Source organism: Saccostrea cucullata, unplaced genomic scaffold (assembly GCF_032062105.1).
Source record: "Saccostrea cucullata isolate Sc308-1 unplaced genomic scaffold, CSIRO_AGI_Scuc_v1 ctg7774, whole genome shotgun sequence".
NCBI lineage: Eukaryota > Metazoa > Mollusca > Bivalvia > Ostreida > Ostreidae > Saccostrea > Saccostrea cuccullata.
Genome location: NW_026940484.1, coordinates 47,164 through 119,252, shown reverse-complemented (window position 1 = coordinate 119,252; position 72,089 = coordinate 47,164). Strand labels below are relative to the sequence as shown.

At 33.2% G+C, this 72,089-nt stretch overlaps 2 protein-coding genes and 1 long non-coding RNA gene across 3 annotated transcripts in view; 1 reads left to right on the top strand and 2 right to left on the bottom strand.

Moving 5' to 3' along the window:
• Positions 1-17,658: 17,658 nt before the first annotated feature.
• LOC134255488 (uncharacterized) lies at positions 17,659-40,864 on the bottom strand. Its single transcript, XR_009989562.1, has 3 exons — positions 40,752-40,864; positions 40,208-40,279; positions 17,659-18,596 (listed from the first exon to the last, which is right to left on the bottom strand). It is a non-coding gene; the product is annotated as an uncharacterized LOC134255488 (long non-coding RNA).
• A 4,049-nt stretch (positions 40,865-44,913) lies between these two features.
• On the top strand, positions 44,914-49,014 carry LOC134255486 (uncharacterized). The gene is made up of 2 exons (XM_062738021.1): positions 44,914-45,109; positions 45,194-49,014. Exon 2 carries the CDS (start codon positions 45,937-45,939, stop codon positions 49,012-49,014), a length of 3,078 nt encoding a protein of 1,025 aa, XP_062594005.1. The 5' UTR covers positions 44,914-45,109; positions 45,194-45,936.
• A 13,329-nt stretch (positions 49,015-62,343) lies between these two features.
• Positions 62,344-72,089, bottom strand: part of LOC134255487 (insulin-like growth factor-binding protein complex acid labile subunit) — a 20,224-nt gene continuing 10,478 nt past the window's right edge. Inside the window, exons 3-10 of the mRNA XM_062738023.1 lie at positions 69,528-69,599; positions 69,190-69,261; positions 68,720-68,791; positions 68,380-68,451; positions 67,924-67,998; positions 67,522-67,593; positions 64,580-64,651; positions 62,344-62,534 (exon numbers count right to left, since the gene is read on the bottom strand). Coding sequence (XP_062594007.1) covers positions 62,486-62,534; positions 64,580-64,651; positions 67,522-67,593; positions 67,924-67,998; positions 68,380-68,451; positions 68,720-68,791; positions 69,190-69,261; positions 69,528-69,599 — 556 coding nt within the window. The 3' untranslated portion in view covers positions 62,344-62,485. The remainder of the gene's footprint in view (positions 62,535-64,579; positions 64,652-67,521; positions 67,594-67,923; positions 67,999-68,379; positions 68,452-68,719; positions 68,792-69,189; positions 69,262-69,527; positions 69,600-72,089) is intronic.

Genomic DNA, 72,089 nt, shown 5'->3' with positions numbered 1-72,089 from the left:
AGGGGAAAACAATGCAGTGAGTTTTAGCGCTTATTAAGTCTTTCGAACTTTCTTGGAAATATCTATTGATTCTTTTCTGTTTCTTCTTTCTTATTATTTTTCCCCAATGTCATTTTTGGTTTCAGGATTTAGGAAAAAAGATTTCAGTGATTAATATTGTAGTTCGTAAAAGATTTTTGCAGTTGACCATGCGTATAATAACTTTGACCCCTCAATGAGTTAAGACCCCTTTGGCAATAAAACCTTCTTATCGCTACTCATCCGAAAACATTAAATGTAGAGATTCCAAACCCTTATTATTGTCTACGACTCATTTTGTAGATTCTTCAATCATACATAAAGAAAGGAATCGTAACATCTATCATGAATGATTGTCCATGAATGTTTGTGATGATAATGATTATCAAAAACTTGTCTAAAATGACAAGTCGTAGAGACATGGGTCAAGCAGGAAAATTTTCATTGAGTTAAAATCTAAAAATTTAGGTCTAGGTCAAAGGCCAAGGCAATTCAAATTAGGTATAATTTAGCATTCCTTAAAGATATTTTGTTCTTCAACAAATTATATTCGTCTTTGCATTTTCAATATGTATTCTTATAACCATATCCGAGATTCCTTATTTGTCCACTTACATTGAACCCTCTAAAAGTTAGTGCACCTTTCAGCAAAAGCCCTTGTTATCGCTAATTCTTCAAAACCGTTCACAGATACAAAAAGGATACAAAATCTTCGAAAATGTAAGCTACTAATTTAGTACAATTCTCATTCTATTACTGTGATAAAATTCTTTAACTATTTTAAATAGTTATTGCCCCTAGGAGTTTATGAGGTTTACGAAGAATTTAAAACTTCTTAAAGACAACTCGTAAAACATGGACTGAATGCATGATATCTCTTGACCTTTGACCTTGAAGAAAAGGTCAAGGTCAAAGGTCAAGGTCATCGGGATAGGATGATAATTGCTTATGTATGCTTCTTCTTTATGTGACCCTGACCTTTGACCGAACAATTATTTACATGTTATTTTCTCTTTATTCTACTAATGTAACACACTGTTACAAATGTAACGGTACATCAAGCTAAGAAAATGTTGAGTTACATCTTACACTTTTAAAGCACTGAGGGAAGTACAATTTCCTTGCAATTTGTACAAATACGCGGAATTAAAGTAAAAATTAAAGGGTTCTTATTTCTTCGTCTAACTTGACCATACTCATATAAAGCAAAATCATTTTCTTTTATGCGTTATCCAGAAAAAAGTTAATGCAGTAGTCATGATAAGTCCACAACTATTAAGACATCATTTTTTTTATTCCAGCTTGAAAATTGTTAAACAAAGTATCGCAAAGAATTTAACACAGAATGTATTTTGTAACAACATTTAAAAACATATTATTTGGTGTTTCTTTTGCACATTTTCTTTAGTTTAGGTTTCACATATAACATTATTAAAGAGGGGATTAGTTGCAGATAGTATTACTTTATATGCCTTGTTTTCCATTATAAGGGCAACCTATATCATTATAAAGTCCAAAATTCTCAATTTGTTCCTTTCAAAACAAAGTATGCAGTGTAAAAAATAAGCAATTTTTCTCCCTTTCCCAGAAATCCTAGCTTTAAGAAAGTGACTTAATCATGTTTCTCGTTTTCTTAGCTTTCCGACGACACAAAACTCGTCTCCATCCGATAATAAAGAAGAAAGTTATGAGCTTCGAAAAATTACAGAATTTCCTTTACTTTTGCATGTTTCCGTGACTTTCACTTTCCACTTTCACTCTCTACTTTCATTTAAGTTGATCTAGATTGGGCATGACCTAGATTGGGCATCTTCGTTTTTAGCCCTATCCCTAACAATAACCCTAACCCCCATAAACCCTAACCCCCGTTAACACTAACACTTATCCTTGACTTTAACCCCCTGCAAACACTTACTTTTCGTTTTTTGCTCAAAACTTTTGACTGACTGCTCCGATCTCAACGTTTTTGATGTCGTTGGAAAGGTTTTGACAAGTTTTTTACGCCCAAGTTGCGATATCGTCGTTCGAGCTCTTGACAAGGTCTATCGAATGCTGTAAAGTGCATAAAAATCAGCCAGGCTTTTTAAAGCAAATATTGCATATGTGTGACAATGCATCTTACGCAGACATTTTTCAACTCTCGCAACTTTTCTCCTTTTTGATCTTTAAATACCATCTTCGGATGGTGGACAGAACTTGCCAAGAGCTTCTTACTGAAACCAAGACTTTGAAAATTGCTCCAAAACTAAGAGAGATACGGACCTTTCAATTTAGCGTCTTTTTGCCACCCCTTTGGAGCAGTTTTTCGGTATTTTAGCAAGAGAGGTTCAGGTCAGGTTATCGAGGCCTACGAAACCTTTCATAAAACGAAGAGTTCCCTTTTGTCCCAATTTTTCGACTACTGAGGAACTCGCCTTCCGGTCCTACCGGAATTAGGGCACCTTTTCTTGAAATGCCCATAGGTAGCACGCCCTTGGGACTAGCAGGCTGAGCTTTGGTATGTGGATTCCTTGAGGTCTTCTTCATCTTTAATGTACGAGTTAAGGGCCTCTATCTCGCACCATTTAAGTGCCATTGCCCGGAGAAAGAACTTAGCGCGGAGCGCAATTTTACCTCGTCTTCGAGCATAACCGTTTTTTTGTGGCACTTGAGCAGCTTCTAGTGAGATCTCTTCGGCAACGTTCAGGTTGTCGAGATCTGACCACTTTAACTTGTCCAAATCCCTGTTTCAAAGTTTTTAAGACTTTTGTACATTTTTCGCATGTTTAGTCTTTCATATCTTTAGAAGGAGAAGGCAGTTTAGCTCTTTGCATTTTGTCACTTTCTAAACACAATCTTTGGTGTAAATAAGAGACAAATTTTCTACCTTTCAGTGACATCATAATTCTATGGCTCTGACTTAATCGTGTTGTTCGTTTCCTTAGCTTTCCAACGACACCAAACTCGTCTTCATCCAATAATGAATAAGAAGGGTATGAGCTTTGGAAAATTCCACATTTTCTTTTACTTTTGTCCTATCTGTGACTTTCACTTTTCACTTTCATTTTCTTTGACCTAATTCCGGCATGACCTAATCTTCGCTTTTAGCCCTATCCCTAACCCTAACACCTGATCTTATGACTCCATAATGGTAGAAAACTTTTCCATTTGACTATATATACATATTTTGTAAACTTTGTTTAGTTTGTGTGTCTGTTCACGGAAATTTTAACCTTGCCCATAAGTTTTAAGTGGATCGGGCTATACACATGGCTTCCATATTCCTTAGGTAAATTTCTTTTGGCAAAACCTTATAATGGATACCACGAATTTTGACCTCCTGATCTTCGACCCACTTTTACAAGAAAAATATCTTAAACTTGGCCTAAGTTTTGAACAGTTGGTGCTAGGACTTTCAAGCTTAACATCTGTTATCATTGTGAACTTTCAAGAGGTATAAAGATTTTTGACCTTGACCTAGATTTGAACCCTATTTAACTTTAACCTTGGCAATTACTTTTTAACAAGTGAGGAAGTACTGGGGATCTTTTTTATTTCACATGTGTATTCCTTGTGACAAGACTGTCCCTTTGATACCAACAATTTTGACCATTTGACCTTGACCTTGGAGTTTGACTTACATTTGAGAAACTTCAAACTTTGCCAAAAACTGCCATAACAGTTGCCGTCACATCAAACAAACAAATTACAAAAAAACACAGTATACATGTACATATTTTATATTCAACAGATGTACTTCTGATCATATCTATACTTCTCCCTTCAATCATACATGGTAAAATCAATATTTCAAAAATAATTATTATAAGAGTTGAAAAGGTTGTGCTTATTGAAATATACTAAGCTCTGCGGATGAATTAGATATACCAGTTAAACTTTATTTTGCTACCCAAAGCACATTGATAAACTATTTACAAGCATACTGTTTTCTGAAATGAACTGTTTTCTGTCATCAATCTGTTTGTCTGCAAACTTTTCACATTTTTGACTTCTTAAGAACCTCTGGGCCAGTTTCAAGAAATTTACATGTAAATTTCATAAATCTTCTTCTCAAGAACAAGGACATTTATTGTCCCCTATTTTCGCTAAAGGTAGTGGTAATTAAATCTCATTTGTTTGTCAGTCTGCCCATCTGTCACCATAAATTTAACCTTGGTCATCATGGTCATATATTTTGAATAGGAAGAGACAGGATTTTTACATTAAACATGTGTATTAGTATTTAACTGGGACAATACCCTTCTAAATACACTATGATTTTTATTACCCATGACCTTGAAGTTTGACATACTGTTATAAACAAATTGATTGTTTTAAGGGGGCCGACTATAGTTTCCATTGCGCAATATTTCGCGCATCATAGTAATAGGAAGCATATTTACTGTTTTAATGCAATTTTTTTTTAGCTTCATTATTGAAATTAAACAAAATTAAGAAATTATAGGTATAAAAATGTAATTAAATTTCATATAACTGATTTTTAAACCGATTTTGCAATTGATAGGTAGGTTGACGTCGATGCAGTGTGTTTTTGACGTTATGATAATCTGTAACTCTTAAAGCCATATATGGCGTATGTACAATGAAAATTATTGGACTAAAATTATAATAACTTATTATTTGTATCATTACTTTATATAAAGATAGAACTTTTCCGTAAATTACAAAATCTAAATCAATTGCGCTATAAAGATATCACAATTTAATTTGGATTCTCGGAATTTTCTCCGACTCGGAAGAAAATACAAAAGATTTAAATAACACATTACAGAGAAGATAAAATCGTATTATTAGATGAAACGAGGTGTTCTCCGTGTTCAGAAATGTATGAAAAGCTTTAATTTAAATGTATCAACTATATTTCTTTACTCAATTTTGTATTTTTCAAAAATATATTTTTTGATCAGTTACGCCATATATGGCTTTAAAGAAAGAGGTAATAAAAATATTATTAAAGAAAAAGTAATTAAGATAGGCTCTTGAAATTTAAAAAATAGAAATTTGAGAATATCTCTAATAATTTATTATGCTTTCATGTGAATCCATTGAGTTTTTCAATCTATAAAAACGGTGAAATTTTCTTTTTTTTGCATTTTGAAATGCTTCCTCTGGTAACAAGACGGTAGAATTTTGTGTTTCTTACATCTATTGTATAATATAGTATTACTCATCAAATATTTCATTTTGAACAAAATTGCTGTTGTAGTAAATGTGCTTTAAAAACAACAAAATACCTGGTCGGTAGATTGTCCCTAAACTTTGCATGTACAGTGAAGTTAATGTAAGGTATAGATAGTATAAAAATGAGGAGTTTCGCTACTGTAGTTTTCATACAATAAAACTATAGTCGCCCCCCTTAAATTGATCATTTTGAAAGATAAATGAAAGGGCATTCATATTATACATGCATGTATATTACCTGTGATAAGACCATGACTTTTTGACTCTGTGACCATCACCCTGAAGTTTACCTTACTTTTCAATAATGTTGTATTTCCTTTTTATTGAGAAGAGATACGACTTTCACATTTCAAGTGTACATTACCCATAACAGGATGTTTCCTAATATGCTATGATTTTTTACCCCTTGATCTTGATGTTTTACCAAAATATCAAAAGAGTGAACTCACCCAAAAAAGGATTAGGCCACTGTGTAAAATGAAATAGGAGTTTAGAGAAGACTCTTTTCTGCATTTAGCATTTTGTTTTTTTGCATAAATAGCGTCATTTTCGACCCTCATTTGACCTTCCAGGGCAAAATCAAAATTCCGACACATCTTCATGACCCCACCAACCATCTCCCAAAAGCTGATTAGGCTGCTGAGTAAAATGTAAGAGGAGTTCAGGGAAGATTGGGCTTTTTGCAAAAAAAGTAATTTTCGACCCCCATTTGACCCCCCTGGGTCAAAATCAAAACTCCAAAACCTTACTGCACATCTACATGACACCACCAACCATCTCCTAAAAGCTGATTAGGCTGCTGAGTAAAATGTAAGAAGAGTTCAGGGAAAAGGGGCTTTTTGCATAAAAAACGTCATTTTTGACCCCCATTTGACCCCCTGGGGCAAAATCCAAATTCCGAAGCTTTACTGCACATCTACATGGTACGACCAACCATTTCTAAAAAGCTAATTAGGCTGCTGAGTTCAGGGAAGAAGGTTTTAGCATAAAAAACGTCATTTTTCGACCTCCATTTGACCCCCACGGCAAAATCACAATTCCAAAACCTATCTGCACATCTACATGACACCACCAACCATCTCCCAAAAGATGATTAAGCTAATGTGTATAATGTAAGAGGAGTTCAGGGAAGAAAAGTCTGACATACGGACGGACGGACATGAGTAACAATACATCCGAACTTTCTTTAGAAAGTGCGGGTATCAACATCATTTTTCGGCCCCCATTTCATCCCCAGACCAAAATAAAAATTCCGAAACTGCACATCTACATGGCAATACCAACCATCTCCCAAAAGATGAATAAGCTACTGTGTAAAATGTAGTATAAGTTCATGGAAGAAAAGTGTGACAGACGGACGGACAGACGGACAGAGGGACGGACATGAGTTACAACAATATATCCGAACATTCTTTAGAACGTGCTGGCATAAAAAGAAGTCTTTTGTTGTTTTTAAAGCTCATCTAAACTAAGAAATCAGGTATTTTTGTGATCTTATCAAAATTCTTGTATTACTTAATTCAAATCGGGATCAGCTTAATTTCCATGAATTTCTAAGAATGAGAGAAGGATTGTTAAAACTATGGACCTAGAGCAATTTCGGTCGAAAAACATTGCTGAGGTATTTTTTGTTTCTTTGAAAGTTTTCTAAAAACTGAAAGCCTTTTATGCTTTACGTTATTTATTCATACGCACAAAGAAAATTTGGTATTATAGGAATTCTGGAAATGATTCAAATAAAAATTTGCCTGACGTATGTACAAATTTCATTCTGAATTTCCTCTGTTCTTACATGTTTGTCTATTTAGCAAGCTTTGCAAGCGGTTGCTTGCTGTGTTCCCTATGCAGGATAAGTTTAAAGTAGTGAAAGTGCAAGGATGTGCATGTCAATCAAACACGTCTAGAAGTAAAAGAATGTAAGAACACCCAGAAAAACCTTCCAGAAAACAAAAATTATATTTTCGTATGTAATCCTTTAGCAAGAAGGATAAGGAGATAAGGAACAGTGTTCACTATCAAAGTCCATAAAGATTTATAAAAAGGAGTAAATCAAACCCGGACCTCCGAAACATCAGAGATGGGAACAGGTGACATGGAGAAGTGAACATTCTCTGCTGACCGGTCACACCCGCCGTGCACTCCGTGTTATGATCCGAAAATAACGGAAAATCCGTCATCAAATAAGTGTATAACTAATGGACTAACAATTAGTATAAAAATTTTAGTCACCATTTGTCTCAATGATAATTTGTATTTGCTGATAAGTTCATTGTATCGATTATAGAATTTACGAAAGGATGACTTTAAAAGAGACCGTTGGTTTTCTTGTTTAATGTTAATTGCTTGTCAATAATTTACCACGTTTTAGAAATTGTTCATACGTAGAACATGCTCTTGCATATCGAACCAACTGAGATATATACTCTACATATGCAGGCAATGAAGGTATATTGCTACATAAGTAAGGGAAGTTGACGATAGAAAAGTTAAAATCATCATGTTTATCATTTAGCTTAGGTGTAAAATTACCATCAACTCTTTTTCAAGTAAAATATCAAACATATGTGGCAGACATTGTGTAATCCTTTAAGATATTCATGGTTTTATACAGTGAATTTGAGAAATGTTTACAACAAGCCTGTGTCTAAGTACCTTTAAGTTTTATTTTCAAAACAATGGCCTTACAAGGAAATATAAATTGTTTATAATTCAAATACTGATTGACGTTTTTCATACTGATTGTTAAACATTTAATTCATTGAATTGTAAACGGATTTTCTCGTTATTTTCAGATCATGACTTTGAGCAAACGACGGTTGTGAACGGTAGGCATGTGATGCTTACCCTCTCAAGGCATCATATCAAACCTCTGATGTTTAAGGTGTTTCTGTTTGCTCTGCTTCTGATTTTGAGTTAGAGTTAGAGGACGTTCCATCTTGACAACTGTACATTTTGTCCATATATTTCAAATTGACATTGTCTTTAAATGTTTCCTATTTAGATGCAGTGTGATAAAAGAAACTTGCAATTTTAAAGAGCTATATATATAAAAAAAAAGACTCAAACGAACCCTTAAAATGAATGTCTGGATTATTTCTTTATATATAGCTCTAATTTGCAAGGCTATACATATGAGTTTAATTGGTAATTTTTAATTTTATGAAAATACCATCAATTTAGACATAAAGCATCATGATACATATGGATATGACGAAGAGCATTCAAGATCAAATGTTCTTAAAACAATTCAAAACAGGAGATAAAACTCGGAACACCCCTTCCCCCCAAATAAATCGGAGGTGGGATCAGGTACCATACAGGATTAAGCATTCCCTACCGACCAGTTTCACCCGCTGTTTTTCCTTGTCAATGAGAGGTAAATAACGGGAAAATCCGTCGTCAATTCAGTCCAATAGACATGATTAATGGACTAACAAGTAGTAAAACGTCAGTCAACGCTTGGGTCGATGACAAATTGTATTTGCTGACATTGTCATTCTATCAACCATTGAACGTACGAAATGATGACTTTATACAAGACTTATGGTATTCTTGTTTCATCTTCTTAATTGTTTGTCAATAAATTACCTTTAAACTTCCTTTAAAAATTGTTTATAATTAGTGCATGCTCTTGCGTTTCGAAGCAATGAGATATATAAACTCCATATGCAGGTGATAAAGTTGTAGTCATCTTTTTTTATTTAGAGCTTGGTTGTTACATTACTATTAACGTCTTTTTCAGGTAAAATATCCAAATTTGAAACATGTGTCAGACATATGATCTCAACATTACACCCAGATGGAAAAGAAAGAAAATCTATGGGAATCACCGAATCAAAAATTCGTTTAATAGAAAAAAAATACTGAAAACCACATAAAATGTATAATAGCATCTTTATTACTATTATATATCACTACACAATTATAAAGAAACTTGTATTACCACTTATATGACCATTTTCAATTTCATTTACATTAATGATAATTTAATAACATTGTACATTTGTAATCCTTTTAAATAAATGTTCTTTATATTTGAATGATCAATTTATTGAAATTCTAAATGTCAAATATATATTGTATTATCAAAAAAATTTACAATATCCCTACAAAGCTACTTGTCAATCACGTATTACAATTTGGGGTCCAGAGGCTTAAAGGTTACCTGAGTATCGTGTATATAACTTTCCAACAATTAAAATTAATTCTTGTTTTAAGCCAGAGAAAATAAAATTCACAATTGTGAAAGAAGCAACATTGTTTATCATAATTATACACTCTGCATGCTTACTTTGGTTGACTAGAGGTAATGGAAATGCATTTTGAATGACTAGCACTACTGGCTTTTAAAACCCCTGTCCGTATGAAAATCCACTGTCTTTCTCTGTATCCTACAGCATTTTCACAGTAATCTACGGTATATCTACAGTATGCTACGGTATGCTAGCTCTGTATATACAGTAAATCTCTGTATGCCACTGTATGTATCCCCAGCATGCCACAGTTACATACAGTAGGCCCCGATACGCCTACAGTATGCCACTGTATGGCTACTGTTTCCTACAGACAACTACGGTAAACCCCAGTATATGCCCCAGTACGCCCCTGTATATGTTCATTGAAGCAAAAAGAAGAAGTTTATAAACTCCCAGAGCACTGTACGGTTACCTAAGATGTGGGATTATCAATTTAGTACACAGAATTACTTACCTAAGAAATTTTTGAACATTATTTTAAACAATTATTAGTATTTTTTAAATTTGTTAAGAGACTTATTGTGTTCTTTTATAACTCTGAAATAACTATTAAAAATTAATTAATCATTGCTTCAAAGAATATTTATCTATCAATTTTTAAAATTAATTATTTAATTATTCTTTGGTTTGATTTATAAGTTAATTAATTAATTAATTTATTTTGCGAACACTTATTTAATCCTTAAAATACTTTGAGTGACTTTGTAACTTTTGTGGAAAAAAACAGCCACGGTAATTCTTGTTTTATTTTTAACTTGTTCTTTTAAAAAACATTTAATCTAATTAATTGCATGTACTCAATCAATGCATAAAATCTTTTTTCTTATTTCTAAATTGAATATACAAACAAAATTATTAATTTATACCCGAAAGTTGGGTCTATTTTGCTAATTTTATGCAAACAATTTTACGCTAAAATGTGTTTCAAAGTCTTTTTGAAACATATTTAAACTACTTTTAATTATTTTACTTCCGTGTTGGATATCAAAATAATCGTCTCATTATGCACAATCTTAACCCGTCAATAGTTTTTTAATATTTTTATTTTGATTTGATTGAAAAAATTCGGTTCTTTCACAAAAAGAAAATGTTATTTCAAACAGCCGCAGAGTGGACACGGTCGCTCTCTGCCACAAAATAAACAAGGTATAGTGGTCAGTGAAAAAGACAATAGGTGTCATTACTGTGTACCCCATGTCACTTGTAAACAATCAATGGCTTTGAAGTTATTTCATAACCGTGTTAGGGTTTTAAAAACCGGTATTTTTTTCAATCAAAACAAAGTAAAAATTTGAAATTCCAATTGAGAAATAAAAAAATGTGTATAATATGACGATTATTTTGATATCCATCATGGACGTGAAAAATCTGAAATTTGTTTTAATATGCTTAAAAAATGCTTTGTAACTAATTTAAGATAAAAATTTTTATACAGAAAACCTAAAAAAAATCTCATTGTCGGGGATATAAATAATTGATAATTTTGTTGTTTTGTCAATTTAGAAAATATAATTAAAAATTTTGACATTTTTTTGGTGATAAAGAAATTATTCATTTTATTTATTTACCATTTATTATTTATTATTCTAACAACAGTTTAATTCATAAAATAATTAGAATGGCTTTTTTGTACCTGTTGGAAAAAATTTACACAACAAAAGTAATGCTGCATTTTAGAAAATTTAAGTTTTTAAAATCAATTCAATAATTGATTTTTAAATGGTTAGTGAATAAATAAATAAAACTGATTTAAAGCACGTATTTTATCATTGTAAAAAGAACTATATATTTATCTATTTATTTTTAAAATTGACGATACAAACATATTAATTAATTAATTATAATAATGAAAGTTGGATTTATTTGGCTTATTCAATATAAACAAGTTTCCGCTAAAATGTCTTTCAAAGTCTTTTTGAAGCATATTTATACTACTTTTAATTATTTTACTTCCACGTTGGATATCAAAATAATCGTCTCATTATGCACAATCTTAACCCGTCAATAGCTTTTTGATACTTTTATTTTGTTTTGTTTGACAAAAAAAGGTTTTCTCACAAAGAGAAAATGTTATTTCAAACAGCCGCAGATAGGACACGGTCGCTCTCCTTCACAAAATAAACAAGGTATAGTGGTCAGTGAAAAAGACAATAGGTGTCATTACTGTGTACCCCATGTCACTTGTAAACAATCAATGGCTTTGAAGTTATTTCATAATCGTGTTACGGTTTTGAAAACCGGTTTTTTTTTTCAATCAAAAGAAAGTAGAAATATGAAATTGCAACTGACAAATTAAAATTGTGCATAATCTGACGATTATTTTGATATCCATCATGGATGTAAAATTATTGATATTTGTTTTAATATGCTTAAAAAATACTTTGTACATGTAGCATATTTTAGGAGAAATAATTTTCATATAAAAATAAAACTTAAAAAATCGATTGGGGGTTCGGGTGTATATTTAATCACTTTGTTGTATTGTCAATTACAAAAATAAATTATTTTTTTTTATTTATTTTGTTTATTTGTGTTTTTGTAGATAAATTGATAAACAGATTAAATAAATAAGATAAATAATTAGTTCATTTATTAATTCTGTATTTTTAAAGTCATTTATTCTATTTATTTTTCACTTATCACTTCACCTTATTTATTTTGTTCCGTGTCTACTATGCAGCTCTGCATTTGTCAAGAAATAGATTGATTTGTTTTTAAAATGATTAATTTCATGCTGTTAATTAATTATATTTACTTTTTCAAAGAAACTATATCAATTTTAAAAGCTACAATTTTCCAAAATCCAGCATTACCCCGGTCGAGTTTTTTTCTTCAAAAGTTACAAAGTCACTCCAGGTATTTTATGGATTAAATAAGTGTTCGCAAAATAAATAAATTAATTAATTAACTACTAAATCAAACCAAAGAATAATTTAATAATTAATTTTAAAAATAGATAAATAAGTATTTTTTGAAGTAACGATTTATTATTTCTTAATAGTTATTTCAGAGTTATAAAAGAACACAATAAGTCTCTTAACAAATTAAAAAAAATACTGCTATGTGTTTAAAATAATGTTCAAAAATTTCTTAGGTTAGTAACTCTGTGTACTAAATTGATAATCCCACATCTTCGGTAACCGTACAGTGCTCTGGAAGTGTGTAAACTTCCTCTTTTTGCTTCAATGAACATATACAGGGGCGTACTGGGACATATACTGGGGTTTACCGTAGTTGTCTGTAGGAAACAGTAGCCATACAGTGGCATACTGTAGGCGTATCGGGGCCTACTGTATGTAACTGTGGCATGCTGGGGATACATACTGTGGCATACAGAGATTTACTGTACATACAGAGGTAGCATACCGTAGCATACTGAAGATATACCATAGATTACTGTGAAAATGCTGTAGGATACAGAGAAAGTCAGTGGATTTTCATACGGACAGGGGATTTAAAAGCCAGTAGTGTAGTTATGCACCACTGACCCTTGGGCAACATATTTCCAAAATTTGAAAGTTTTATTATAAATTTTGTTTGATCATAAATGGTTGATTAATACCAAAGAGCAAATTTCAAAGCATTAATTCAATTTCAGACAATTTAGCCCCCACCACTTGACTAAACGGGCCCTGAAGTTAAACATTTTGGAAAAAGCACTTTTCTTCATTATAAATATGTATACAGATTATTGGAATGATACCCAAGAGCAAACGACAAGATTTCGAAAGAATTCATGCATTTTTACTTTATAATCAGAAGAACCCCGCCCTAAAACCAGAGCCTCTGAACCTGATATTCAAAATTTGAAAGAGACATCCTTCCTCATCAAAACGATGTGCATAAATCATGGTTTAATAACTAATAGCAGAGGAGAAGATTTTTAAAGAATATATGGGTTTTTTTTACAATACAGGCAATAGAGCCCCACCCTAACAGTAAAACCGAACCAGGGCCATAGAATTAATAATTTTAGAAAAGGACAGCCTGATACAATATAACTACTGTATATTCCTTATTTTTTCGCGGGCGATCTATTCAACGTCAAATCGCAAATATAATAATTCGCGATTTGACGAGTGATCAAGATGTATTTGATGTATTTTTGCTATATAATCCATAGAGACCCGCCAAAACTCCAAATTCCTTAACCCAGGATCCATAAAATTTACAATCTTAAAAGAGGCATTATTGGTCATCATTATATTACTTTGAACTTAGTTTGTTTCTTTAACAGGTTGGGGGGAAACGTAAATTCCGCTATAATAGTGGTATTTCACTATTATAGTGAAATTACGCTATATTTCCTGCCTTGGAAATCCTCAGTTTCATCCGATAACATGCAAGGCGTTTGAACCGCAAGTCATGGTGGGTATTAAAATGAACAAAATCTGTCATGCTTTCATGTTTTGAATTTTAATAAATTTTCTACCGTTGCGTTTAATAATGCGAGCACTCTTTTTTTAACGGAAGTTGCATTTTTAACATAGCAACCGATGATTGCGGGGGTATTTAAACCTGTTTGAATCTCACTAATTGCTCACAAATGTGCACAAATTAATGCTTGTTGCAAATGTCAACTCGCACTGGAAAGGGTTTATGGAGTTAAAGAAGAAAAAGATTATTTCTGTCTGCATGGTAACGGGTATGGAGGCTCGTTATGGTAAACGGAAACACCCATTATTATCCGACGCTACTGCGGCCGATCTTTTTGTGCATGGTTGTGTTAGATAGTGAACATGGGATTGAGAAAAGTTATTTTTGTAATATTTCAGTATAATAATTCATTGATAACATGTAGAAAATCATAAGAAAAATATTTTTATAAATGCTTAAATTTAGAAACAAATTTAAAATGTTATTGTTGTAATGTTTCAATTTCATTGTCATTTATCATCAAGATATTTGATAATTTTTGACGATATAAAAAGAGTTTACAAAAGTACTCTATGTATAGATATAAAGGGAAATTATGATTTTCCGGTCGCATCATCATGACGTGGTACATAAAGTGCATGGTTAATAAAAGATCAAAAACTGTTCAACTCGTAAAAATTGTTTTGAATATGTTACAGCTGCGACTGATGCGACTGATACAAGGAATATTTCGTTTCCAAAGTTTGCCCAGCGCCTTGCAGCATAACCTATTCTGCAAAACCATAGGGATTATCACATGATCAAGATGCAGGATGCACGTGGTTCGGTCATTTTTATTTCAGACTGTTTTCAAAGCATTATAAATAAATATTTTTTAAAATAAGTACATACATAGATATTTTAGTGCATTTGCTCATCGATGAAATAAAGTCCATAGGAGTCAAAATCAAATTGAAAGGGGGGGGTTAACCAACAGAAAAGGTAAACCCCAATTTTCAATATATAGAAAATGTCTATCTTTGCAAAAAGGGGGGTCTAAGCCCCCCCAGCTCCCCTCCCCCGGTTCTGACACCTATGAAGTCAATGATAAAAGAATTGATTGAAAATGAAAATAATGAATGTATTACATTTGGCATGTACAATATTTGGCGGAAATTCAATTTTCAACAAGTTAAAGTTGGTTTGATTTAGCGCTGTCTAAAGTTGCTAGTTATAAAAGTTAATATATAAGATATTTAGCAATGTACTTGAATTAGCGGACTCTATTTCCTACCAAAATTGCTAAATACAGTAGAATACACAGCTAAATGTAATTATTTACGTTTTTAGTATACGCTTCTCAAGATTCTAGTTCAGCTTTGAATATCTTGTACTACCACTGCATGGATATGCTTTCAAAATTGTGAAAGTACTTTTTCAAATGCTAAATTGCTTGCGGCTGATTTGATGGTTTACATCAATTTTTAATTGTAGAAAATATTAACTGAGTCAAGGATGTTTTAGGCACTTCTAATGCTGAATATTGAGCAGTGGTGGTTGGTTATTTGAAGTTTCCTTGTGGTTTAAACAATAAAACAATGGCATAAATCTAAAAGTCTGAAAAATTAATACTTTTAGTGTGATTTTTTGCTATATACTTTGCTATATATAAATATTTTTCAAATAACAAGAAAAAAAACTGTGGCTATTTCTGTCAGATTTTAAAGTTAAATCATTCTTGCCTAAGTGCATAACCATAAAGTGTTAAATAAGATACATTTGTGAGGAGTTAAAAAGATTGTTAAATCATAATTATTTGAACATGTGTTAAAATAAGGTTACAGGCACTCTAAGACTTGTAAAATATTCCCGATATAAATTGACTATTTTTTTCTGAAATAAACAATTAACCAGCGGAAATTAAAAATTAGATAGATTTTCTAGGATCGTTTAAATAAGTATTTTTTTTATTATTTATAATATTAAATTGATTTTGTTAAAAGGTTAGAAATCGAGTTGATCAATATACTCTTTTTTTATGTTTGCCATAATGTATCTTTCCGTTTACCATAACGGCCCTCCATACCCGTAACCATGCAGACAAAAATAATCTTTTTCTTCCTTAACTCCATAAACCCTTTCCAGTGCGAGTTGACAATTGCAACAAGCATTAATTTGTGCACATTTATGAGCAATAAGTGAGATTCAAACAGACTTAAATATCCCCGCAATCATCGGTTGCTATGTTAAAAATGCAACTTCAGTTAAAAAAAAGAGTGCTCGCATTATTAAACACAACGGTAGAAAATTTATTAAAATTCAAAACATAAAAGCATGACAGTTTTTGTTCATTTTAATACCCACCATGACTTGCGGTTTAAACGCCTTGCATGTTATCGGATGAAACTGAGGGTATCCAAGGCAGGAAATATAGCGTAATTTCACTATAATAGTGAGATACCACTATTATAGCGGAATTTACGATTCCCCCCAACCTGTTTAATACCCAAGAGCAAAATTTTTAAAAAAAGAATTGATACATTTTTAAGAAATAACCAGTAGAACCCCATCCTATCACCGGGTATCCTGTTCCAAGGGCCACGAAATTCACAAATTTGGAAAATGCAGCCTAATTCAACATAATTAATTACTTGAAAAGTACATATAATGCCAAAGAAGTATTGCATTTTCACTATATAATTTATTTAGCCACGCCCTACCACTAGAACTCTTGACCCAGGAGCCTTGAATTTTAAAATTTTGGAAGAGGACACAGTTCCGGTTACAATCATACCAAAACTTGGCTGCTTGATGACAAATAGTGAAGAAAAAGATTTTTAAGAATTGCAATTATTTTAGTTGTTTTGTCCCCACTCCTCAGACCCAGGGGAGCAGAAACCATGAAAATCAGTGTTGTTCCCTTTCACCATTAGATGATTTATGCCAAAAATGGTTGAAATTGGTTGAGCGGTTGCAATAATAAAAGCTTAAACTATTGAAATATTAACATACGACACACGCCACACGACGAGGGACGAAAACGGATATCAATAGGTCGACTAAGTTTACTCAGGTGCCTTAAAAAACTGTATAACATATATCAATATTTCTTATTATATCCTTAAGAACTATATATCAAACCATAAGCATATCAAGTAAACAATTATATATGATAATAAAAAAAATCTTGAAATGGTTTCTGAAATAAAAAAGTACTCTTAAACCTTTTAATACATGTTACTTTAAGTATATTAAGGACAGAGAATGCAAACATGTTTTTTTCTTTGGGGGAAGATTTAATATCATCTCACAGGCTAATAAAAGTGGATGATTCTTTCAATATTTTCTCCTTAGTCTCGGAAAATAAAATAGGGTTGGAAAATATCAGTCGATTAATCAATAAAATTACTAAATATGGACAAATCATACATAGTAAAGGTTTACAGATGAAAACAAATTTTAGAATATGTTAGTTAGTGCTAAAAGTGTAATATAAACTTTACAGAAATATAACAAGCCAGGTTAATTTAACAACAAAACGCAAAATGGTTAAAAATCAGATATTGATTTTAATCATTTTGCTTTTCCTCATAAAATTCAAGTAGCTTGGTAGATTTTTAAAGAAAACTATTACACTAATACAAGCAGATTTAAGTAAAATGAAACATATAAGTGCAAAAGATAAATAAAACTGAATATGTCTCAAACCGCAATTTATCATGCTTAATATATATCATTACTCCAGGTACCTTTTCCATTCTATAGCAGAATATGTTTCAATGATCGATTTCAAGATAAAGACTGGTGTTTTTTGATTAAAAGTAACTAACCCTAACCATAACCTATACCAGTTATATAAGATTAATACATTACATTATTATAAATTCAAATACATAATGAATTGGTTTTATCCATCTATAAACACTTGTTATTACAATAAGTCATTCTTATCTATTCATAAAGATAATTACCCTGAATAGGCGTGAAAATTTTCTTCTTCTTAGATTTGATATTTATAAGATGTTCGACAATTAATTCTTCTCTGTAATCCTTCTCAAGTTATATAAGAATAGTCAAAATGTGATCTTCAAGTTTAATTTATGGACCTTTATAGAATAAATCTGATATAAACGTAAAAAATAATTATGGAATGTTAGTAAATAATGTTATGCTTTTTAATTCTAGGATTGATCAGAGTTTTTAAATACAAGACGGTTATACAGGTTGTTATCTTATCCTATAATGTTCTTCAGATCTAAGGTTTGAAGTTAAAGTTATTTCTAAATCTCTCTTATTTTCCAGTATTTCCCGAGAAATATCTGTATTTTCGGGAAATTCACTGATATGTCCAGTGTAAAATTAGTTTTCCAAATTCTCTGTTCTACGTTTCCGTCATGTAAGCGATTTGTCCCAATCTTTTTTGTAAACAAAATCTCTATTTATTTCGCTTTTTTTAAATTCAATTACTCAATCATGATTTTAACAAGCAAACATAAAGACAAAAGCACCATAGCCAGAAAATTTCCTACGTTCAAAGGTGAAGAACTGGATTCCACAGTTGTACTTATGAACGCCTCTGTAGTCTTTATTGTGTCGCTCTCTGTTTCGGTAGTCATATCGGGACAAGTCAAGTTTGCAGCTGATAGACTGGCCAACAGACTTCCTTTCAAGTTCTCAGGGGTTGAGCAACGTGGATTTCCAGATGAGCGGACACGTCCAGATTTTAGGAAATCGACCAGGCCTATCAACTCGCAATCGCAGTGGAAAGGATTATTGTTTAAGATCCTGGATAGAATAATAAAAACATATATACAATGTATTGCATTTAAATTCATGAATACTATTTACTTTTTTTTAGTTCACAATACTTTATCAATAAAAAGGATATCCACATAGTGTAATTTGCTATTTGTTTCATCTATCAATTTGAAATAAAGTATATTCGAAAGATTTGCCGAGGAAATATGCACCATAATAATCATAAAAAGCAGAAATCATATTAAAAATTCTTAAAAACTTCACAATACCAAAAAAGGGTATGTTAAATTTTAACATGTTCAACTTCAACGTATTTGTCAATCTGAATGACGGAACTCTACTTAATCGTTACTTTGAGATAGTTCTATGGTACATTACATTTATACTCTGCTCTGAATTTGTATCTGAGCATTGGACTTTAGAGCTCGTACATTGTTTGTTATCTCCTTATATTTTATTGAATATATTTACTCGTTTCGTCTTTCAAGAAAATCAAGAGTTACATGTATGATACCGTTCCTTATTCAGGTTAACGTTCAAACCAACATTTTAATTGAAAATCCAGAAGAAAATGCTTTTTGTTCTTGACATTTTTGAATCTAAATGCACCATATACGAGTAATATATTGGTAAATTGAGACTTTAAAAAATTAACAATGTTCGTTATATGGAAAAATAGTTTTATTTCATAAACAAGTAAGGAATAAACACACAATACCCGATAAAAATACAACACACGATCACAATTAAGGATACATCACACTATCACCAGTAAGGATACAACACACAATCACCAGTAAGGATACAGCACACAATTACCAGTAAGGATACAACACACAATACCAGTAAGGATACAACACACAATTACCAGTAAGGATACAACACACAATCACCAGTAAGGATACAACACACAATACAAGTAAGGATATAACACACAATTACCAGTAAGGATACAACACACAATCACGAGTAAGGATAAAACACACAATCACCAGTAAGGATATAACACACAATACCAGTTAGGATACAACAGACAATCACCAGTAAAAATACAGCACACAATAACAGGAAGGACACAACACACAATCACAAGTAAGGATACAACACACAAACACCAGTAAGGATACAACACAATTTACCAGTAAGGATACAACACAAAATCAACAGTAACGATACAACACACAATCACCAGTTAGGATATAACACACAATCACCAGTAAGGATACAACACACAATACCAGTAAGGATATAACACACAATCACCAGTAAGAATACAACACAATATACCAGTAAGAATACAAGACACAATACCAGTAAAGATACAACACACAATACCAGTAAGGATACAACACACAATCACCAGAATGGATACAACACACAATCACCGGTTAGGATATAACACACAATACCAGTAAGGATACAATACACAATCACCAGTTAGGATACAGCACACAATACCAGTAAGGATACAACATACAATCACCAGTAAGGATACAGCACACTATACCAGTAAGGATACAGCACACAATACCAGTAAGGATACAACACACAATCACCAGTAAGAATACAACACACAATCACCAGTAAGGATACAACACACTATACCAGTAAGGATACAACACAATATACCAGTAAGGATACAACACACAATCACCAGTAAGAATACAACACACAATCACCAGTAAGGATACAACACACAATCCACAGTAAGGATACAACACACAATACTAGTGAGGATACAGCACACAATCATCAGTAAGGATACAGCGCATAATCACCAGTAAGAATACAATACACAATCACCTATAAAGATACAGCACACAATAAAAGTAATGATACAACACAATCACCGGTTAGGGAACAAAACGCAATTCCTATAAGGGTACAAAACACAATCACCAGGAAGGAATAAACACACAATCACCAATAAAAATACAACACACAATCACCAGTAAGGATATAACACACAATCACCAGTAAGGATAAACCACACAATCACCAGTAAGGATACAACACACAATCACCAGAATGGATACAACACACAATCACCAGTTAGGATATAACACACAATACCAATAAGGATACAATATACAATCACCAGTTAGGATATAACAAACAATACCAGTTAGGATACAACACACAATCACCAGTTAGGATACAACACACAATCACCAGTAAGGAAAAAACACACAATTACCAATAAGGATACAACACACAATCACCAGTAAGGATACAGCACACAATTACCAGTAGGGATACAACGAACAATACCAGTAAGGATACAACGAACAATACCAGTAAGGATACAACAGACAATACCAGTAAGGATACAACAGACAATACCAGTAAGGATACAACACACTATCACCAGTAAGGATACAACACACTATCACCAGTAAGGATACAACACACAATCACCAGAAAGGATACAACACACAATCACCAGTTAGGATATAACACACAATACCAGTAAGGATACAATACACAATCACCAGTTACGATATAACACACAATACCAGTTAGGATACAACACACAATCACCAGTTAGGATACAACACACAATCACCAGTAAGGGTAAAACACACAATACCAGTAAGGATACAACACACAATCACCAGTAAGTATACAACACACAATCACCAGTAAGAATACAACACTCAATCACCAGTAAGGATACAACACAATATACCAGTAAGGATACAACACACAATACCAGTAAGGATACAGCACACAATACCAGTAAGAATACAACACTCAATCACCAGTAAGGATACAACACAATATACCAGTAAGGATACAACACACAATCACCAGAAAGGATACAACACACAATACCAGTAAGGATACAACACACAATCACCACTAAGGATACAACACACAATCCACAGTAAGGATACAACACACAATACTAGTGAGGATACAGCATACAATCATCAGTAAGGATACAGCGCACAATCACCAGTAAGAATACAATACACAATCACCTATAAGGATACAGCACACAATAAAAGTAAGGATACAACACACAATCACCAGTAAGGATACAACACAATATACCAGTTAGGATACAACACACAATCACCAGTAAGAATACAACACACAATACCAGTAAGGATACAACACACAATACCAGTAAGGATATAACACACAATCACCAGTAAGGATACAACACACAATCACCAGTAAGGATACAACACACAATCACCAGAATGGATACAACACACAATCACCAGTTAGGATATAACACACAATACCAGTTAGGATACAACAAACAATCACCAGTTAGGATACAACACACAATCACCAGTAAGGAAAAAACACACAATTACCAGTAAGGATACAACACACAATCACCAGTAAGGAAAAAACACACAATTACCAGTAAGGATACAACACACAATCAGCAGTAAGGATACAGCACACAATACCAGTAAGGATACAACACACAATCACCAGTAAGGATACAACACAATATACCAGTAAGGATAAAACACACAATACCAGTAAGGATACGACACACAATCACAGTAAGGATACAACACACAATACTAGTGAGGATACAGCACACAATCACCAGTAAGGATACAACACACAATCACCAGTAAGGATACAACACACAATCCACAGTAAGGATACAACACACAATACTAGTGAGGATACAGCACACAATCATCAGTAAGGATACAGCGCATAATCACCAGTAAGAATACAATACACAATCACCTATAAAGATACAGCACACAATAAAAGTAATGATACAACACAATCACCGGTTAGGGAACAAAACGCAATTACTATAAGGGTACAAAACACAATCACCAGGAAGGAATAAACACACAATCACCAATAAAAATACAACACACAATCACCAGTAAGGATATAACACAAAATCACCAATAAGGATACAGCACACAATACCAGTAAAGATACAACACACAAACACCAGCAAGGATACAACACACAATCAGCAGTAAGGATACAACACACAATACCAGTAAGGATACAACACACAATTACCAGTAAGGATATAACACATAATCACCAGTAAGGATACAACACAAAATCACCAGTAAGAATACAACACACAATCACCAGTAAGGAAAAAACAACACAATTACCAGTAAGGATATAACACAAAATCACCAGTAAGGATACAACACACAATCACCAGTAAGGATACAACACACAATACCAGTAAGGATACAACACAATATACCAGTAAGGATACAACACACAATTACCAGTAAGGATACAACACACAATTACCAGTAAGGATATAACACATAATCACCAGTAAGGATACAACACAAAATCACCAGTAAGGATACAACACACAATCACCAGTAAGCAAAGAACACACAATCACCAGTAAGGATATAACACACAATCACCAGTAATGATAAACCACACAATCACCAGTAAGGATACAACATACAATCACCAGAATGGATACAACACACAATCACCAGTTAGGATATAACACACAATACCAATAAGGATACAATATACAATCACCAGTTAGGATATAACACACAATACCAGTTAGGATACAACACACAATCACCAGTTAGGATACAACACACAATCACCAGTAAGGAAAAAACACACAATTACCAATAAGGATACAACAGTAAGGATACAGCACACAATTACCAGTAGGGATACAACGAACAATACCAGTAAGGATACAACGAACAATACCAGTAAGGATACAACAGACAATACCAGTAAGGATACAACAGACAATACCAGTAATGATACAACACACTATCACCAGTAAGGATACAACACACTATCACCAGTAAGGATACAACACACAATCACCAGAAAGGATACAACACACAATCACCAGTTAGGATATAACACACAATACCAGTAAGGATACAATATACAATCACCAGTTACGATATAACACACAATACCAGTTAGGATACAACACACAATCACCAGTTAGGATACAACACACAATCACCAGTAAGGATAAAACACACAATACCAGTAAGGATACAACACACAATCACCAGTAAGAATACACCACACAATCACCAGTAAGAATACAACACTCAATCACCAGTAAGGATACAACACAATATACCAGTAAGGATACAACACACAATACCAGTAAGGATACAGCACACAATACCAGTAAGAATACAACACTCAATCACCAGTAAGGATACAACACAATATACCAGTAAGGATACAACACACAATCACCAGAAAGGATACAACACACAATCACCAGTTAGGATATAACACACAATACCAGTAAGGATACAATACACAATCACCAGTTACGATATAACACACAATACCAGTTAGTATACAACACACAATCACCAGTTAGGTTACAACACACAATCACCAGTAAGGATAAAACACACAATTACCAGTAAGGATACAACACACAATTACCAGTAAGAATACGACACACAATCACCAGTAAGAATACAACACTCAATCACCAGTAAGGATACAACACACAATACCAGTAAGGATACAGCACACAATACCAGTAAGGATACAACGAACAATACCAGTAAGGATACAACGAACAATACCAGTAAGGATACAACAGACAATACCAGTAAGGATACAACACACAATCACCAGTAAGGATACAACACACAATCCACAGTAAGGATACAACACTCAATCACCAGTAAGGATACAACACACAATCACCAGTAAGGATAAAACACACAATACCAGTAAGGATACAACACACAATACCAGTAAGGATGCAACACACAATCACCAGTAAGGATACAACACAGAATACCAGTAAGGATACAGCACACAATACCAGTAAGGATACAACACACAATCACCAGTAAGGATACAACACACAATACCAGTAAGGATACAACACACAATCACCAGTAAGGATACAACACACAATCCACAGTAAGGATACAACACTCAATCACCAGTAAGGATACAACACACAATCAACAGTAAGGATACAACACTCAATCACCAGTAAGGATACAACACAATATACCAGTACAGATACAACACACAATCACCAGTAAGAATACAACGAACAATCACCAGTAAGGATACAACACACAATACCAGTAAGGATACAACACACAATCACCAGTAAGGATTCAACACACAATCACCAGTAAGGATACAACACACAATACCAGTAAGGATACAACACACAATCACCACTAAGGATACAACACACAATCCACAGTAAGGATACAACACACAATACTAGTGAGGATACAGCATACAATCATCAGTAAGGATACAGCGCACAATCACCAGTAAGAATACAATACACAATCACCTATAAGGATACAGCACACAATAAAAGTAAGGATACAACACACAATCACCAGTAAGGATACAACACAATATACCAGTTAGGATACAACACACAATCACCAGTAAGAATACAACACACAATACCAGTAAGGATACAACACACAATACCAGTAAGGATATAACACACAATCACCAGTAAGGATACAACACACAATCACCAGTAAGGATACAACACACAATCACCAGAATGGATACAACACACAATCACCAGTTAGGATATAACACACAATACCAGTTAGGATACAACAAACAATCACCAGTTAGGATACAACACACAATCACCAGTAAGGAAAAAACACACAATTACCAGTAAGGATACAACACACAATCACCAGTAAGGAAAAAACACACAATTACCAGTAAGGATACAACACACAATCAGCAGTAAGGATACAGCACACAATACCAGTAAGGATACAACACACAATCACCAGTAAGGATACAACACAATATACCAGTAAGGATAAAACACACAATACCAGTAAGGATACGACACACAATCACAGTAAGGATACAACACACAATACTAGTGAGGATACAGCACACAATCACCAGTAAGGATACAACACACAATCACCAGTAAGGATACAACACACAATCCACAGTAAGGATACAACACACAATACTAGTGAGGATACAGCACACAATCATCAGTAAGGATACAGCGCACAATCACCAGTAAGAATACAATACACAATCACCTATAAGGATACAGCACACAATAAAAGTAAGGATACAACACACAATCACCAGTAAGGATACAACACAATATACCAGTTAGGATACAACACACAATCACCAGTAAGAATACAACACACAATACCAATAAGGATACAACACACAATCACCAGTAAGGATACAGCACACAATCACCAATAAGGATAGAACACACAATCACCAGTAATGATACAACACAATCACCGGTTAGGGCACAAAACGCAATTCCTATAAGGGTACAAAACACAATCACCAGGAAGGAATAAACACACAATCACCAATAAAAATACAACACACAATCACCAGAAAGGATATAACACAAAATCACCAATAAGGATACAGCACACAATACCAGTAAGGATATAACACACAATCACCAGTAAGGATATAACACACGATACCAGTAAGGATACAACACACAATACCAGTAAGGATACAGCACACAATACCAGTTAGGATACAGCACACAATACCAGTAAGGATACAACACACAATCACCAGTAAGAATACAACACACAATCACAGTAAGGATACAACACACAATACCAGTAAGGATACAACACACAATCACCGGTAAGGATATAACACAAAATCACCAGTAAGAATACAACACAAAATACCAGTAAAGATACAACACACAATCACCAGTACTGATACAACACAATCACCAGTTAGGGCACAAAACGCAATTCCTATAAGGGTACAAAACACAATCACCAGGAAGGAATAAACACACAATCACCAATAAAAATACAACACACAATCACCAGAAAGGATATAACACAAAATCACCAATAAGGATACAGCACACAATACCAGTAAGGATACAACACACAATCACCAGTAAGGATATAACACACAATCACCAGTAAGGATACAACACAAAATCACCAGTAAGGATACAACACACAATCACCAGTAAGAATACAACACTCAATCACCAGTAAGGATACAACACAATATACCAGTACAGATACAACACACAATCACCAGTAAGAATACAACGAACAATCACCAGTAAGGATACAACACACAATACCAATAAGGATACAACACACAATCACCAGTAAGGATATAACACACAATCACCTGTAAGGATACAACACACAATCACCAGTAAGGATATAACACACAATCACCTGTAAGGATACAACACACATTACCAGCAAGGATATAACACACAATCACCAGTAAGAATACAACACACAATCACAGGAAGGATACAACACACTATACCAGTAAGGATACAGCACACAATATCAGTAAGGATATAACACACAATACCAGTAAGGATACAACACACAATACCAGTAAAGATACAACACACAATCACCAGTAAGGATACAACACACAATACCAGTAAGGATATAACACACAATCACAGTAAGGATACAACACACTATACCAGTAAGGATACAGCACACAATACCAGTAAGGATATAACACACAATACCAGTAAGGATACAACACACAATCACCAGTAAGGATACAACACAAAATCACCAGTAACGATACAACACACAATCACCAGTTAGGATATAACACACAATCACCAGTAAGGATACAACACACAATACCAGTAAGGATATAACACACAATCACCAGTAAGGATACAACACAATATACCAGTAAGAATACAAGACACAATACCAGTAAAGATACAACACACAATCACCAGTAAGGATACAACACACAATCACCAGAATGGATACAACACACAATCACCGGTTAGGATATAACACACAATACCAGTAAGGATACAATACACAATCACCAGTTAGGATACAGCACACAATACCAGTAAGGATACAACATACAATCACCAGTAAGGATACAGCACACTATACCAGTAAGGATACAGCACACAATACCAGTAAGGATACAACACACAATCACCAGTAAGAATACAACACACAATCACCAGTAAGGATACAACACACTATACCAGTAAGGATACAACACAATATACCAGTAAGGATACAACACACAATCACCAGTAAGAATACAACACACAATCACCAGTAAGGATACAACACACAATCCACAGTAAGGATACAACACACAATACTAGTGAGGATACAGCACACAATCATCAGTAAGGATACAGCGCATAATCACCAGTAAGAATACAATACACAATCACCTATAAAGATACAGCACACAATAAAAGTAATGATACAACACAATCACCGGTTAGGGAACAAAACGCAATTACTATAAGGGTACAAAACACAATCACCAGGAAGGAATAAACACACAATCACCAATAAAAATACAACACAAAATCACCAGTAAGGATATAACACAAAATCACCAATAAGGATACAGCACACAATACCAGTAAAGATACAACACACAAACACCAGCAAGGATACAACACACAATCAGCAGTAAGGATACAACACACAATACCAGTAAGGATACAACACACAATTACCAGTAAGGATATAACACATAATCACCAGTAAGGATACAACACAAAATCACCAGTAAGAATACAACACACAATCACCAGTAAGGAAAAAACACACAATTACCAGTAAGGATATAACACAAAATCACCAGTAAGGATACAACACACAATCACCAGTAAGGATACAACACACAATACCAGTAAGGATACAACACAATATACCAGTAAGGATACAACACACAATTACCAGTAAGGATACAACACACAATTACCAGTAAGGATATAACACATAATCACCAGTAAGGATACAACACACAATCACCAGTAAGGATACAACACACAATCACCAGTAAGCAAAGAACACACAATCACCAGTAAGGATATAACACACAATCACCAGTAAGGATAAACCACACAATCACCAGTAAGGATACAACATACAATCACCAGAATGGATACAACACACAATCACCAGTTAGGATATAACACACAATACCAATAAGGATACAATATACAATCACCAGTTAGGATATAACACACAATACCAGTTAGGATACAACACACAATCACCAGTTAGGATACAACACACAATCACCAGTAAGGAAAAAACACACAATTACCAATAAGGATACAACACACAATCACCAGTAAGGATACAGCACACAATTACCAGTAGGGATACAACGAACAATACCAGTAAGGATACAACGAACAATACCAGTAAGGATACAACAGACAATACCAGTAAGGATACAACAGACAATACCAGTAAGGATACAACACACTATCACCAGTAAGGATACAACACACTATCACCAGTAAGGATACAACACACAATCACCAGAAAGGATACAACACACAATCACCAGTTAGGATATAACACACAATACCAGTAAGGATACAATATACAATCACCAGTTACGATATAACACACAATACCAGTTAGGATACAACACACAATCACCAGTTAGGATACAACACACAATCACCAGTAAGGATAAAACACACAATACCAGTAAGGATACAACACACAATCACCAGTAAGAATACACCACACAATCACCAGTAAGAATACAACACTCAATCACCAGTAAGGATACAACACAATATACCAGTAAGGATACAACACACAATACCAGTAAGGATACAGCACACAATACCAGTAAGAATACAACACTCAATCACCAGTAAGGATACAACACAATATACCAGTAAGGATACAACACACAATCACCAGAAAGGATACAACACACAATCACCAGTTAGGATATAACACACAATACCAGTAAGGATACAATACACAATCACCAGTTACGATATAACACACAATACCAGTTAGGATACAACACACAATCACCAGTTAGGTTACAACACACAATCACCAGTAAGGATAAAACACACAATTACCAGTAAGGATACAACACACAATTACCAGTAAGAATACGACACACAATCACCAGTAAGAATACAACACTCAATCACCAGTAAGGATACAACACACAATACCAGTAAGGATACAGCACACAATACCAGTAAGGATACAACGAACAATACCAGTAAGGATACAACGAACAATACCAGTAAGGATACAACAGACAATACCAGTAAGGATACAACACACAATCACCAGTAAGGATACAACACACAATCCACAGTAAGGATAAAACACACAATACCAGTAAGGATACAACACACAATACCAGTAAGGATGCAACACACAATCACCAGTAAGGATACAACACAGAATACCAGTAAGGATACAGCACACAATACCAGTAAGGATACAACACACAATCACCAGTAAGGATACAACACACAATACCAGTAAGGATACAACACACAATCACCAGTAAGGATACAACACACAATCCACAGTAAGGATACAACACTCAATCACCAGTAAGGATACAACACACAATCAACAGTAAGGATACAACACTCAATCACCAGTTAGGATACAACACAATATACCAGTACAGATACAACACACAATCACCAGTAAGGATACAACGAACAATCACCAGTAAGGATACAACACACAATCACCAGTAAGGATACAACACACAATCACCAGTAAGAATACAACACAGAATCACCAGTAAGAATACAACACTCAATCACCAGTAAGTATACAACACAATATACCAGTACAGATACAACACACAATCACCAGTAAGAATACAACGAACAATCACCAGTAAGGATACAACACACAATACCAGTAAGGATACAACACACAATACCAACACACACAATCACAACACACAATCACCACTAAGGATACAACACACAATCCACAGTAAGGATACAACACACAATCACTAAGGATACAGGACAATCACAGTAAGAATACAATCATCACCTATAGGATACAACACACAGTAAGAATACACCACACAATATACCAGGATACAACACACAATAAGGTAAGGATACAACACACAATCACCAGTAAGGATACAACACACAATACCAGTCACACAATCACCAGTAAGGATACAACACACAATCACACACAATCACCAGTACAACACACAATCACCAGTTAGATATAACACACAATACCAGTTATACAACACACACACCAGTTAGGTTACAACACACAATCACCAGTAAGGATAAAACACACACACAACACACAATTACCAGTAAGAATACGACACACAATCACCAGTAAGAATACAACACTCAATCACCAGTAAGGATACAACACACAATACCAGTACACACACAATACCAGTAAGGATACAACACAATACCAGTAAGGATACAACACACCAGTAAGGATACAACAGACAATACCAGTAAGGATACAACACACAATCACCAGTAAGGATACAACACACAATCACCAGTAAGGATAAAACACACAATACCAGTAAGGATACAACACACAATACCAGTAAGGATGCAACACACAATCACCAGTAAGGATACAACACAGAATACCAGTAAGGATAAGGAATACCAGTAAGGATACAACACACAATCACACAATCACCAGTAAGGATACAACACACAATCAACAGTAAGGATACAACACACAATCACCAGTTAGGATACAACACAATATACCAGTACAGATACAACACACAATCACCAGTAAGGATACAACACACACATCACCAGTAAGGATATAACACACAACACAATACCAGTAAGGATACAACACACAATACCAGTAAGGATACAACACACAATCACCAGTAAGGATACACACAATCACACAACACACAATACCAGTAAGGATACAACACACAATCACCAGGATACAACACACAATACAGTAAGATATAACACACAATCACCAGTCACCAGTAAGATACAACACACAATCACACACAATAAAAGTAAGGATACAACACACAATACCAGTAAGGATACAACACACAATCACAACACACAATACCAGTAAGGATACAGTAAGGATACAACACACAATCACCAGTAAGGATACAACACACAATCACCAGAATGGATACAACACACAATACCAGTAATATAACACACAATACCAGTTAGGATATCACCAGTTAGGATACAACACACAATCACCAGTAAGGAAAAAACACACAATTACCAGACACACACAATCACCAGTAAGGAAAAAACACACAATTACCTAAACACACAATCAGCAGTAAGGATACAGCACACAATACCAGTAAGGATACAACACACAATCACCAGTAAGGATACAACACACAATCACCAGTAAGGATACACACACACACATACAACACACAATACTAGTACACACAATACCAGTAAGGATACAACACACAATCACCAGTAAGGATACAACACACAATCCACAGTAAGGATACAACACACAATACTAGTGAGGATACAGCACACAATCATCAGTAAGGATACAACACACCAGTACCAGTAAGGATACAACACACAATCACCAGTAAGGATACAACACAATATACCAGTTAGGATACAACACAAATACCAGTAAGGAAGCGCACAATACAACACACAATACCAATAAGATACAACACACAATCACCAGTAAGGATACAACACACACACACACACCAGTAATGATACAACACAATCACAGGGCACAAAACGCAATTCCTATAAGGGTACAAAACACAATCACCAGGAAGGAATAAACACACAATCACCAATAAAAATACAACACACAATCACCAGAAAGGATATAACACAAAATCACCAATAAGGATACAGCACACAATACCAGTAAGGATATAACACACAATCACCAGTAAGGATATAACACACGATACCAGTAAGGATACAACACACAATACCAGTAAGGATACAGCACACAATACACAACACACAATCACCAGTAAGAATACAACACACAATCACAGTAAGGATACAACACACAATACCAGTAAGGATACAACACACAATCACACAAAATCACCAGTAAGAATACAACACAAAATACCAGTAAAGATACAACACACAATCACCAGTACTGATACAACACAATCACCAGTTAGGGCACAAAACGCAATTCCTATAAGGGTACAAAATACAATCACCAGGAAGGAATAAACACACACACAATAAAAATACAACACACAATCACCAGAAAGGATATAACACAAAATCACCAATAAGGATACAGCACACACAGTAAGGATACAACACACAATCACCAGTAAGGATATAACACACATTCACCAGTAAGGATACAACACAAAATCACCAGTAAGGATACAACACACAATCACCAGTAAGAATACAACACTCAATCACCAGTAAGGATACAACACAATATACCAGTACAGATACAACACACAATCACCAGTAAGAATACAACGAACAATCACCAGTAAGGATACAACACACAATACCAATAAGGATACAACACACAATCACCAGTAAGGATAGAACACACAATCACCTGTAAGGATACAACACACAATCACCGGTAAGGATATAACACACAATCACCAGTAAGGATACAACACACAATACCAGTAAGAATACAACACACAATACCAGTAAGGATACAACACACAATCACCTGTTAGGATACAACACTCAATCACCAGTCAAGATATAACACACAATCACCGGTAAGGATACAGCACACAATACCAGTAAGGATACAACACACAATCACCAGTAAGGATACAACACACAATCACCGGTAAGGATACAGCACACAATACCAGTAAGGATAGAGCACACAATACCAGTAAGGATACAACACACAATCACCAGTAAGGATACAATACACAATCACCAGTAAGGATACAATACACAATCACCAGTAAGGATACAGCACACAATACAAGTAAGGATATAACAAACAATCACAGTAAGGATACAACAAACAATACCAGTAAGGATACAGCACACAATACCAGTTAGGATACAGCACACAATACAAGTAAGGATATAACACACAATCACAGTAAGGATACAACACACTATACCAGTAAGGATACAGCGCACAATACCAGTTAGGATACAGCACACAATACCAGTAAGGATATAACACACAATCACAGTAAGGATACAACACATTATACCAGTAAGGATATAACACACAATCACCAGTAAGGATACAACACACAATACCAGTTAGGATACAGTACCCAATACCAGTAAGGATATAACAAACAATCACAGTAAGGATACAACACACTATACCAGTAAGGATACAGCACACAATACCAGTAAGGATACAACACACTATACCAGTAAGGATACAGCACACAATACCAGTTAGGATACAGCACACAATACCAGTTAGGATACAGCACACAATACCAGTAAGGATACAGCACACAATACCAGTAAGGATACAGCACACTATACCAAGTAGGATACAGCACACAATACCAGTAAGGTTACAGCACACAATACCAGTTAGGATACAGCACACAATACCAGTAAGGATATAGCACACAATCACAGTAAGGATACAACACACTATCACCAGTAAGAATACAACACACAATCACCAGTAAGGATACAATACACAGTACCAGTAAGGATATAACACACATACCAGTAAGGATACAACACACAATCACCAGTAAGGATACAACACACAATCACCAGTAAGAATACAGCACACAATACCAGTAAGGATACAACACACAATCACCAGTAAGGATACAACACACAATACCAGTAAGGTTACAACACACAAACACCAGTAAGGATACAGCACACAATACCAGTTAGGATACAGCACACAATCACCAGTAAGGATACAACACACAATACCAGTAAGAATACAACACACAATACCAGTAAGGATACAACACACAATCACCTGTTAGGATACAACACTCAATCACCAGTAAAGATATAACACACAATCACCGGTAAGGATACAGCACACAATACCAGTAAGGATACAACACACAATCACCAGTAAGGATACAACACACAATCACCAGTAAGGATACAGCACCCAATACCAGTTAGGATACAGCACACAATACCAGTAAGGATACAACACACAATACCAGTAAGGATACAACACACAATACCAGTAAGGATACAACACACAATCACCAGTAAAGATACAACACTCAATCACCAGTAAAGATATAACACACAATCACCGGTAAGGATACAGCACACAATACCAGTAAGGATAGAGCACACAATACCAGTAAGGATACAACACACAATCACCAGTAAGGATACAACACACAATCACCAGTAAGGATATAACACACAATCATCAGTAAGGATACAGCACAAAATACCAGTAAGGATACAACACACAATCACGAGTTAGGATACAACACACAATACCAGTAAGGATACAGCACACAATACCAGTAAGGGTACAACACACAATCACCAGAAAGGATATAACACATAATCATCAGTAAGGATACAGCACACAATACCAGTAAGGATACATGTACAGCACACAATACCAGTAAGGATACAACACACAATACCAGTAAGGATACAACACACAATCACCAGTTACATTATTGGACGAAAAAAGTGCTTAGAATCCCAAATTTTACTGATAAAGTTTGATAATTACTGATACTGTGCTGTTGTTGCTGATAAATACTGATATTTACTGTTATTATTACTGTTGTTGCTGATATTTTTTGTTGTTTCTGATAAATACTGATAATTACTGTTGACTTTTACTGTTGAGTCTGATAAATACTGATAAATACTGTTGAGGTACTGTCGTTGCTTAGAATTGCTGATAATTACTGTTGAGGTACTGTCGATGCTGAGATTTACTGATAATTACTGTGGTCATTGTTTTTAACCTGGAAATTGGTTTAAAATAAAACAGAGGGCTATAAAAACCTTCAATTATTACTTTCTTTTACTTGAATTATCATGACAAAATTTTCATATTTCTTTAAATGTTCTGCTTGTGACAAAGTTACATGACGTATGTATATATGCTGATCTCAATTTCTACTATAACCTTTGTAAAAATTTTGACAATAATCAAATGAATTATTAATAGAATGAATATATAGAAATAGAATTAATAAAAAAAAATTAAATGAAGAAAAAAAAATGGAATTTTACTTTTGCATAAGATCTTCTTGAAAAAATAAACTGTAAATAAAAAGAAAATTATGCTATCTTAAAAAAGATCCATCGCCGCCTTTCCCGACTCCATGAAAATTATGTAGGGAGATCGGTGATCTTTTTTTTCAATAATAAGAAAAAAGTTCTTAATGGATGGAAAAAAATTAGGATAAAAAAAGTTTCTGCAGGTTCGAAAAGTTGGATTTTTTTCCGTTTTCACTAGGTCAACTGGTCGAGTTTGGACAACATTTTGTTTTTGAAGGCCTTTTTTTCTCGAAAACAATTATATTTATCTTGTTAAATGTTCAGTTTTCTGGTCTCTTTTTGTCAAAATATTTGAAGTTTTGCTCGAAAATTAGAAATTTTATCCCTTTTAAAAAGTAACCAAGAGGTGAAAACAGGTTTGAATTATGTTCAATCTGTGGGCACTGATTTTAATTAATAATTTATTTATTTATTCATTTATTTTAATGTTATGTACGTAGAAGTTTGTAGATCGTCCAAGAATTAAACTCCTCCACATGTACATATGTACAAGTACACACTGTATGCATGTGCAACCGGCAAATGGGGCGAGCTGATTAAAAATTAGAGGTTAAGAATCCCTAGTGCAAAGGTACATGTGTTTAGTTTGTCTCTTAAAATTTAAATACAAAATCATTTTTTATTTAATCAGTTTTGAAATCTCAATTTTTTTTTTTATTTTATGGAATGGAAAATAAGAACTGAAATGAGACTTAATTTAATATGTTACTTTTAGTATATGATCAAATTGATCGATTTTAATTTTGCTTGGTAAAAAGTTGAAAGGAAAACACCTTTAAATTGATTTCAATTGATCAGAAATCGGTGATCGACCTGTGATTTGGCTGTATTGTGTACATGTCTTCAACCCCGGGTAGAACGGGATACAACTTATATTCCATGCAAATTGTAGTGGTCAGCGTAACAATGGGCACTAATTACCTATTGTTCTTTGTCTGTGGCTACCGGTGTTATCAATAAACAAACTACCTACACTGTGCATGTACTCGCTACTTTGGAACAATCTTAAACTTTATGGTCGCACGAAAAAAAAAATCCGTAATATTGAATTTGATGACGAATAAAATTGATAGAAAAAATATTTAGAATAGAACACTTTGGTACTATAATAATAAAAAAAAAGATATATACATGTACATCATGTACGTAGTACAGACTTAATAATATCTTAATTATTAATTCAATTCTCAAAGATCTATCTTTCTTCAGTATTTAATTTCATGTTTTAGATTTACGCATATTTCTTCAATCAATCAACCAATCATTTAATTGAATCTTTTAACCATTTTACATTAGAATACATAGACCATCAAAACATATAAAATGTAGGTGATTTTATGCATAACAGTAGGTCTAAAAGGCATGCGTGAGTAAGAAACTAAACAAAATTTTTGTAGGTTGCTATAAATGCGAAGTAAGGGAATTTAGGCCGGGGAGTATATTTTGTTTATAAGATAAAAGTATATCCCGGGGGAGGTGGTCACATGTATTTTCAATTCTGAATCTCTGCTAACGATGGTTTGGGACCGGTAAATACGTAGACGAGAAATTGACTTCACTTTTTAATTAAAAAAATGTGTGCAAAATATACAATCATATAGATATAAAGAGAAAGATTGCTTAGTGAAGCACTTTTTTAAAATAATATTAGCATTAATTGTACACAATTCAGATGCAGGGAAACTCCACTTCGCTTTATCCGAGAAAAAAAACCTTAAATGTATGGATTTTGAATGTCAGAAACATGACGTTGTGTATCGCACTCATGAATAAAGTTATAATTACTTCAGCTCTGAATTTTGTATGGTTCATTGCAATTGATTCTCTAAAATAATTTTATTCATGCATAATTATAAAAAAATTCGATAAGTATAATATCATAACTTGCATGACTTTTAAAATACACAACTAAAGAACAGACCATGCCCTATCGGCTATCACTTAATTGTAGACAGTATTTAAGCCCCTCCTTTTTGTGCTACAATCAAGTAAAATCATATAAATAAACACCAAGTCTGTACTGTTCGTTTATACAAAGGTCTCGGACAAAAATGGAATTAAAAAAAATATAATCTCACAAAATTCTAATTAAACAAAAACGCAGGCCGTAACGGTATCCCTATGGCAGAATGTACTAATAATTGACCCAATTCTAAAACGAAAGTAGAACTTTTACACATGGTTGACATGTATGTTCCAGAACAACAAGCACAAAGTGTGCATTAATGGAAACAGTTAATTCAAGTTATGATTTATTTTTTTTTGTTTTTTAACTGACTGACCGCATATAACATGTTTAAGGAGTGGCGCATAATATTCGAAGCCATATGCCCATAGACTTAAAACTATACAATAAAAAAAAGAATTAGCCTAAAGAAAGATGTATATATTTCATTGACTGAAAATCACACTGCATAAGATTTATGTCATGTAGTGTGCAATACTTAAGCCTTAACAAATAATCTAAAAGAGAGAGAGAGAGAGAGAGAGAGAGAGAGAAAGAAAGCTAGAAAGCGACACAATGATATAAAATTCGCAGGGAGGACATCGGAGAACTAGAGCGCGCTGTCTACATAATATATATAAAAAATAATTAAAGATGCTTCAATTTAATTATTTAACCCTGTCACATTCTTCTATAAAATAACAACGTGTACGCTTTAAGCTAGATTTTATGACAAATATTTAATACTGTCTTGTTAAAATGAGAGCTTAATTTAAAAGTAAATGGAAAGGGTGGTGTTTTCAACTTAATGTGCTCATGCATTTTCAGTTCTCCACACGGTATAATAAATTAATATTTACAACCATTGACTGTATTGAAGTATCAAAGATACCCACAAAAAGCTTTTGATGACAGTACACAGACATGTGAGAAAAAATATGACATGAGATTTTTTTAACCTTTATGAACAAATATTAAACTTTTAAAAAAGTACTTGGGAAGAAAAACCACTGCAAATACAATAAAATAATTTTCCTCAGATAATGTCATCTACGTGTAAGGAGAAATTCAAAGAAAAAACATAAACATTTATGAAAGCTTATGTTAACATTATGGTCTAAAAATAATTATAATGAAATTAATAGCTGAAAACTGAAAACAAATTAATAAAACGTGACTTTTTTTATTTAGAATAATTTATTTTGTAATTGACTGTAATGAATTTATTAGAATACTTTTTAAAAAAACAAATAATCATTTCTCATGCTATTTTAATCCATTCCAAGGTTAAAAACAATGACCATAGTAATTATCAGTAAATCTCAGCATCGACAGTACCTCAACAGTAATTATCAGTAATTCTCAGCAGCGACAGTACCTCAACAGTATTCATCAGCATTTATCAGACTCCACAGTAAAGGACGACAGTAATTATCAGTATTTATCAGCAACAGCTAAAATTATCAGCAACAACAGTAATAATAACAGTAAATATCAGTAATTATCAGCAAGAACAGCACCGTATCTGTAATTATCAAACATTATCAGTAAAATTTGAGATTCTCAGCACTTTTTTCGTCCAGTAGTGTTAGGATACAACACTCGATCACCAGCAAGGATACAGCACACAATACCAGTAAGGATATAACACACAACACCAGTAAGGATAAGAATGCAATAAACTAACACCAGTAAGGATACAACACACAATCACATTTAAGGATACAACACACAACACAAGTAAGGATACAATACACAATCACTATTTGGGATACAACACACAATCACCAGTAAGGATACAATACACAAAACCAGTAAGGATACAACACACAATCACAAGTGAGGATACAACACACAATCATCAGTTAGGATACAATTCATATTTTAAATAAGCAGTTGCTATACGCATTCTGCAACATAACCTGACTTGCGCTGTGGAGAATAGAATAAATCGAACACCGACAAAAATTACTGAGGAGACATTGAAGCAGGCCATTGTATTATTTAATGCGGTATCTCAACAAATACCTTATTTGTACAGGTATGTTGTATTCTAGCGTTAATCAAAAAATAATGTAGTTGCTTACACATGCACGCAGAATATGGAGGGGTAAGATATACTTTCAACTAATAAAGTAAATATATAGACCCTCTTTTTGTGGTGCATCACGGTAAAAATTCCGTCCTGCACAGATGCTATGTGCATGTGTTGCCATTTATGAAGACATTGTTATAAGATATTGTTATAAGATAAATAGTGTGATAATAATGTTTATTTACTGGGTATAGGAATACGTAATCACATTTTGTAAGCATTCGAATAAGGAGTTTCCAACGTAAGAATGAAATCGGTTCTTTCCTTCCGAGAAAGAGTCTTTCAGGCAGCCCGAAGAAAAAAGAGCCCCTGTGTGTCGATCAGATATTTGCAGCAGCAACTAAAGGGATTTCTTTTTCCCAGAATATCTCAAGTAAGTTATGCAATAAAAATCATCAAACTAAACTGTGAAATAATAAATGGCATAAATTAAAATTTTAATTGAAACTTGAATTTTCAATCACACAGCACGCGCAATATTGTAAATACCCATTTCACTGACTTATACTCGAAAAAAAATTTATATGGTGTGGAACTCTTAAAAAAAAACTTACAAAGTTCGTAATGCCGTCAGGCCATTGAAGGTGCCGTTCTTTGTTGTGGTTATTCTGTTTTCCTGCAGATATCTGAAAGATTGTGAAGAATGAAAGTGAATATATATATATAGCACCATTTTCTCTAAAAATGAATGGGACAGTTAAAACTTTAAATACAGCAAAGCGTCAGTAAAGATTGAAGGCATTGGATATTATGGTATGGAAGACTAACCCTAACCCTGAAGACTTATATTTAAATAAATATATATTACATACAAGCTTAAAGTCTTTCTTATCTTGTTAAATCTCAGTATTAATGAATGCATGTTTATTGTGAAGGGATTATTATTCAAACCTCCCACCTCCCTTAAAAGGGGAAAAAAAGTTAACGAACTTACAGTCTAATTTTGATAAATCTTTGAATGAATCATGTTGTAGTTGATAGTCTTTTTAATTATGAATTAACCGTATAACTGATATTCTCAAATCATTGACCGAATCTATACATAGGATAACTGTTTGAAGGATTGATATTGCGAATTTGATGGAATAATGAACTTACATTTCGTATATTTTCGTCAAATTAACGAATGTATTGTCCTCTATTGTGCTTATACTGTTATTGTGTAGATCCCTGAAAGATAGAGCAAAGAGTGAATGTCAGGTGCAATTTTTTGTCAATTTATAATTTATAACAATTTTAGCTCATTTTTAAAAAAATATTATCATGAAACGAATAGTATTCAATATCAAATTTAAATCAAGGTTAAATTTTTTGCAGAATATAGTATTTCGAACAAGTATTTCTTTGCTACTACGAAGAGTTATCACTTCTGATATTATCTACCGGTATATAACAAATTAATTTAATAGGCATTCCTGAAGTGATATATATTAAAATGTTTTTGCAATTAAAACTCGTGTATATTCAATTCTAAATGTTAGTTCCTACAAATTACAATGCAGAGGCAATTAGCTGAACAGAAATAGTCGAAGTTACAGATGTACCCTTGTGCAATGAAAATGGATTTTCCGCCTCCCTTTGTTTACAACAAAACTCGGTTATTACGAAGTCATTGGGGCCAACGGAATCATTTCACTATATACGTAATTCGTTATAACCGTATTCCTTGGGACCCAAGATGACTTCGTTATATCCGTTAATTCCTTATATCCGTGTTCGTACTGAACGAGTTTTGTTGTATTTGTTTGTTAGTGTTCAGGAACATCTAAAGGATGTATTGACGACTCCTTGAAACAGTGTCATGCATTCGACGTCTTCAAATAGTTCACATTTAAGATATATTCATATCTTTTTGTCAGTTTACATGAATCAGTCTTTCCTTGTTATACAACAGGACACTATATTTTTCCTAAGGTATGACGCAAGTTATAACTCCGATTATAGTTTTACTTTGAATATTGTACTAGAACTGCAGGCGAAACTTTCTGGTCGGTCAAACTAGCCGTTTAAGTTTTAAGTTGTACCTGTATCTTGTATTGCATATTCTGTCAAATGATGCATGGTTAACAAATAATGACATAGTGGAACATAACTTTAGTACAAAGAAAATGTAATAAACATTCTCCAAACGACTAAAATGTGTTGCTTTCAGCTTTTTGATAATCCACATACAGTTTATAAACAGATTTGGTAAATGACCATAGGAAGGGAACCCCCCCCCCCCCAAAAAAAAATGATAGTGAATAATATTTTAAATACTCGATAGAAAACACAGCTACTTTATGCTTGTGCTCCCTCAATTGAAAAAGTATTTTCTTTGGCTGGTTAATGATTTTTTTTCTTTCTTTTTCTTCCTTCTTTTTGTGGCAGTTTCATAAAACTGAAAATATATGGTTGTGCCCCCCAACTTCAGCTGAAATGCATTTGAGCCAGTTAAGGAAGATCTCTACACCTATGAAGCATTACTGATTTTTGTTGCATGCATTTGTTTTAAATAATAGACTCAATATCCGATAAAATAAGGTTCCAAAGCATTTTAACTTTTTTTTTAAATATTAAGAATATTTTAATTTATTTTGTTAAAACCCCTCCTTACTATATTTTCAAAAGCCCAGTGCTTTAAATTTCTCTTCAAAGTTAATGTTATAAAATATTGAAATAATAACCAACAAAGTTAAAAAGAAAATCTACATTTTTTTTAATCTCAATTTACAAAAAATAGAAAAACAGCATTTTCTTGAAAATAACCGGTTGGATTTTCTCCAATTTCTGAAAAGATACATTATATCAAAGGTCAAAAACAATGAAAAAAAATGAAATTGAACAAAATACATCACAAAAATTAGAGTTTAAAAGATCTGCTTCAAGAGTAGGCTCAAATATCTTGGTAATGTTTTTCTATATACTTCAAATAAACTCTACTTAAACTTGCACAAGTATTGAAAAAAGATGTCAAGCAAAGACATTGAAAGAAGTCCATATTTTATTGTTTTTTAGATGGGTTTAAGCGAAAACCATCACGTTTCTAGTCAATGACAAAGACATGTATTTCGTGACATCATGGTATTGAGAAAGGTAGATTTACTTACCGTTTGTATCCAACTTGCATGTGTTATCCAGTGTTAGATATAACATAACATGTAAACATGGTAGATGGCCAAAAAAGCGTAAAAAAAAGAAATTCCTGTAACCAAATTCTTTAAAAAGCTGCACGTTTACCATACAAACAGATGATAATCAGTGTTGATCAAACGTTTGAGTCATGCAAAATTCCTCTTACTGCCGAAACGTTTTGGTGATTCTCATTAAGAATTTACGATTTCACCGGGTATAACCACACATTCGGGTGTATACAAATCGTGAACAAGTATCTACTAGTCGCTAGGAAGATGATACATATGCCTAATCTTATCAAAATTGCATTTTTGTGGGATATACTTTCCTGGAGTTTACGAAGAAAAAAACATTGACACGTAATGATGAATTAGCATATGTTTTATGCATTTTTTCCGACCTTAAAATCATATTTATTCTTATAAGTTTGTAAATATATATTTTTTAAATTAAATTAGTACAAATTGAATAAATTTACAAACAATCTTTCTAAATAAAGAATACTTATTGGGCTGATTTGATTTAGGTGATACAATGCACATTCCTTTCACAATATCGCATGTTGTGTTATGCTCAATGATTTCTCGGTGTGAATTGAATCAGATCATTTGGGATCATAATGGTGTTTCAATAGACGTACGCCATGCTGTGACGTTGTAGAGACCCCCCTTAAGTGACAAAAAACCCCAAGTCGCCAGCTGGCGCCTAATCATAAAAATCTAGTCGCCAGGCATGTTTTTAAAGGTGCCAACTTTAAAAGACGATAGCCATCATTATTAAAATGTGCTTTCACTAATAATAATAATGCTAATAAATATAGATGACAGTGAAAGGAAAAAAAACATGTCCATTTCCAATTTTAATAATTTTATACTGTTCTATTTTGTCTGCTCGCTTCTTTAAAAAATATTTAAGAAGAATATAACATAAATAATGAAAAAGGCACAAAGCAATCTGTGTGAACATCGCCATCTAATACATCACCCAAGAAGATATACTGTCTACCATATTTCTACGATATAAATGCTGGTTTATTTCTATAAAGTTATATTTTAAATGTAAAAAGTTACTATCTCTCTCTCTCTCTTTAAAACACACTTTTATTTTCCTCTAATTTTCCTTTTTTTTAAAATAATATTGTAAGTGATTACAAAAACAATTTGACATGAGAAATGTTAAAAAAACAATGTATTTATAACATTTTCCATTATATTTTACATATATACTTATAATTCCGATTTAAATTTTTATATAGGTGCAATCACTTTTCCCGAGAAAAATATCGAGATACGGAAAGTTAAGGCGAATAACGTACGTTCGTAAGATGTCGGTGAACAATTTTTTTTATTTTTTTTTTGTTGTTTGTGAATATTATATTCTTAATGACGTTCAAAATACAGGAACCTTTTGTATAAAACTATCTCAAACTCGAACTATTTACTTATTTTACTAAATGCTGTAATGCACTTTTGGAGAACCAATCTAGATAAGGTTAAATAATCAATGATCTGCTATTCAGGGAACAGCGTAATATGACATCTTGGTGTAAGTAAAGAAAAAATAAACCCCTCTTAAAACGGGTGAATCGATCATACATTGCATGGATTTCAATCAAAATAATATTTTAAAACTTAAACTTTTTTCAAATAAAAACATCAGAATTATTTGATTAAACCCAATCACAACTTAAAGCTCGCAGATGTATGCGTTGTGGACTTGTGCATGTTTTGCGTGTTTTCCGTCTTTAGTGTTTCAGTTTATTTCACATTGTTTACCTTACGTCCACTTTCATGTCTTGTATGATGTAAATGGTTTGCATTAGCTTAAAATTTATATTTAAAACGATGAATCAAAGCTTACAAAAAACCCTCCAATCTCGTCATGTGTATATTAGATATAAATAAGGACACATAAAATTGAACTTGATCCTTAGAAGATATAATTAATATAATCATTCCGAATTAAAGATCAAACAAAATTTCAAAAAAGAACATCAAGATAATTTTACACAAATCTCATAAGACAGCAAATAACCCACTGAATAAGATATCAGATATATGCAGAAAGTAGTGTATGTATACACTTTGAAAAAGGAACAAAAATAGGTCCTTGCCAAGCTTTGAAAGATTTATGCTGTAACAAACTAAATTTAATCCCGTAGGATACCCCTAGTGCGTGCGTGTAAATATTGTTATTTATCCTGTGGGGAGCCCCTCAATGTGTAATTTTATCTACCTGAGAGCTCGTGTTCGGGTAGTACCCGGGAAGTCACAGCCGAGATAAGACCTGTTTGGCTTGTTGTTATGATGAAGTAGCCTGGGCGGGTACTCAAACTACATCAGGTATTTGAAAATACAATTTGTAAAATATGTTTTCTTGTTTGAATCTACACGTTTAGTATGGTTGTTTTATTATATTTTCCCCAGGGTCCTATTTCCTCGGGCTTTTGTCCCGTTTCGTAATTATCAGGTCTTGGGCGGGGTACTACAGCTTATTACATTGACAATAGCCAGTCCGCAGTCCAGGGTGACAGGGAGAGGCTTGCTGAATGTGTAATGGTTTTGCAGTAACAGCGGCAACTGTGTGAGAGAGTACGAAAGAGTACGGCAGCCCTGACGGACACATCGGGACCAGCAATTTAAAGTTATGTGTTTATCTTGAATAATGAAATCTCCTGTTTGAAATAATATCAATTCAAACCAAAGTTAATCCAGACGGCATTGTGAAAGTTTATTATGTGATATATGTGATACTTGTGAAAGTTATAATATTCAATTTAATTTGTGAAAGAAAACACGTTTATCAGAGGAAATTCAAAAACCGGAACTCAAACCTTCAGCAACGGTGTGGTGATTAATTGACGTTTTAAAGAACATTCTTCCAGGACTGACGTGCTGCTGATAGACAATTAATTTCTATATTTTTTAATTTGTTTTTTTTTTTGTTGTACAATTTACTTTTGTTTTGTTTATTAAATTTTGTTAAAATTTCATTTTGTTTTGTTTCCTTCATTTATTCAAGTTCTTAAAGTGTATAACCCACATCTCAACAATTTGGTGGCAGCGGTGGGATACATCTGAGCTTGGGTAAATAGAGGAAATATTTTTTTTTGCAATTTTGTTTCTATTATTAATTTTGCTTTTGTGTTTCAGGTTCACAAACTTTCACAATGTCTGGTATGCCAGAATGGATGGCTGACTTAATTGAAAAGGGTACAAACGTAAAAGAATGTCTCGAGATGTGGCGTCAGGAGCAGGAATCAAAGAGAGAGCTCGAGAGGGAGAGATGGGCGCAAGAGAGAGAAGAGCGTCAGGCCCAGAGAGAAAGTGCAAAGTTAGAGGTAGAAAGAGATGTGAAATTACGAGAGTTAGCTATAAGAGAAAAAGAGTTAGAACATGCTAAAATTGGGGGGTCTCAACCTCATGAGATTAAATGCCCACCTGTTAAGTTACCTAAGTTTGAGGAGGGACAGGACCCTGATGTCTTTTTACGGTCGTTTGAAAAGATAGCTGGGTTGCAGAAATGGCATAAATCCCAGTGGGCTATACGCTTAGTTCCTATGTTAGCAGGTAAGGTTTTAGAAGCGTATTCAAGGTTGTCGGATGCAGATAGTGATAACTATGAGATTATCAAAACAGCTATTCTCAAGAGATATGAGCTTACTTCTGAAGATTACAGGGAAAAATTTCGTCAGGGTAAGCAGTCAAATGATGAGTCATTTAAAGATTTTGTTGTTAGGGTAGAAAGGTACCTCAATCACTGGTGTGAACGTGAGAAAATAGATTCAGATTTTGGCAAGTTATATGATATGGTCTTGAGAGAACAGGTTGTTAGAAGTTGTCCAAAAGACTTACAGTTGTGGATTCTGGAGCATGACCCGAAGTCTATTGAGGAGGTTGTTGCGTTGTCTAATGCATTTCAGGCGGCACATAAGAGTAAGTATCTTAGTAGCAATAGTGTCCAATTTCATAGTACAGGGAATAGGTCGACGGGAAAGCCAAACAAGTTTAGTTCGACAAATTCTCAAGATGGTAAGTCAAATCTCAAGTCTCACTTTAATGCAGGGGATAGCAGAAAGTGTTTCATTTGTGATAGAGTAGGACATATTGCAGCCAACTGTTTTCTTAAGAGAACTCAGTCAAAGGGTCAAGACAGTAAAGGTCAGAGAGGTACAAAGCCTGAGAAAAGGTCAGAAAATGTTGGTTTGTGTTTAGATAAGTCTGAGTCTAAAGTTGTAGACAATATACAAGATACAACCAAAGGTAGGGTGATTCTTAAGTTGTCCGGAGTTGATAACGAGTCGCCAGTAATTGAAACATCGGCAGCATTGGGTTTGGATTTAGTAAAGGACCAGGTGAGTGATCAACCAGTTGCAGTCTTACGAGATACCGGATGCTCTACTGTATTTGTACGTAGTAAGTTTATTTCAGACTCTGATAAAACAGGATGTTCAAGAGTGATAACTCTGGCTGATGGATCTCAAAGAAACTGTGATGAGGCAATGGTAGATTTGAAGACTCCTTATGTATCAGGTAAGGTACATGCCCTTGTCCTTGATTCTCCATTTGCTGATGTAATTATTGGTAATAATGTTAGCATACTTAAACCAATGGAGGACGAAAAAGAAGTCAAGAGGGATGGAGATGACGAGAACACTTGTGCTGCAGTTCAGACACGTTTGCAGGCCAAATTGGAGCAAGGTAATAGTAGTTCTCAGAGAAAAGCAACAGAAAAGGATTCAGAGGATGAATCTTTGAAACAATTGTGGTGCAGCAGAGAGAAGTTGGTAGAACTTCAGGAATCAGATGACAGTTTGAAATCTGCACTGAGTATGGCACAAGACGATAGTCAAGAAGGTAAGTCTTACTTTCAGAAACAGGATGGTTTACTGTATAGAATATTTCAGAAAGATTCTGGTGAGAAACTTTCCCAGATCGTCATACCAAAGACAATGAGGTCAAAGGTAATGTCCCTGGCTCATGACACTCCACTAGCAGGACATTTAGGTAACAAGAAAACCAGGCAGCGTATTATGCAACATTTCTTTTGGCCTGGAATGTATATTGACATATCTCGATTCTGCAAATCTTGTTCTATTTGTCAAAAGGGAACACCAAAAGGTCGAACTCCAAAAGCTCCACTCATTCCTATTCCACCCATTGAGGAACCATTCTCAAGAATAGCCATCGATTTTGTTGGACCTCTTCCCTTGACGGAGAAGAAAAATCGTTACATCTTGATTTGTATGGACTACTCAACACGGTATCCGGAAGCATTTTCTTTGAAAAACCAAGAAGCAGAGACAGTGGCCAACACTTTGATAGAGCTGTTTTCTAGGGTAGGTGTGCCTAATGAAATTCTGTCGGACCAGGGTACCAATTTTATGTCCACACTGATGACTGAATTGTGTAAGTTACTTCAGGTAAGAAAATTAACAACTACCCCTTACCATCCACAAGCAAATGGGTTAGTGGAAAAATTTAATGGGACTTTGAAGAAAATGCTGAAGGCATATGCTTCTTCTGAACCTTACAAATGGGATGTTCATTTGCCTTACGTCCTTTTTGCATACAGAGAGGTACCAAATGAGACAACTGGGTATTCTCCCTTTGAATCGCTGTATGGTAGACATGTTAGGGGGCCCTTAGCAATCTTGAAAGAGCAGTGGGAGGAACCTACAGTCGAACAGGCTTCAGTGTTGTCCTACATTCTGGAGACGAGGGAGAGAATGCAGAACATTAGAGATTTGGTTAAAGATTCAGAGAGACTCGCGAAAAAGAAACAAAAGATTTACTACGACAAAAAAGCGAGAAGTCGTACATTTGAGGTAGGTCAGAAAGTTCTTGTACTTCTTCCAACTAGCACATCTAAGCTGATGGCGCAATGGAAAGGTCCGTATGAAGTAGTGAAAAAGGTAAGTCCAGTGGATTACAAGGTAAGAATATCCAAGAATAAAGAACCCGTTTACCATGTCAACATGTTGAAAGAGTGGTTTAGCAGAGATTCGGAAGAGAAGTGTCCGAAAAGCAGTGAAGTTTTGGCATGTATGGATGTAAAACCAAATTTTTCAGATGATGACGATTACACTAACCATAGAGTACCAATCCTTCAACAGACAGAGTCGTCAGATAATGTTGAGATATCGTCAGAACTGTCAGAAGAGCAGAAACGACAACTCAAAAGGTTAGTAGAAGAATTTGAGAATGTATTTACAGATGTTCCAAAGAAAACACCAGCACACCATTAAAACGACAATCGAGGAACCAATCCAGAAGAAACCTTATTCCATTCCGTATGCGCTACAGGAAAAGGTAAAGGCGGAAATCAAGCAGATGAAAGAGATGGGAATCATAGAGGAGACGGAAAGCCCTTACGCAGCGCCTATTGTACTCATCAAAAAGAATGACGACACCCTTAGATTCTGCGTTGATTATAGGGATCTTAATAAGGTAACTGTGTTTGATCCTCGTCCGATGCCAAGAATGGATGATATTCTAAACAAAATCAGTAGAGCTAAGTATATCAGTAAGTTGGATCTTACTAAGGGTTATTGGCAAGTGCCACTAGATGACGAGGCAAAACAGAAAAGTGCTTTTGTTACACCTTTTGGTCATTTCGGTTTCACGGTAATGCCATTTGGGATGGTAAATGCTCCCGCAACTTTTGTGAGATTGGTGAGTAAAGTCCTTGAAGGTCATGAAAATTATGCAGAAGCTTTTATAGATGACATTGGTGTTTTCAGCGATTCCTGGGAAGATCACTTGGTACATTTGAGAGAGATTTTTACAGCGTTGCAGAATGCAAATTTAGCAGCCCGACCGTCAAAGTGTAAATTGGGGTTTGGTGAGGTCAGTTTCCTCGGACATATGGTAGGTGACGGTAAGATAAAGCCATTTTTGTCAAAGGTGCAAGCAATTCAAAACATTCCGGTCCCAAATACCAAAAAGAAGGTAAGGTCATTTTTGGGTCTCATTGGATTTTACTGGAAGTTTATTCCTAATTTTTCTAGTCTTGCCTTACCACTCACAGCACTACTGGACGAAAAAAGTGCTGAGAATCCCAAATTTTACTGATAAAGTTTGATAATTACTGATACGGTGCTGTTCTTGCTGATAATTACTGATATTTACTGTTATTTTTACTGTTGTTGCTGATAATTTTAGTTGTTGCTGATAAATACTGATAATTACTGTCGTCTTTTACTGTGGAGTCTGATAAATACTGATAAATACTGTTGAGGTACTGTCGCTGCTGAGAATTACTGATAATTACTGTTGAGGTACTGTCGATGCTGAGATTTACTGATAATTACTGTGGTCATTGTTTTTAACCTGGGAATGGATTAAAATAGCCTGAGAAATGATTATTTGTTTTTTTTTAAATAAAGTATTTTGACAAATTCATTACAGTCAATTACAAAATAAATTATTCTAAATAAAAAAGTCACGTTTTATTAATTTGTTTTCAGTTTTCAGCTATTAATTTCATTATAATTATTTTTAGACCATAATGTTAACATAAGCTTTCATGAATGTTTATGTTTTTTTTCTTTAAATTTCTCCTTACACGTAGATGTCATTATCTGAGGAAAATTATTCTGTTGTATTTGCAGTGGTTTTTCTTCCCAAGTACTTTTTTAAAAAGTTTAATTTTTGTTCATAAAGGTTAAAAATATCTCATCTCATATTTTTTCTCACATGTATGTGTACTGTCATGAAAGGTTTTTTTTGGGTATCTTTAATACTTCAATACAGTCAATGGTTGTAAATATCAATTTATTTTACCGTGTGGAGAACTGAAAATGCATGAGCACATTAAGTGGAAAACACCCCCCCCCCTTTCCATTTACTTTTAAATTAAGCTCTCATTTTAACAAGAGAGTATTAAATATTTGTCCTAAAATCTAGTCTTGAAGCGTACAGTTTGTTATTTTATAGAAGAATGTGACAGGGTTAAATAAATAAATTAAAGCATCTTTAATTATTTTTTATATATATTATGTAGACACCGCGCTCTAGTTCTCCGATGTCCTCCCTGCGAATTTTATATCATTCTGTCGCTTTCTAGCTTTCTCTCTCTCTCTCTCTCTTAAATTATTTGTTAAGGCTTAAGTATTGTACACTACATGACATAAATCTTATGCAGTGTGATTTTCAGTCAATGAAATACACGTCTTTCTCTAGGCTAATTCTTTTTTCATTGTATACAGTTTTAAGTCTATGGGCATATGGCTTCTAATATTATGTGCCACTCCTTAAACATGTTATTTGCGGTCAGTCAGTTAAAAAATCATAACTTGAATTAACTTTTTCCATTAATGCAAACTTTGTGCTTGTTGTTCTGGAACATACATGTCAACCACGTGTAAAAGTTCTACTTTCGTTTTAGAATCGGGTCAATTATTAGTACATTCTGCCATAGGGATATCGTTACGACTTGCGTTTTTGTAAAATAAGAATTTTGTGCAGAGATTATAATTTTTTTTTTAATTGCATTTTTGTCCGAGACCTTTGTATAAACGAACAGTACAGACTTGGTGTTTATTTATAAGATTTTACTTGATTGTAGCACAAAAAAGGGGGGGGGGGGTGAAATACTGTTTACAATTAAGTGATAGGCGATAGGGCAAGGTCTGTTCTTTAGTTATGTGTTTTAAAAGTCATGCAAGTTATGATATTATACTTATCGAATTTTTTATATGCATGAATAAAATTATTTTAGAGAATCAATTGCAATGAACCATACAAAATTCATAACTGAAGTAATTATAATGATCATTTATTCATGAGTGCGATACAAAACGTCATGTTTCTGACATTCAAAATCCATACATTTAAGGTTTTTTTTTCTCGGATTAAGCGAAGTGGAGTTTCCCTGCATCTGAATTGTGAACAATTAATGCTAATATTATTTCAAAAAAGTGCTTCACTAAACAATCTTTCTCTTTATATCTATATGATTCTATATTTTGCACACTTTTTTGTTTTTTATTAAAAAGTGAAGTCAATTTCTCGTCTACGTATTTACCGGTCCCAAACCATCGTTAGCAGAGATTCAGAATTGAAAATACATGTGACCACCTCCCCCGGGATATTCTTTTATCTGATAAATAAAATATACTCCCCGGCCTAAATTCCCTTACTTCGCATTTATAGCAACCTACAAATTTTTTTGGTTTAGTTTCTTATTCACGCATGCCTTTTAGACCTACTGTTATGTATAAAATCACCTACATTTTATTTTGTGGTCTATGTATACAAATGTAAAATGGTAAAAAGATTCAAATAAATGACTGATTGATTGATTGAAGAAATATGCGTAAAACGAAAAAATGAAATTAAATACTGAAGAAAGATAGATCTTTGAGAATTGAAATAATAATTAAGATAAGTCTGTACAACGTATATGATGTATATGTATATATCTTTTTTTTATTATAGTACCAAAGTGTTCTATTATAATTATTTTTTCTATCAATTTTATTCGTCATCAAATTCAATATTACGGATTTTTTTTTTCGAGCGACCATAAACTTTAATATTGTTCCAAAGTAGCGAGTACATATACAGTGTATAGGTAGTTTGTTTATTGATAACACCGGTAGCCGCAGAGGAAGAACAATAGGTAATTAGTGCCCATTGTTACGCTGACCACTACAATTTGCATGGAATATACAAGTTGTACCCCGTTCTACCCCGGGGCTGAAGACATGTACACAATACAGCGAAATCACAGGTCGATCACCAATTTCTGATCAATTGAAATCAATTTAAAGGTGTTTTCCTTTCAACTTTTTACCATGCAAAATTAAAATCGATCAATTTGATCATTTACTAATATAAATGTAGTAACATATTAAATTAAGTCTCATTTCAGTTCTTATTTCCCATTCCATAAAATCAAATAAAAAAAAATTAATGAGATTTCAAAACTGATTAAATAAAAAATGATTTTGTATTTATATTTTAAGAGACAAACTAAACACATGTACCTTTGCACTAGGGATTCTTAACCTCTAATTTTTAATCAGCTCGCCCCATTTGCCGGTTGCACATGCATACAGTGTGTACTTGTACATATGTACATGTGGATGAGTTTAATTCTTGGACGATCCACAAAGGTCTACATAACATTAAAATAAATGAATAAATAAATAAATTATTAATTAAAATCAGTGCCCACAGATTGAACATATTCAAACCCGTTTTCACCTCTTGGTTACTTTTTAGGGATACAATTTCTGATTTTCGAGCAAATTTTCAAATATTTCGACAAAAAGAGACCAGAAAACTGAACATTTAACAAGATAAATATAATTGTTTTCGAGAAAAAAAGGCCTTCAAAAACAAAATGTTGTCCAAACTCGACCAGTTGACCTAGTGAAAACGGAACAAATCCAACATTTCTAACCTGTAGGAAACTTTTTTTTATCCCGATTTTTTCCCATCCATTAAGAACTTTTTTATTATTGAAAAAAAAGATCACCGATCTCCCTACATAATTTTCTTGGAGTCGGAAAAGGCGGCGATGGATCTTTTTTAAGATAGCATAATTTTCTTTTTATTTACAGTTTATTTTTCAATAAGATCTAATGCAAAAGTAAAATTCCATTTTTTTCTGCAGCTATTTTTTTTTATTAATTCTATTTCTATATATTCATTCTATTAATAATTCATTTGATTATTGTCAAAATTTTTACAAACGTAATGTAGAAATTGAGATCAGCATACATACATACAGTCATGTAATTTTGTCACAAGCAGAACATTTAAAGAAATATGAAAATTTTGTCATGATAATTCAAGTAAAAGAAAGTAATAATTGAAGGTTTTTATAGCCCTCTGTTTTATTTAAAACCAATTACCAGGTTAAAAAAAATGACCACAGTAATTATCAGTAAATCTCAGCATCGACAGTACCTCAACAGTAATTATCAGCAATTCTCAGCAACGACAGTACCTCAACAGTATTTATCAGTATTTATCAGACTCAACAGTAAAAGGCAACAGTAATTATCAGTATTTATCAGAAACAACAAAAAATATCAGCAACAACAGTAATAATAACAGTAAATATCAGTATTTATCAGCAACAACAGCACCGTATCAGTAATTATCAAACTTTATCAGTAAAATTTGGGATTCTCAGCACTTTTTTCGTCCAGTAGTGCAGACTTGACCAAAAAGAATTCACCACACAAAATAAAATGGACAGATAATCTTGATACTGCATTCAAGGAACTTAAAGGTAAGTTGGCATGTGAACCAATATTGCACAGTCCAGATTTTAATCGTATGTTTGTCTTGCGTACAGATGCAAGTGCTACTGGAGCAGGCGCAGTTCTCGAACAAGAATTCGACACTGGTAAGCACCCAATATTCTTTTTGAGTAAAAAGTTTACAGCAGCAGAGAAAAACTATGCGGTGATTGAAAAAGAATGTTATGCAATTATCTGGGCTGTCAAATCACTCCGAGTGTATTTAGAAGGTAAGCAGTTTGTTATTGAAACTGATCATGCTCCATTGACGTGGTTACAGAGATCAAAACTGTCAAATCAGAGGCTTTTGAGATGGAGTCTTCTATTGCAGGAGTTTTGTTACACAGTTCGGTATGTTCCAGGTAATCAGAACGTTATTGCAGATGCGTTGTCAAGGTCAAGTGAAGAGTTAGATTAAATCAAGGTCATTGATGAATATTTCCAGTTTGTATATATGTGGTTGATTTCTATGTATTTAGTTTGTAAATAGGTTGGACTAAATGGTGCTTTAGTCTTCAAAAGGGGGAGGTTTGTAACAAACTAAATTTAATCCCGTAGGATACCCCTAGTGCGTGAGTGTAAATATTGTTATTTATCCTGTGGGGAGCCCCTCAATGTGTAATTTTATCTACCTGAGAGCTCGTGTTCGGGTAGTACCCGGGAAGTCACAGCCGAGATAAGACCTGTTTGGCTTGTTGTTATGATGAAGTAGCCTGGGCGGGTACTCAAACTACATCAGGTATTTGAAAATACAATTTGTAAAATATGTTTTCTTGTTTGAATCTACACGTTTAGTATGGTTGTTTTATTATATTTTTCCCCAGGGTCCTATTTCCTCGGGCTTTTGTCCCGTTTCGTAATTATCAGGTCTTGGGCGGGGTACTACAGCTTATTACATTGACAATAGCCAGTCCGCAGTCCAGGGTGACAGGGAGAGGCTTGCTGAATGTGAAATGGTTTTGCAGTAGCAGCGGCAACTGTGTGAGAGAGTACGAAAGAGTACGGCAGCCCTGACGGACACATCGGGACCAGCAATTTAAAGTTATGTGTTTATCTTGAATAATGAAATCTCCTGTTTGAAATAATATCAATTCAAACCAAAGTTAATCCAGACGGCATTGTGAAAGTTTATTATGTGATATATGTGATACTTGTGAAAGTTATAATATTCAATTTAATTTGTGAAAGAAAACACGTTTATCAGAGGAAATTCAAAAACCGGAACTCAAACCTTCAGCAACGGTGTGGTGATTAATTGACGTTTTAAAGAACATTCTTCCAGGACTGACGTGCTGCTGATAGACAATTCATTTCTATATTTTTTAATTTGTTTTTTTTTTGTTGTACAATTTACTTTTGTTTTGTTTATTAAATTTTGTTAAAATTTCATTTTGTTTTGTTTCCTTCATTTATTCAAGTTCTTAAAGTGTATAACCCACATCTCAACATATGCAGAGGGCAAGTTTAATTTTTTTTTTCGAAACACTTCTGTTTTTCTCCTGATTGTGTCAAAAGTTAAACAGCTTTAGTATCATAAAATATCTTTTTACTGACTATTCGAACAATAGCTAGTTTATCATCCCCCTCGACATCAATCTATTTGCCTTGCCTGCATCCTGCGAAATAGTTGCTGTCTTGAGGGACGATAAACGTGCTGTCGTCCTCATAGACATAATTGGTAAACACACCAAGATTATTGCCTTCCTTACAGGTAGACATCAAACAAAATGTTTCAAAATTGTAATGAGCATTGAGTTATTATGAAAGTCATGACCCTATGGTATCGGTTGATCAAGTGTATAGGCAAGGCTCCATTGATCATTTGCTGAAAGTGAATAGATTTATTGATAATCTCTATAATGCTCCTAATTTGAAAGAAAACGAACTAAGGTCATAACTGAATAAGTTTTATACCTCTGTAATGAAATATTATAGGTTACCTGTATATAATTTGTGCCCTGTCTGTCCGCAAAACTTTTACATTCGTCTAACAATGTTGTGATTCGAGGTATAGCTTTCATATTTCACAGGTTTTTTGATTGCGACAAGACTATTTATTTGAAACCACCAAATTTAACCTTTTGACTTGAACTTGGAGTAAAGCAAACTTTTTTGAAAATTTTAAAATTTTATCCTGGCTATGATATTTGAACAGTTGGTGCTAGGATTTCATACTTCACTTGTGAATTTACTGTGACAAGATCTTCCAATTGGTATAAACATATTTGACCTTGGATTTCTAGGTTGACCCACTTTTAAAATCATTAACTTTGACCATAAACTATGAGCTGTTAGTACTGGGCTTTTACGAGAAGCACTGACTTTAAAAGTTGATTGTTTACTTGGACATTTACACCAGTGTTTTCTACGGAGGTAAGAAGTTGAAAATGGATTGATAATGGATAAGAAAACCTTTCTAGTGGTCATAGTTATGGTATTAGGGTCACTTGTATGTCAAGGCCTTGATTTGAGGGTAGGATAAGGTCGTTTTCCTCAAGGGCAACTTAATGTGCTTTAAAAAAGCCCGTTGTTTTAGTTGAATTAAAGGTTGAGCTAAATATTCATTTATTAAAGGAGCTTCCATAAACTTTCCTAGTGTGAGAATAATTAAACTGTAAAATTCAGCGCTTCTCGTATAAATCCACTAGGGCTTTCATATTGAACAGGTTTATTTTTGTGGCAAGATTTTCCTTTCGATATTACAATTTTGACCTTTGACCTTGACCTCGGAGTTTGACTTGCACTCAAAAAACTTCAACCATAAGCTGCCATACGATGGTATCAATGTTTCACAAACAGTTTTTTCAGTTCACTCACAAATCAATACTTTTTGATTTTTTATGCATATTTGAGGGTATAGTGAAAAATCTAGTTTACCAGATCAAGGTTATGAATACTTATAAAAGATTATTGTTATTAACTACCATATTAAATTTCTACAAAGAAACAACCATTGTTATTTTGTGGAAAATAATAATGCTTAGAAAAAAAATTATATTTTGATATCAATTTAAATCGAACTAAATTAATATTTTCATGTTCTTAACATGCAGATTAAAGGGAATTGGAGAAAAATCAATTGATGTTAAATACTCGACATTAAATTTGTTAACTATTTGTGTTATAATTGTGTAATAACTTGTTACTTAATAATGTGTATTGTTTCTTTATGAGTAGGTCCCATCCCGAGAGAGGGAGTGTGTGGAATAAGGCAAACTACGTGTCCAGTGAAATGTTGTCACTCTTATGGCAGAATAAATATATTTGAAACCTTTTGACTTTTTTTTCATGGAAAATTCGGGTAGTATGGATTAAAGGCAACATCTGAAGGCGATGCAACCCCTTGACAACTGACCGAAGCAGAGATGTCTCAGTCCTGAGAGCTAGACAGATGTTTCAGGGTTTATACACTAATAGGTATATAATATTAAAAGATCTTGCACTAATTTTAAACAAAAATGGTAAGGAATTCTTTAAACTAAAACTTACAAGTTGACCAAGTTCGACAAACCAGTGAATTGTCTGTTCCTTAATACAGTTATCATGTTGTCGCGCAGATATCTGAAAAAATGTAAAGTAAATGTCAAAAGCAAGATTTGTTTCAATAAAAATTAATATTCCTTGAAAGTTCATTTTTTGTACGAAAAAACACACAGATAAGATACAAAAACAGTTCCTTGACAACGAGCCGATGCAGAAATGTCTTAGCACCGAGGGCGAGACAACCCAGTTCCCAGACGTAATATGGTAAAACTTGTCTCATTAACATGATGATATATATTATAAAACACCATTTTTCAAGTGTTCTATATATGAATGCTCTCTAAGTTTATAAAAGCTAATAGATGATAGTTCCTATAAAAAAAACAGATTAAACCCACCTATATTGTGTTTTGAGAAGTTGCATATATAAACGAAAGAGGTTTATATATTTTATTTTGAAAAATATCTAATATAAAAGCTCTTATGCATAGTCATTATCGATATATGTGAAAAGTTACATAACATATATATATATATATTCCTTGCATGTGTTAAGATGATCCTGTTTTTTTTGTCCAAAACTTTAATAAGGATAATAAAATAACACCTTCTGAAGGACATTAGAAGTGTTTGATTAAGGGGGGACCTATGTCCGAAAAGTCTTTGTGTGAAATTTTCAAAACTTTGACATTTCATTCCTTAACACTTGCTCTTAATTTTCAAGTATTAAAAACAATACCTTTATATGCTTATTTTTACACAGGAGCACGTGCAAAAACAGTGTGAAATGCTAAAAATAGATTATTTTCAGACATTATTGTTCTACACCAAATATGCGCTAAAAAAGCCAAAAATGTCAAATCACATTCAAAATCAACAGGTATTTAATTTATATGACTTGTGTCTTTAAGATGAAGGCAAATTCATTGTAATTCATCTCGCATGAAAAATTATAATGGAGCACAATGTAAGTATCACCCCGTTTTTCTTGTCGTATTTTTTACAATTCCGACATGCATTACAGGTAATATCTTAAAAAGACTTTGTGTGAAAATATTGTAATTCATATTTTTTGAAAGAAATGATTCATCTCTTTATTGTAACAAAGAAAAAAGTATACCTTTATGATAAAATAAACGAGAAATATGACGATTTCTTTTATTTTCACACTCTTGTGTCATAAATATTGACCTTTCTGCACTAAAAGAATGGTTACTAAGCGCTGACAACCATCTGATCATTAAAACTTTTTTTGCGAAAAACGAGTATTTTGTTTTGACTAGAAGCAATTTAAACAGATTAATTCTTTTCTTCTTTATTCCAGTCATTCTGTCCCCCCCCCCTATTTCCCCATCAACAACCAACACATATTAGAACCTAGGAATGACTTTATGCAATAAAATCTACATGTACTATAAATCAATAGGCAAATATAGGTAAAAGCACATTCTTAATTTTTTTCTTAGTTTTATCCAGAAAATACAATTAATGGTCCACATGAAATTAAACATATTTTCCTGATTTATGCCGCTTTCTTTGCTGAATTTTATCTTATCTTTTTGCACTTATGTATCAGCATATCATCGAGGTATTTCTTAACAACTGAAATTCCTATGAATTTTCAACCAAAAGAAGAGAATTCTAATATTAACAAGCTCCATAATTCAAATAAAACTGTTATTAATGATGAATAAATTTTCTTTTTGTAAATTGTGTACGTTATTGATTATTAACAACGTTATGCCAATATCACAGTTGCAAAAGTCAACAGGTGAAAACAAATGTCGCTATTGTGACGTCACATAACGCTGCTTTGACGTAGAACGACATAGGTTCTCCCTTAAGTACCGGTTAAAACAGATCTTTTTATCTAAATAATTGAATTCCTCTGTATGTTTGATGTATAGCTTATTTACTGTTCCTTTAATTTTATGTAATGGTTTCTTTATAACATTTACCCGAAAGACAAATATGTAAGATAATATGTAAGATAAAGTAACTGCATTAAAACATGTTATTTCTTACATTCGTAAACTAAAGAATAATTCCAATAACAAATAAGGAAAAAAAAACATTCCACTTTTCCTTTTATTTTCTTTGATGCTTTTTGAATGAACAAATAAAGAATAAATGAATAAATAAATATAACAAAATTCAATTTTTAAAAGTTTTTTTTTATTATTAACACCACTACGTAGTGAAATTAATGAAATTTTATTCAACCCTACCCATGTGTTCGGGACCTTTTTTCTGTGTACTGCAAAGTATAAAACTCGACGATTTCAGAGTAGCTCTGACAGTATCTCTGGCGAGAGTTAGTGAGACTTTAGCGAGATAGGGTAAATTAGTTACGGAAATGTGGCAAGGAAGTGAGTAGCACGTTGAGACACGGTAAACAGCGCAGGGATGATAAGGAAGCATACAAAACATTTTACCTTGACTAGATCAGTGTTATATTATGACGTCATAGTAGGCCAAATGACGTTAATTTTATAAAACAAGTTTTCATAATATTGGTATTTACAAATGTAATTTAACTCTAGAAAATGAATAGATACATGTATACAATAACAAAACTAAAATGTTTTTATTTAGTTATGCTGTATCTGTCATATTTATTATAGTATGGTATTGTTGTTCTGCTTTTTTATTACGGAAAATTTCGCTATAAATAGAAGACACGTAATGCCGTGGCGGTGGTGCACACCTTTGCATAAGACACTCTTTTATCTGTATGCAATTGTTAATAACAATTTACCTTTATCAGTGGTTTTGATAATTTATCAATCTTAATTTTCTTTAAAAAGTCAAATTTCCCAAAAAATAACTTATATGCTTCCTTAACATACCCGCGAGAAAAGTTATGTTGCGTTTTAGTTTTCACAACCCTATAATATCATTCTGTAGAAATGTACTTCAATCGATCTCTATTGAATTCAATCAAGTTTAAATTATAAGTATTCTTTATGATACAATTTTCTGCTGTTCATGCACTTAAATTTCGTTTTTGACAAATATTTTGCATAAGAACCTGACCTATGTTTTTTGGCGTCAGATTAGCAAAGAGGCACCAATGTGACTTTAACTGACAATCATCTGAATGAGAAATGCATTATGGGTTACTACGAATACCATAGGAATTTTATGCTTGATATATTCCTTGATTGTACTATCGGTGAATACAATTGTCAGGTGGATTCCCTGGCCAACACACGTGATCACGAGTATGGTTGTATAAAAAATGTTTTGTCCATTTAAACAGCTGTTAAATGCATACGAGCGTTCATATATAGTTTCTAATGTTTGCATTTTGTTCATAAAACTTTTTTCATCTTGCACTCCACTGACATGATCATAGATTGACCTGAACCACTTGTTCGAAGTAACATGTAAATATGTTTTTGGCGTAAACGTACTCAATCAACAATTGTTCAATCCCTTTGTGCCCATTAATGGCAATAGCCATATAAGGCAAGCAAAGGTTTGTCATTGTAGATGATTTTACACTTTTTTACCAGCGGCGTAGCGGTCGCTAGTGAGCTGTTTTTTTGCAGTAAACTATGATAAGATGCATTAATTGTTATTCCCCCCTCCCTTTTAGCCACCGATTTCTGTAAAAAAATAAAAGTCTTTCAGAAAGGTCTGTAAACACATTTTTCACAGGAAATGTTTTTAGAAGAAACAGACTATATATAATTTCCTGTTTACTGCCAAGTTTGTTTCTAAAACCGGTTCTACCCTATAACCTTTGAATAGGTAAACCTAAACCACGTGTCTTGAATTTAAATTACAATAACATTAGAAGGGGTGATATTAGTTTTGTAAACTGATTTTAAATCATACCAAATAAATTGAATTTTACCATGCTGTTCTATTCTGTCCGTCATTTGAGTTTGTTTCAATATAAATTTAAACACGAGTGAGCAAAAGGTAGGTCATACTACCATGCATAAAATTTTTGATTCAATGCATGTGACTTTATATATTGATTATAGTTTTATTCACATAAGAAACTCCCTGAGGGAAAATAAATTTTACGGGCGAAGAAATCTTCATGTCCCCCGAATATTCATGAAATAAATCGTTTCTGCGTCAACCTTCCATTGTATTATATCAGATCCTTTCACTACTGAATTAAATATCCCCTTAGATTCCAAAAAAAAATCCCCTGTTGTCCCCCTGTCAGTCCCTGACATTTTCCTGTCTCTCCCTGATCTTCTCTTATGATACCCTGTCGTTGTCCCTGCTCTTCCTGTCCACTCCCTGTCGTTGTACCTGCCTACCCTGTCTACTCCCTGTCGTCCCCTGATATTCTCTGATCTCCCTGTCCAGTCCCTCCCGTCCCCTGTCATTGTCCCATTGAAAAATTAATATTGTGCATAATGAGACGATTATTTTGATATCCATCATCGACTTAAAATAATAAAAAATCGTTTCATATCCTAATAAAATACTTTGTAGCATATTTCAGTAAATAAATAAAATAAAACTTATAAATAAGATTTTGGGGATATAAATGAGTGTTTAATGAATGAATGAATAAATAATGAATAAATTTATTCAATTCTTATTATTTATTTATTTATCTATTTATTCATTCATTCTTAATTCATTGTACTTGAAGATTTATTTACATAAGAAAATAAATGAATAAAATAGATTTATAGTTTATTAAATAATTTTTATGTATTACTTAGACATTTATTTTATCAATGCATTTATATTTCATTCCTTTCAATTAATTCTTTATTCATTTTATTCATTAGAAGAAAAGTTACATGCCTAGATTTCATAATGTATTCTCGAATGTTTAAACCAGTTCTTTTACAAAGACAGTTATTATGCTCAAAGATGTTTCGAAGTAGATCAAATAAAAAGTGAAAAAGTTTTTTTTTAAATATATATAAAAGGTTTATAAACAATATGTATATGCCGTCTAGCATCACAAGACGCAATAAATTGGTAATTTATTTCTTCTTTAGAATCGATGCAATTCTCTGCCGTTCTTTCCTCGAAATGCTACCAAACTAAAAAAATCAAATTGATACAAGTAATAGAAACTAAATTACAGGGGATTTAGTTTATGCATTAGTTAATGCATTTAAAAATGTGTTAATTTTTTACTAAGTCTATATATTCAAAAATAAGCTAAAGTTTTCAAGACTATATCATTTTTCACTCTTAAATGCAACTAAAATATATTTTGAACTCCTTTTCTTGGCTAAAATAAATGTCAGGGGACGACAGGGGCAAGTTATTAAAGGCAGGGACAACGACAGGGGACGACAGGGACTGGACAGGGAGATCAGAGAATGTCAGGGGACGACAAGGAGTAGACAGGGTAGGCAAAGACAACGACAGGGAACGATAGGGACTGTTCAGGGAGAGCAGGGTATCATAGGAGGAAGTCATGGAGAGACAGGGACTGACGGGGAGACAACAAGAGTTTTTTGGAATCTAAAGGAGATATTTAAATCAGTAGTGTTTTGACATTAAGACAAAAAAAATCTACGTGGTGTAAAGATAGATATATAAAATTTCAACTCATGATAACATAATGTGAAAATAAAAAATCAAGTCAAATAAAAAAATATATAGGATTATATTCCTATGGAGTCTTTATAGACGATTTATTTTAGCGTCGAAATTCAAAGACGTTAATTCTTATCTTTTCGGCCAACAGATATACAGTAGTATGTGTCATACATTGATTTCTTTCTGTTTATTTTGAATTGTTCTTTCATAAAAGTCTGTTATTCGGAGATCTTATTATCAAAAAATATTTTCCTACGCTTTTATCAGTTTTTAAACCTCTTTTTCCCAAAAAGTGTAAACAAGTTGTATAACACATGTGCACTAGTGTATTGGGGGATGGGTGGATGAGCAGAAATTCTGGCTTCCAATCTTTTGTGACCAAAATATTCTCTCATGTTCTACCCTTCAATACAAAGTGGGGGTATAGTAAAGTTATGTCTGAGAAAAAAACGGGATCCAGTACCCCCTCCTCTTCCCCCGTTGATGGTTGATAAACACAGACGACAACATTCCTTATATAATAGATTGACACAAGACTCTTCTTTTAACAAAGCACAGAATAATTAACTGAAGAGGTACTAAGCGCTCGTAATTACATAATGAGTACTGATAAAATAAATATTTGTTCACATTATATAGAGATATGCTATAAAAAGCAAAACAAATTAGAATGATGGACATGAAGATAACTAACAACATTCAATATCAGAGTCCATAAAACAATATAAAATAAAGAATTAATGAAAATGTATTTTTACATCACGAAATGGATTTTTGAAACCAACATGATAAAGAGTTAATACAAAGTCAAGATATTTTTAAATAATATAAGAAGGAGTTGACAATAACCTGACTATATATCTATATCAAGGAATGGAGTTTTAACATAATGTAATAAAATGTTGATATAATATAAAGAAACGTTCCTATTATGCTTTTAACTTTTGGGGTAATGATAAGATTAATTATTGAACACATGTAAAAATAATACTTGACGTAATGTACTTTTTACCTCAAATATTAAAGAAATGAATTAATGTAAATAAAGATTGAATTCATGTTATAAAGTACAAATAGATTAACACAATATAATAGTATTTTCACTTCACATGATGAACTTCTGACTTCAAATCATAAAGTGCTGACATAATGGAAGAATTTTCTTAACTTCATGTAATGCATCATTCACATGATTTTAAGGTATTTGTACATCACCTCATAACAAATCGACATAACATAAAGATATGTTCACATCATGTAATGGCAAATTGAAATATTGAAATGCATAGTCTTCTTCTATAAGGCAGTGAGGACGTTCCATAAATATTAACAATTGAGATATTATTATTAAGAGAATTAATATTAAAAAAACCGAACATACATCTCTCTTATTTGGTCAATTAATATGGATTAATCAATATTTGGGATATTATAGTTTGCATGATTGATATTCCAAAAATATTTTTTTAAGTGAAGGATAAAGAACAGTTTGCAATATGAAACTTCATTACACAATACAAAACATGAGCAAACTTACAGGTTCTTCAAATTTGTCGAATCTCTGAATGCATTATCCTCTATTGCGGTTATAATGTTGTTGTCTAAATACCTGAAAGATATTGTGAAGAGCAAAAATCAAGTGCATGGATCGGTCACCCTAAATATTAATAACAATTTTACTTCTGTTTCAGAAAATTATAATCAATGACCAATTAATATTGAACAGAGATTTTTTTCAAGGAAATGAAATAAGTTAATGTCAAGAGCAATTTTTTAATGCAAAATGAATATTCTTACGTTCATTAAAAATGTAAGAGTTAATTACAGTCCCTGAAACGTTCTAATTTCCCACCTGAACAGTGAACGAACTCTAAACGAACGTTGAAAGAACGCAGAGCGAACGCTGAGGGAACAATGTGCGAAGCCTGAATGCAACTTGGTGAACTCTGTGTGAAAGTAGTGTGAACACAGAACGCGAACAGAGCGCAAACGCGAGCGCAATGTGAACGGTGAACGCAAGTTGAACGATTTATTCGGAATGACTCCGATCTTTCCCTTGCATTGAAACTATTCTATTTTAATTTTAGGTGCTAAAAATAAATGAAAAATAAATGAATAATGAAACAAATTTTCTGCCCGTACATGTACGTATGATTTTTTAATATCTATATTTTTGTAATACGATTGTTATTGCCGTAAAACATGTGTATTTGTTACCGAACGCGTGTTCTATGAACATAAAATTAAACTACTTTTTTTAGTAAATATGCTTATTCTTTTAATTAACAAAATAATGTGAACTTTAGAAGATAAATTACTTATGAAATGAATTAATTACTTTGTATCACGGTTGTAACAACTATATTTCCTTGCCAAAGCGATTCTGGGTAAAATAACGGATTGTTTTAAATTACAAATGTCTGTTGTCGCAATGCATAAATATACCTTTTTATTTTTTTATGATTATTTTAGCAAACTTCTACATGTATCTGTACATATGTAGACATTTCCCGGTCGTGATTATATTCGGTCAAAATGATGGTAAGAGGTATTCAAAATATTTTTAATAGATTAAATTTTAAAAACTAAATAAGTAATGTACTGTCATAGTTGTTATTGAGCACAGAAATGACAGAGAGAGAGAGAGAGAGAGAGAGAGAGAGAGAGAGAGAGAGAGAGAGAGAGAGTTCCAGTTGCTTATTCTGTCAATCAAAATCAATCGAGACAGTTGAGGAGTGGAAATCTTGCTTGACCAAACATGCCGAAAGCAAAGAGTCACTTAATATTTCCAAGAAGTTTTATCATTTTTCGCATCATTTCTAGATAGGATTTCAATATTTATGAAGAAAAAATAATAAGATATTGGGAATATATATACTTGGAAGGATTAAGTTTGAAATTGAATTTTAAGCACATACTCACAGCCAATTGAAAATAACTATGTCGACATGTGTATATTTTGTAATACTATTGTTTAATGACTGTTTTCATGTGTGTTTTAAGACTGAATATTTTATATTACAATAATTAAATGTTAATCAAAATATACTGAAGAATATATTTCGGGAGAAAAAAATAGGGAGGGCTCTTAATTATACCGAACGACAAACATATATTAAGTAACGGTGAAGGAAGGAATTTTTCCTCCCTTATAATAGATTTCATATAAGTAAAGAAAGTAGAAAATTTTCAAATATGTAAAATTTTAAACGATTGGTCTTTTTAAAAAAAAAACAAAAAAAACACATTTATCAGTTTAGTTCGCTCTAAAATACATAATTAACTGAATATCTGCAGTACTGCTTATAATTCTCAGAACTAGTTCTAACATGCTTTCAAGCATTTTCAAAAATACGTGTTAAAAATTATTTTTTGTATAGTTGCTGCTATTTGTAAATTAAAAGTCTTGGTTTATTAAACATCCATTACCGATTTGTCGTAATTTACACAACAACAAAATGTTGCCGTGCATGAAGTATTCGCACGTTGCCAAATTCTGAATATAATATTTTAGCATCGTTCAACATACAGGTAGGTACCTAATGTGCTGATAATAACATTCATTTTCAAGAGAAATTTCATGAATAAAGTAACAGCTATAAAGTTATAATACTAAAAATGTAAGTGTCTTATATATTTTTTTGCCATGAAATAATAATTCTTGACATACGATATCTTACTTATTATATTTTAAAAAAAAAACTGTGTAAATCCCTACCAAGAAGAAGATAAGTCCTTTTACTTCGGAGTTCCGAATGACAATAAAGACTGAAAGTTAAATGAACGGTGGACGCAAGGTGAACGCAAAGTAAACGAAACGAAGAGCGAACGGTGAAGTTTTTGTGAACGGTTAACGCAAGCGCACGATGAACGGTTAATGTAAAAACTGTGAACGGAGAGCGAGCGGTGAACGCACGTTGAACGAAAAGTGAACGGACGGAAAAATGGGAAAGTAGAACGTTTCAGGGTCTGTATCACCTGGGTATTGCTAACTAGCCTCACAATGACAATATATGGAATTTTCAGAGTATAAACTGGGTTAGTATTTCTCACATTAAGAATTAAAAAAAATAGAAAAGTATAATCACAAAAAGCATTGATCACTTGAAGACACTCTTACAGGCATCACAGTGCCAACCTAGGTATGTTACATGTAACATTTACAATTTAAACTTAATTATCTGTCAATCAGAACTAATTATTCCTTTGAAGCCATAGATTGTCTCAAGTATATACTCGTCAAATATTTCAGCAAAATCAAGTGAGTTACATGTATTCTAATGATCATTACTCAAGTTCAGACAAACATTAATGTAAAAAAGAATCAGGGGATAATGTTATAAATGACAATGTTAAAAAAGAATCAAAAGATAATGTTACAAAAAGAATCATTCTAAAATCAAAATACAGGATATCATACTTTAGGGGATTTATAATTCAAAAGTATATATGTCTAGAAACGCTCAGAAAAGAACTTACAATTCCCGTAACCTCGTCCACCCAGTAAATATGTTGTCCTTTACTATATTTAGCTTGTTGTTGCCTAGAACCCTTAAAAATGGAAGTTAATGTGAAGAGGAAGTTTTTTATGCAAAATAAATGTTCCTTCAGTCCATTAAAAAAAAGACACGAGTAAAGTATGATGTGGATTATTCCTACTAGCTTCAAAATGCCAATACATTGAATTTATACGCCATACTCAGGGTAGGGGCAGTTAACGCCTTATAAACTGCAAAGAGTCATTGACTATTAATATCCCAGAAATATTTTAAATACCGAACTTAGTGTTTTTTTTAAAAATGTTTTAATCAATTGAATGAACTCGGGACATTATAGTTTGGAGAATTGAAATTAAAAAAAATATTTAAAGAAAAAACTTACATAGACCCAAGTGTTTTTTTCAAGTCTTTGAAAGCATTGTATTCTATTGAAGATATACTGTTGAAATGTAAAATCCTGAAAGATATTGTGAAGATTAAATGTCAAATGCGTGAATTTTACTAGCCTCACAATGCCAACACAGGTACATTAAATATTAACAAGTATAACCTCAAACTATCTATCTGAAGTACGTACCCTTCATTGACTTAATTATTCCTTTGAATCCTTAGATTGCTAAGTGTATATACTAGTAATATTTTTTGTTATTAAATCAAATGATATCCATATATAATACTGTACGTTATTCAGGTTTTGGCAAACATTTAAGTAAAACAAATCCAGACGACCCTGGTACTATTCTAACACTGATGATTAGAAACATAGAAAATTATACCTTGTTGGATTGATTTTCAAAAAAAAAATGTATAATTAGGAACTTTTAGAAATAAAACTTACAAGAAACCCAAGTTCCTTAAACCAGTAAATGTGTTATTCTTTACTGCAGTTAGTTTGTTCCGGTCCAAATATCTAAAAAGAAAAATGAAGAGATGATGCCAAAAGGAATTTTTTTTTACAAAATAAATTGAACATACAAAAATTAGATAAGAATAAATTATCACGTGGATAATTCTTACTAGCTTTACAAGGCCAATGCATAAAATTTGCACGTTACATACACTGGATAGGGACAGTAAGCGCTTTATAAATTGCAAAGAGTCATTGAAATATGAATGCATGGAAACTATAGTTTGGACTATTGATTTCCCCCAAAAATATTTTTAAAAAAGGAACTTACAGTCTCTTTAGATCTGTCAAACCACTGAATGCATTATCGTCAATTGTGGTTATTCTGTTTTCACTTAGAAACCTGAAATATATTGTGACGAGTGAATGTCAAGTGTAGGTATTTGTTTCTAACTCTCACCAGTCTCACAATGCCAACACAGGTATATTAAATTTTAATATGTATAACCTCAAATTATACATTCGGTAATCTGAATTACGTATCCTGCATTTAATTAATTATTCCTCTGAATCCTTACTTGCTCATGTGTATACTTGTCACATTTTCTCAAATAATCAAGTGAGTTACATGTATCATTTTGTTCGTTATTCAGGTTCGGGAAAATATATAAGCAAGAAAATCAAGAAGACTCTGTTATTATTCTAACATTGTTGATTAAAAACATAGTACAGTATACCTTGTTGGATTGATTCTCCAAAAATAATTATATATAATCATGAATTCTTAAAAATAAAACTTACAAGTTAAACAAGTCCCTCAAATCAGTAAATGTGTTATTCTTTACTGCAGTTAGCATGTTCCGGTCCAAATATCTAAAAACAAAATGAAGAGTTGATGCCAAAAGGAATTTTTTTTGCAAATTAAATTGTACTTACAAAAATTAGATAAGAATAAATTATCACGTGGATAATTCTTACTAGCTTTACAAGGCCAAAACATAAAATTTGCACGTTACATACACTGGATAGGGACAGATAGCGCTTTATAAATTGCGAAGAGTCATTGAATTATGAATGCAAGGAAAACTATAGTTTGGACTATTGATTTCCTCCAAAAATAATTTAAATAACGAACTTACAATGTATGTAGTTTTGTCAAACCACTGAATGCATTATCTTCGATTGTGGTTATCCTGTTGTCGGTTAGTTTCCTGAAATATATTGTAGAGAGTGAAGGTCAAGTGTAGGTAAATGTTCATAACTCTCACCAGTCTCACGATGCCAACACAGATATATGAAATTTTAATATGTATAACCTCAACTTATTCATTCGGTCATCTGAATTACATATCGTGCATTTACTTTCTTAGTCTTTTGAATCCTTAGACTGCACAGTGTAAACGTACTCGTCACATATTTCATATATAGTACAGTGTAAAAATTTGGATTCCAAATTGTCGCCCGCCCTACACCCGGGTTTCATGATTTAAACAATTTAGAATTTACACTTCCCAAGGATGTATCATGTTTTTACAAAACGTTTTAGATTTCTAGCCAAAGAGTTCCTCAGAACAAGATTTTTTTTAAAAAAAATCTTTATATCATAATGTAAAACTTTGGTTCCATTTGTGGCCCGCCATACCCCTGGGGGTCATGATTTAACAATTTAAAATCTACACTACCCAAAGATGATTTCATAAGTTTCAGCTTTTCTGGCCTAGTAGTTTTGGAGAAGAAGATTTTTTAAGGTTTATTCCTATTTAAAACTTCGTTCGGCCATGGTGGCCCCGCCCTACCCCCGGGGCACATAGTTTAAACAAACCTGAATCATTACTATCTGAGCATGATTTCACATGATTTTCATCTTACCTGAAGTGGTCCTTAAAAAAAATCAGTCTTTCCGATATATTTCTATGTAAAATTTTGATTCCCTTATTTGGTCCCACCCTACCCCCGGGGGTCATGATTTGAACAATTTAGAATCTACACTAGCTTAAGATGCTTTCATAAAAGTTTCAGATTTTCTGACCCAGTGGTTTTTATGAAGAAGATTTTAAAAAGATTTTTCCGATAAATTCGTATGTAAAACTTTGATCGGCCATTGTGGCCCCACCTTAGCATCTGGGGTCATGATGTGAACAAATTTACGGGGGGCGACTGAGGTTTCATTGCGTGAAAACTACAATAGCGAAACTCTTCATTTTTTTACCATAGATAACTTACATTAACGTTAGTGTACATGCAAAGTTCATGCGAAATCTACCGTCCAGATATTTGTAAGGGACTATCTCAAATTATAGGTACATTTACTATAGGATTATAAAGGTAAGTGCCAATTTTTAGCACTTTCAAGCAAATTATACAAATACTACAATAGCGTTTTGATTCAAACTATAATATATGATGAGAAATGCTATATTGTACGTTAAGTGTAATAAACTCAAAATTCTACCGTCTATTTGCCAGAGGGGACATATCAAAAAACCCAAAAAAGGAATTTTCCTGTTTTTATAGAGTACCACCAATTAAGACGTGTACAAATGTATTATAAAAAAAAATGATAACAGTTATGGAGGTATTCTAAAATGTCTATGTTTAAATTTCAAGAGCATATGTTTATTTCTTTTTATTTAATAAAATTTTATTACCCCTTTCTTTCAGAGCTTCGGTTAATCATAACGTCAAAACCAATCTATAACGACGCCAAGCTACCTAGCAGTTGCAAAATCGGATACAAATTCAGTTATATGAAATTGTAACTACCTTTTTAACCCTGTAATTTCGAAAGTTTTTGAAATGTTATTAATCAAGTGAGATAAGTTACTTTAAAACAGTAAATACGCATCATTTTTCTATGATTCAATGAAAACTAAAGTCGGCCCCCTCAAATTTTTAAAGTTTTTTTTTCTATATATTTCTATGTAAAATTTTGATTCCCTTATTTGGTCCCACCCTACCCCCGGGGGTCATGATTTGAACAATTTAGAATTTACACTACACCAGGATGCTTTCACATAAGTGTAAGCTTATCTGGCAGAGTGGTTCTTGCGAAGAAGATTTTTAAAGTTTTGTCCTATATATTTCTATGTAAATTTTGATTCCCTATTATGGCCCCGCCCTGTAATGTTTAAGTGCAAACGTTTGTGATAAACAGAATTTCGAGCAGTTTGTTTATATTTGCTAATGCTGAACTCTGAATGCTTTAGACATTAATTGCTTTAATCTTACGATCCAACAAATCCTAGATTCAGCGAGAGCTATGGAAGTCTCACAACTCCAAGCCTCCTGTATGGAAGACCATAAGAGTCAAGACGTACATCTAAATGCTACAAACAGGAAAGTGAGTTCGTCTAAACAAAGGAAACAAAGGCAATTGTGGAAAGGAATTGCCACATAAAGTTAGACCGTGCCCAGCAAAGGACAAAGCATGTAACAAATGCAAGAAAATTGGACATTTTGCAAAGCAGTGTAGGTCTGGCCAGAAACAGGATACAAGAAATTTCAACCGCACACCCAAATCAAAGAAACCTGGTGTCAACAATTTGGATAATGACAGTAGTGATGAAGAATATGCTTTTGGATTACAAATATGTGCAACAAAATCTTTGCCTATCGCAAATGTGAAAATAAATGGGATTAAAGTTGACATGCTGGTGGATTCCGGACCAAGTGTTACTGTCATGGATGAGTCGACGTTTGAA

Excerpts from the sequence above, each read along its gene's own strand:
- LOC134255486 (XM_062738021.1), top strand. The coding sequence starts at position 45,937 with ATGTCTGGTATGCCAGAATGGATGGCTGACTTAATTGAAAAGGGTACA.